This window comes from Lethenteron reissneri, chromosome 44, assembly GCF_015708825.2.
Source record: "Lethenteron reissneri isolate LAM-NWPU_2019-01 chromosome 44, ASM1570882v1, whole genome shotgun sequence".
Lineage (NCBI taxonomy): Eukaryota > Metazoa > Chordata > Hyperoartia > Petromyzontiformes > Petromyzontidae > Lethenteron > Lethenteron reissneri.
Genome location: NC_083822.1, coordinates 5,567,290 through 5,638,524, shown reverse-complemented (window position 1 = coordinate 5,638,524; position 71,235 = coordinate 5,567,290). Strand labels below are relative to the sequence as shown.

The 71,235-nt window shown below is 46.7% G+C and overlaps 2 protein-coding genes and 9 non-coding genes across 16 annotated transcripts in view; 1 reads left to right on the top strand and 10 right to left on the bottom strand.

Moving 5' to 3' along the window:
- Window positions 1–24,786, top strand: part of METTL9 (methyltransferase 9, His-X-His N1(pi)-histidine) — a 30,037-nt gene extending 5,251 nt beyond the window's left edge. For all 6 annotated transcript variants that reach the window (XM_061570094.1, XM_061570095.1, XM_061570093.1 and 3 more), the window contains 5 exons: window positions 403–593; window positions 2,759–2,968; window positions 4,376–4,563; window positions 21,680–21,786; window positions 22,657–24,786. In XM_061570094.1, the coding sequence (XP_061426078.1) occupies window positions 403–593; window positions 2,759–2,968; window positions 4,376–4,563; window positions 21,680–21,786; window positions 22,657–22,755 (795 nt within the window). In that variant the 3' untranslated portion in view covers window positions 22,756–24,786. The remainder of the gene's footprint in view (window positions 1–402; window positions 594–2,758; window positions 2,969–4,375; window positions 4,564–21,679; window positions 21,787–22,656) is intronic.
- LOC133353669 (uncharacterized) lies at window positions 5,893–19,230 on the bottom strand. The gene is made up of 6 exons (XM_061570096.1): window positions 19,047–19,230; window positions 16,638–17,021; window positions 14,449–14,567; window positions 13,848–13,937; window positions 8,768–8,872; window positions 5,893–6,063 (listed from the first exon to the last, which is right to left on the bottom strand). Exons 1-6 carry the CDS (start codon window positions 19,105–19,107, stop codon window positions 5,983–5,985), a joined length of 840 nt encoding a protein of 279 aa, XP_061426080.1. The 5' UTR covers window positions 19,108–19,230; the 3' UTR covers window positions 5,893–5,982.
- A 2,457-nt stretch (window positions 24,787–27,243) lies between the features above and the next one.
- Window positions 27,244–27,407, bottom strand: LOC133353717 (U1 spliceosomal RNA). The gene has a single exon (XR_009756446.1). It is a non-coding gene; the product is annotated as a U1 spliceosomal RNA (small nuclear RNA).
- Window positions 27,408–29,490: 2,083 nt separating this feature from the next.
- Window positions 29,491–29,654, bottom strand: LOC133353716 (U1 spliceosomal RNA). Its single transcript, XR_009756445.1, has one exon. It is a non-coding gene; the product is annotated as a U1 spliceosomal RNA (small nuclear RNA).
- An 8,343-nt stretch (window positions 29,655–37,997) lies between these two features.
- LOC133353715 (U1 spliceosomal RNA) lies at window positions 37,998–38,161 on the bottom strand. The gene has a single exon (XR_009756444.1). It is a non-coding gene; the product is annotated as a U1 spliceosomal RNA (small nuclear RNA).
- A 20,355-nt stretch (window positions 38,162–58,516) lies between these two features.
- LOC133353714 (U1 spliceosomal RNA) lies at window positions 58,517–58,680 on the bottom strand. Its single transcript, XR_009756443.1, has one exon. It is a non-coding gene; the product is annotated as a U1 spliceosomal RNA (small nuclear RNA).
- A 1,470-nt stretch (window positions 58,681–60,150) lies between these two features.
- LOC133353713 (U1 spliceosomal RNA) lies at window positions 60,151–60,314 on the bottom strand. The gene has a single exon (XR_009756442.1). It is a non-coding gene; the product is annotated as a U1 spliceosomal RNA (small nuclear RNA).
- Window positions 60,315–62,576: 2,262 nt separating this feature from the next.
- On the bottom strand, window positions 62,577–62,740 carry LOC133353712 (U1 spliceosomal RNA). Its single transcript, XR_009756441.1, has one exon. It is a non-coding gene; the product is annotated as a U1 spliceosomal RNA (small nuclear RNA).
- A 2,266-nt stretch (window positions 62,741–65,006) lies between these two features.
- Window positions 65,007–65,170, bottom strand: LOC133353711 (U1 spliceosomal RNA). The gene has a single exon (XR_009756440.1). It is a non-coding gene; the product is annotated as a U1 spliceosomal RNA (small nuclear RNA).
- Window positions 65,171–67,436: 2,266 nt separating this feature from the next.
- LOC133353709 (U1 spliceosomal RNA) lies at window positions 67,437–67,600 on the bottom strand. Its single transcript, XR_009756439.1, has one exon. It is a non-coding gene; the product is annotated as a U1 spliceosomal RNA (small nuclear RNA).
- A 2,263-nt stretch (window positions 67,601–69,863) lies between these two features.
- LOC133353708 (U1 spliceosomal RNA) lies at window positions 69,864–70,027 on the bottom strand. The gene has a single exon (XR_009756438.1). It is a non-coding gene; the product is annotated as a U1 spliceosomal RNA (small nuclear RNA).
- Between the last annotated feature and the right edge of the window lie 1,208 nt (window positions 70,028–71,235).

The following is a 71,235-nucleotide window of genomic DNA, read 5'->3' as shown; positions in this document are numbered from 1 at the left end:
CCTCCTTTTCCATTTCTTCACCGTAGCTTCTTACTTTTCATCTTATCCAAAACGATAAAATGCAATCTTTTTTCCAAGCAATAATCTCTCCACTGCTGAATCTCACAGTTTTGGGATGTCATCCATCTCGCTCTGCAAATTAGTTAATCTCATTATTCCATCTCCCTCCTTTGGCTGCCATTCTGTTACTCGTATTACCCATCAGCCATCACTCCTAGCAATGTGCCCTGTATAAACCCACTTGTAAGTCAATCGATGTCCTTAATTTTCATTTTTTTCTATTGACTTTTCTGCTCGACTGATCATGTCTGGATTTGAATTAAAGATGACGTTCTTTGATGGTGCTTTAAAATAGAAAATTCCATTCGTTAGTTTTCTTTGTGTGTGCGTGTGTGTAAATAGTGGTACACAGTGAACCAGTCGCGGCTTCGAGAGGACCTGCGTGCACTGCTGCAGGAAAATGAGCTGGACGAAAGCACACGTGCTTTCCTAGCCAACAGTACCACCAAGTCAGGGTGGCTCTTCACGCAACTGTACTACTCCATGGTCTCTTCGCTGCTGGGTTTCTTTGTGTCGCGCACGTCTGTCAACGGGTGCGCCATGTCTCAGAACATTAACTCCCCTTCTCTCTCAAAGACGCTCCAACCTCAATAGCACTGAAGTCACTAATTATTGTCAACTTCAATCCTTTTTCGTTACCTTTGCTACAAAATTCTATTACACTTGCATTATCGGCATCATGTTATGAGATAAGGACATTTCTTTTCACCATAAACACTGCGAGTAGTTCACTTTGTTTAACAAAAAAATGGGCCCAGACGATGACTTCACGGAACTACAGCACTTCTGAAGGTCCCTTCAGTCTGCCTTTTTAGCTACAATAAGGGCACACCTTTAATATGCCCTGCAAAGAGTATTCATTACATGGCAATCGAATCAGATTTGGCACTCTCTTCATTATTGTGAGCATCAATTCTCCACCATCCTTTGTTGCTGGAGGGCAGCTGCCTCCCAACTGTCTGGTTTTGTGTTTCACAAAGCCTCCTTCACAGAAGCCAATTTTTATATTGCTTATACCAGTAGTTAGTCTACTCGGCTCTAAGTCTTCCTGTTCCACGTCAGTCCATCTCTTTTGTAGCCTCTGCCACGTCCATTTAGATCTCTCGATCAAGCCAAATGGAAGCTGTTTGGGCATACGGTGACTGGGCCTACATGACCCAGCCTGCCAGAGGAGGTCACTATTCGAATTTTCCAGATGTTTCAAGTAATCTGTGAACTTTTTCAACTGTGTGTTATCAGCATTGCCATTGAGAGAAAGGGTGACAGATGGTTCATCACCATCATGGCACACTTACATCCACCACAACAAAGGTGCCCCTGGTCTGATGGAAAAGGCTCGAACCTCTCCACCATAAATGTTATGATCAAGGGACCACGGATAGGAAAATAAAGTAGCACATGCACACATATATACAGAAATGTTTACATGCATGAATGCACATGTGCATACATACACGAATATTGAAAGCAAAAATAAATTCTGTGCTTTTATAACAGTCTTAGTTTTAATTTGATACCACATCATTGTGGCAGAGCTTGTACTTGGAGAAGATATAGGAATATAGAACAATATACATATCCGTGGAGCAAAAATGTGGAGTGTGCCCTTATGGGAAATGTGAAAGAAAACAATTCAGCAGCTGTTGAGCTCTGTTCACCAAACGAAACCATTTGCCTCATCAAGTGACCACACTCCATGTGATGCAGTTTTTCAAGAGAAAAACCTCTCACATTTTTTCTAAATGTCATGCAAAACAGCATGCTTTTATGTCCTTAAATGGACAGTCTGGACATGTAAACAGTGAAATATTTGTATATAAAATAGTTACAAATAAAAATCTGTTTTATTTTGGGTTTTTTTACTCAAAATTTGTTCCCGATACATAAAATAATCCTGGAGAACTTTCGCAGAGCATTGTGACCCCGTGTACCCAGGAATGGCTGTGCTAAAATTATTTGGACAACTTCTGAAAATTGCAATGAGTGGCCTTTTCATCTTTATTCAATGGAGGACACGCTTTCCCACAATGTTATGAGAGTGATGTTCCATGATAATTAATTTAATATTTTAATTCCCAGAGCTTAAATGTAAGAAAATTAAGTTTCTTAATTCCTGCTGCCTCATGACTGTGATCATGATCAATGACGGAGCCAGGATTTCAGGTAGAGGGGCAACCCCTCCATCAATTAAAAATTATAGGAGTTGTTAGTAAGTAAGGACTTGTCCCTTGCTTTTTATTCGACGCGTGTGCGGCGATGGCACAGCCATCGATCCAGAGTCGAATTCGAACTGTGTGTGATCGGCATCACGTTCGCTGAAAATATGCCTTCAGGGAAGTCGTGTACTGTATACGCAACTGCGCAAAATTCTGTAAGTCACTTATAACTGCTTTGCCGTTACTTATTGCCAATTATGGACTCGGACTATTGTCCTATCATCTCATAGAGCACTGGCACGTAATAATATGCTACACAGTAGCAGTGGGGGTCGCAAAATGCCGATTTATTACTAATAAACCCCAAGAAATTAGGGATTTCGATCAGATCATTGGGGGGGGGGGAGGCACGTTCCACCCCACCCCCTCCACTGGCTTCGCCAGTGATCATGATGTTGATGAAGATGATTGTGATGAGGAAGATGATGTTGATGATAATGGGCCATTATTGGATGCCCATGGATGTGTGGGGATGTCTGCAGGGTCCTGGGCCGCGGTTCCATGTTCGTGCTGTCGGCAGAGCAGTTCCGGCGTTTGCTGGGCATTCCAGAGAGCTGGCGTGCCGACTCCCTGCTGGACTTGGGTGCTGGTGATGGGGAGGTGACTGCCATAATGGGAGCGCACTTCAACCAGGTGTTCGTTACTGAAGTGTCGCCCACCATGCAGTGGCGACTGCGCAAGCGCAACTTTACGTGAGTCCTGTTACGGAGGAGTGGGTTAGAGTCAGGATAAGTAAGATGGCCGGGTGGCTGAGAGGTTAGATCCCTGAGGTGGCACTTATGAGGTCCTCAGTTCGAATCCAGGCAGCTGCTTGTGATTAAACTGCATCCTCAAGTATAGTGCAGTATAGACATAAACATTTTATTTATGCTGGAAGAACGCAGGTATCCAGGTCTAAGCTGGTTGGCATCACGTCATAAAGTCTTTTTCGTGACTCCACTAATCCTCCTATTTTTCATGAGCAAAAGAGGAATTGAGCGGCAATTTCCCCCGATAGTCCACAGCTACGAAAAGTGGTGCACTGTTTTTCCAGGTATTTGCAGATAAGTGGAGTGACAGTTTCATACAGTAGAACCTCTGGTCACGACCATAATTCGTTCCATAACTTTGGTCGCAACCCGATTTGGTCGTGACTCAAACCTAATTTCCCCATTGGATTGTATGTAAATACGATTAATCTGTTCCAGACTCCTACGAACTGTATATAAATATTGTTTTTTAAAGATTTTTAAGCACAAAAATAGTTCATTATGCCATAGAATTCACAGTGTAATAGTAAACTAAATGTAAAAACATTGAATAACACTGAGAAAACCTTGAACAACAGAGAAAACTAACATTGCCGCGTCAAGGTTTAGAATCGTTCAACAAGATGATTGTTTCGTCTGCTACATCAGTCGGTCGATTCTGAGAGATAGAGAGAGAATATTCGTATGAGCAATTCATGTTTCTATTGAAAGTAAGTTAACAGTAATATTTGGGTACAGTATTGTTTTTGGAAGCATTCACCGTAATATCGGATGAACGTTTACTTCACCGCATCATCATCGTATGAATGATGCGAGAAGAGATTAACGGGTTCTTATGTTAGCGATTTACGTACTCAGCGCTTTCGCTCTCTAAATTACGGCTTGAATGAGGGGGGAGGGGTATGACTACACTCACAAAATTAATATCTTACTAGGAATTTTATATAACAAAAGTTATATATAACTGTTACGCTTTGTGTTGTTTGTTGTAAGCAAACAACAGGAAATTTGGCGCTTACAAAAAAAAATGGCGCGGAAGGGGAAATCGGCCGCGGCCGTGTTTGATCGTCACCCGAGTTTGTGTTCGTGACCAGATTTAAAAATTTTGTGAATTTTTTTGGTCGTAACCCGATTTGGTCATGGTCAGAAGCGTTCGTGACCAGAGGTTCTACTGTACTATTATTCGTGTGTATTTGCAGCTTTGTGGTATCACATTCCACCATCGTGTTTTGTCACTCTCGTGATTACCCACAACCCATTGGCTTTAATTGATAATATGATAACCTGCTGCAATGTATGGATATAGAGGGATTTTTTTGTCTCTGTGGTTTGTTTGCTGTGTGCACGCAGCGTGCTAGGCGTGACAGAGTGGAACACTGTGTATGATCGGCCCTACGACTTGGTGAGCTGCCTGAACCTGCTGGATCGCTGCGAGCAGCCGCTGACACTGCTGCGTGAGGTGCGACAGGTGCTGCGGCCCGGCTCAGGGCGCCTTCTGTTGGCCGTCGTGCTGCCCTACAGGCCCTATGTAGAGCGCGGTGAGTGGAGTCCTTTATTGTCTCAGTTGCAACATTGGATAACATGTCTCTTGTATTCCTTCTTTATTCCCCTTGATCTCTTTCCCAGCAAACCTCATTCATTCTGTTTTCACATCTGAGATTGTGTCCAGTCCACATCTTTCACCATTTTTAGATGTTTATAATTAAAACTCTCCCAAAACCTACTACAGAACTTCCTCATTACTCATTCTTTCCATCCCACTGACTTTCTAAATCCAATGCCATACACACATCTCAAAACGTTCTCGTTTACTTATGTCTTCCTGTTTCAGTCCAAATTTCTATTGCATACAACACGAGATAGTAATCTCACATTTTGCTTGATTGACCATTCAGGTTTGTGAACACACCTCCCTGACAAAGGAGTTCACCTCGATCATGCTGTGGCGGTCCTGAGGTTTGATAATAAAAATAAACGTACCAACGTGTTGGCCGCAAGATGGCACATCGGTAACACTTGTGCCTCACAACAAGAAGGGCCTGGGTTCTATTTCTGACTTGGCTACCTTTCTGTGTGGAATTTGTATGTTCTCCACCTTTCTGCATGGGTTTCCCTCGGGTTCTCCAATTTACTTCCATAGACAAAAAAGCAATGTCAACAGTATTCGCCAAGCACCCCAATGCTGAAATATGATGTGCAAGTTACTCGTTTGGGATTACAGTTGAAATCTGATTTAGTAAATCTCGACTTCACCTCCCAAACTTAAACTCGAGATTACATGACAGCTTGAGAGAGGTTTAATAAAAAGACACATTGAAACAGCTTTGTTGTGGGGTCATCCTTAATATAGATTCATACTTTACCGGTCATATGAAATTCAAGACAACATTTATTTACCTTATGCTTTGGCTTTGACATATTTTAATGAAAATGTTGATAAAACTCAAAGTATGAAACTTAGTTATATGCGGTATTTAATTTTACATTTTTAACAAGGAAGAACAATGATGCATACCTATTAATTATGTAATACTTTACAACATGGCTTTGTCCTTCGAAGTATTTCATTCGGCAATAATGACATTGTATTCTAAGCCTCACAAGAAGATAGCATTACATGGTGCTCAATATCTAAGATGCCTTGGCCACCAAAAATCATTCCTTTGGTGCTTATTTTTAATTTTAGACTGGATTCCTCTAGTCTAAATAAATATTATTCTGATAATTGCCAGGTTTTGGACAACTCTTGGATCAACGTGGCCAATTTGATGCAGGGTCCCCAACAGCAACACAATTTTATGCTAACGTTTTGTTCATATTGGAATATCTTTACACGAGCGAGCTACCCCCCCCCCTCCCCCCCCCCCCATGGACAGACAGAAATAATGCATTAAAACTTACAACCTTAATTGGAAAGCCAAAAAAAAAATCTTGTTTTTTTGTTGTTGAAAGCTCCATTACTTGGGTAGCGTCTTGCCCTTGATGTTCTCATAAATCGGAGACTTTTTCACTTCCATCTGCAACCTTACTTTCTTGAGCTGTGGGACGAGAGGGGTGGTGAAGATCCACAGACACACAGCATAAAATCCGTGATGAAAGGTCGACTGCAGGACCAACCTTGCAAAAGCCCAAAAAATGTCTAATGGAGGTGATATTCATGTCAGAGCACTGAACTGGCACAACTGTATCCCAGATTTAAAACTGGACAACCATAACTCATAATTAAAACGAATCCTTATTGCTTGTGCCAAGTTTGTGGTTCTCAGCATTTTAACAGGTGAATTCTTTATTTTACCAGGTGAGAACCAAATTAAACTCAAAGTTTATTTTGCGAGTGTGACCTGGATCAACAATTAACAACCAATACACTAAACAAACTTTAAAAAACAGTAATATTAATAGAAAGGGATGAGACAAGGGGATAAGAAGAAAGAGGGAACATTGGCAAATACATAAATTACGTGTTAAACTAAATAAATTGAGCTTACCTGCATGCAACGAATTGGTATATTATCCATGAAGACTAAAATATATAGGTTTATAGATCTTAGCTAGATTTATATATAGATGAGGTGAATGTTTCGTGAACTAATCGTTACAATTCTTGAAGGGATCAATTAGCATTGGGAGAGAGGCCTATTAAAGTAACTTTCAGAAGTAGCGCTGTTGTTTTCTGGAGCGCTTCCATGATATGATGTGATGTTGAGTGAACCGAGAGGATTCTCACGATTCCAAAAATACGCCTGCGATATGATTACTCTTTGGTTCTTTCGGTAAAGTCACGTAGGTAGAAAAATAAAACGAAAAATAATATATCACGACGTTTCGATCGCAACACAAGCGGTCGTCCTCAGGCGGAAAAAATAATCCAGCAGTGGAACTGCTGAACCAGCGAGAGAGCTGTTACAACAAGATGTTATTTATGTGGCGATGGACAAGCAAGCGGGGTCTGAGCTGGAAAGGAATTCCATCCCCGGACGCAAGCACGTCAGTTGTGTTAATTGGGGAAATTAGGGAAAGAGAGATTAGGAAGATAGATTAGGATGAAATGAGCTTCCATCGCTGCATAAGAGTATCATCCCCGCATATGCGCACAACAGCAGTGTTAATGGGAGGTTAGCACTATGTTGATGGGAGAGATTACGCAGGGAGATTAGGGGGATTAGTAAGTTAATGTCATGTCTATGTGTAACACAAGCTGCGGCGCTGCCAACTGCGCTGTGAGGCAAGCGCATCCACGCAAGGGAACCACCGCAACGGTGGTCACGCCAGTGAGACACAAAGCCCATCACACAGCCAGAACCATCGGTACATCCAGGCTAAGGGAACAGAGGTGGCCATGTTAGTGAGACCCCAGCTCGTTAACGCAGAGGTACCTAAGAGGGCAATGCAACTCAGAGAGTCGGAGATAACAGCCAAACGGCAGGGAAGAATAGAAGCACCACAGCAAGTTATGACTTTGCCTTGTTAATAATGTCCTTCCAATGATTGCTCAGCTTTTACCCATCTTCTCGGTTGAAATTGTCTCTGTGTTTATATATCTGGATGGCTTCATGGACAAATCTATGATAGTAGCCCAAAGGTTTGCAGAGTACCTTGGTCTCGGAAAAAAACAATATCGTGCGAGCCCACTGCGTTATATCAATGATCAGCCACTGCAGAGGTATTGGTTCTGCCGTGTTTCAAATCTGCCTTGTGTTCGCGAACACGGTCCGAGACATGTCGTTTCGTTTCCCCAATGTAACTGCTGCCACAGACACAACTTAGTTTGTAGACACCAGGGTATTGCATGTCCGGAATGACATTCTTCACAATTGGGATCAAATCACAGATTTTGTGTACTGTATTGACTCGGACCTGGATCTTGTGTTTGTTTAAGATTTTGGAAATATTTTTGGTAACACCTGCTATGTATGGCAAGGTGATGGTTTTGATTGGGTCCTCAGATGGTTGTTTCCCCATGGTTGGGGCTACAGCTTTGCTTTGCGGATTGTACGGTCTGAGTATCCATTCATCTTGAAGGCTTGGTGTACGTGCTACAGTTTACTGGCTCGGTGGCGCTGGTCGGATATGCAGCGGGCCCTATGGTGTAGTGTTTTGATGAGAGAGTTCTTCTGGGCCGGATGGTGGTGGGAGTCAGGCTTTAGATAGGAATCCGTATGGGTGGTTTTCCTGTAGGCGGAATGTCCCAACGAGCCATCAGGCCTCTTCTTGATCAAAACATCCAGGAATGGTAGCTTGCCATCATTTTCCAATTCCATGGTGAATTTTATGGATGGGTGTGTGTAATTGATGTGGTTGGAAAAAAATGGTTCAATGCTGGCTGGCCATGTGGCCAGATGACGAAAGTGTCATCTACGTATTTCTTCCACAGGGAAGGACGTAGGGTGGATGTCAGGATGGCATCTGTTTCAAATTTCTCCATGAAAACATTCGCTACCACTGGTGATAAGGGAATGTGATATGATTGTAAAGTGAAATTAAAGTCTTGTTTGAATGAGCTACATCACACCTTCTGACCCTATCCCTTTCCAGAAGCTTGATAAATTGGGCCAAATTATGTTTGCCACTTAATTTGGCATACTTCAGCTGATAACATTTAGGATGCTGTTTAATTAGCGATAAAAATGGTCTCACAACTTAACAGGCACTGTTTATGTAAGCCTTACATAGTTCTTTGTTGGGTATAACATTTCTAACTCAATTTTTTTAGCAATGCTCAGAATAGGCACATCGACTTACATCTTTCTTCTTTACAGCAGTGGCAATGGCTTCACGTGGGCTTAGTTCTTCTTGAGGGAGGTTGTTCAGATCACTGTACGTTTGCGGAGTAGAAGCATTCAGTGACTGGGTTCACATTCACAGAGGAAAAGACAAACAAACAGTCAAATCCAACCTTTCTTAAAGGAACATACACAAACGTCATATAATAAAACAGCTCTTATCAAGAGTTTATACAGGTAGGAACAATGTTCCACACTGCCCACCAGGGATTTAGGGATTTATTGTCTGTCTGACTGTCTGTCGTGCATAAATAAATATATAATACACACAGCTCTTTGATTGGTGGAGACCTTACAAACAGCTCTTTGATTGGTGGAGACCTACTGCCGGGTACGGAGAGGGGAGGTGCCTAAGGGAGGAGGGTCAGGGGAGGGGCCTAAAGAAGGGGGGAGTCAGGAGAGGGGCCTGAGGGGGGGGGGGTTCAGGGGAGGGGCCTGATGGGGGGGGTCAGCGGAGGGGCCTAAGGATATGGGGGGGGGGGTGCTCAGGGGAGGGGCCTAACAGAAGGGGGGTCAGGGGAGGGGCCTAAGGGAAGGGGGGTCAGGGGAGGGGCCCAAGGAAGGGGGCAGTCATGAAAGGGGCCTGAGGGGGGGGGGGGTTCAGAGGATGGGCCTAAGGGAGGGGGGGTCAGGGGAGGGGCCTAAGGATATGGGGGATTGGTCAGGGGAGGGGCCTAAGGGAGGGGGGTAATGGGAGGGGCCTAAGCAAGGGGGAGGGGCCGATAGTTAAGGGGGCTGGCTACCTGGCTGGCTGCCTGGCTACCTGGCTGTCTGCCTGGCTGCCTGGCTACCTGGCTGTCTGCCTGGCTACCTAAAGTCAAGTTATCTTCTATACAGGTAGGAACAACAGGTTCCACACTGCCCACCAGGTATGAGTTGTCTGGCTGTCGTGCACGAATGCGCTGTCCAACCAAGTTCCTACCTGACCACTCCGAAGGAACGTGTTCCTGGTAGGAACCTCCTGGTTACACCAGCCCACAGGGGATTATTGTGTCCGTCCGTCGTGCATCCAAAAATGGGAGGGGTAGGGCTGAGTGGAGAGGAAAGGGTGGGGAGGGGCTGGGTGGGGAGGGTGGGGAGGGGCTGGGAGGGGAGGGGCTGGGTGGGGAGGGGCTGGGTGGGGAGGGGCTGGGTGGGGGGTGGGAGGGGTGGGCTGGGTGGGGAGGGGCTGGTCACCCCGTGGTGCCCTTATAAAACTCAACGTTTAACCTACTCACGTCGGCTTGTGCCCGCCCTCACAGTCGGGCATATTTGCGGAATACACCACACCGCCGTTGACCCTGGTCATTAACCGAGCAACCCAACGTTCCTACCGGCTCCCTCCGCAGGAATGTGTTTTATTTGCTGTATGCTTGTGCTGTCTGACAAAAGTTTGCACCATCGTTAATGCAAAAGTATAGTTTAAAATTACATTAATCGTACATTTATTTGATGGGTGTTGTCTACTGGACATCTATCAAACTACTGGACTTCTGTGAAAAAGAGCTTTATAGCTCATATGATTCCTCCAGTATAAATAAATATTCTGATTCTCTTCTTCCCCCACACCTTCGATTTAGCATGGTTGGCTGCGTACGGTTTCGATATCACTCCCACGTTTAATAGATTCGTTCTGTAATATGTCATCTGAAATGCCTGAATGACTTGAAATGTTTAGAAAAAATCATTAATAAGCCTTCAAACTATTGTTAGAGAGCTGTAGACGCACAACCTAGGTGTCTAACTATAAGGTAAGAGTTGTTTGTATTTTGCACTACCCCAATAAACATTACCTTCCTGCATGATGACTCATGTGGGTTGAACGTAGGGAAGTGGGTTTTGTTTGTGGAAGTAGATGTGTGCTCGTGTGTGTGCACATACATGCTACGTAGTTATCAAACCGAGTAAAATTTCACACCATGTACACAATTGATAATTATATTAACCTACCCTGAGTCTCTTCTACATTATTATGCACAATGCCACTGTGTGCTATGTTATCACATTCATGAGCCATCATCTGTCCATTGCTCTTGAAGACTTCCCCAAGGGATTGTCATCCCGGTTCTGATTCATCTCGCTGCTGCGCATGAGCAGATTTCATCACTTCATCTCCGCAGTGAACATCCTCTCATCAGTATCCTCTACCAACGGCCATCATCCCTTTCAGCGATGTTTCTTGCCCAAGCCCACTTATTCGCAGTCAATATGATATATTTAACTTGTGTATGTTCTATAATCCATATGGTCCTCTTCCGTTCACTCATTGTAAATGTAAGCATGCATATTTGCATGCTTATTTATACACTTTCATGAATGCAGGGATTCATATTCTTGGTTCTTTTGGTAAAGTCATGTAGAATGGAAATAAAAAAAAAAGTTAAATATTTATTATTTTATTACTATAAATTTTTTATTATATTTTTATTATTTTATTACTTCCCTTCTACGTAACTTTACCGAAAGAACCAAGAATATGTATACACTGTTCAGCTCTTGTTTAATCCTAATTGCCAATGGCTGTGCTAATACGACATGTTATAGCAGACCATTTACATTGTTTAACAACTTTCTCATTTAGGCACTTTTGTATTTAGCTTTTTTAAAATTAAGTTCAGTGTTCCAAAAGCTACTCAAATCTGCTCTCATCCGTCTCTTTATTTGATCGTCTTGATCCTGGTTCACCATTAATAACTGCCATAGGTACACATTCTGCTGTGTTTTGAGCCCAACTTTGCAGCCTTATTTATTAAGTTAACCCATTCATGTGGGTCATTTGCATTGGTTATTACAATGACTAGGTCATCAGTAAATCCCAAATGGTTCATTTTCTCCATATATATTTATGCATGTATTACATCTCAACAGAAATTTAGCTGGTCACACTTTACTTACTGAAAGGAATATGAAGAAAGAGTAGGCAGTAACGCATCGTGTACATGGATAAGCTGTTGAATATTGACATGTTTAAATATGTAAGAGCCAATAGTGAGATTAAGTACAAGAATGTACAGTAGGGATAGCAAAGTTGAAATGTGGTGTCTCGTGAAGTTGATACAGGCATTGCCAAGGTGGTCAGCTCACAGAGCCCATAATGACTCTTAAAGGTCTGAGAAAATAGCATTGAGATATTGGGTTTGAATATTGGTGAACACTTTTATATGAATCCAGTTTGTGAGGGGTAATGGTTTAATTGTCTTAGCACAGTTACCATTGACTTAACTAATATCCAACGTATATGTTATCTTTCACTTAACTTGGCATATTCTTTATTTGAAACTTTGGTTTGATTGAAATGTGATAAACAATTTTTGCAAGGATTTCAAATGTAATTCTAGGGTGGATAATGAGGTCTATTGAAGAAACTTAAGATGTATGTAGTTATACAATGTCATCTTAGGAGGCCGTTCTCTGGCACAGAGTGATACTTAGCTGCAGAGTTTCGAATTAAATGTCTTAGTCACATGCCATGATGACAATTTGAAATGTTTTATATGGTTTAACCATTCTTTACAAATCACAAAGCATCACTTTCTAGCGCTGAGTGAGATCAATATATTGATGAACATAGTAGTTATGTGTTATCATCTTTCTTGGCTGTTCTCACATGAAGTAATATTGTGCTGTGTGAGAAACTAAAAACAAAATCAATTGAGGATTTTTTTGTGATTGCACAAACAGACTAAGAATATTCATAGTTCTTTCGGTAAAGTCATGCAGAAGGGAAATAATACAAATATTAAACATAATAAAAATTCTCACGACGTTTCGACTGCAACACAAGCAATCATCATCAGGTGTGAAATCCACAGCAAGATTTTTATTTTATATATTTTTTATTTTTGTATTTCCCTTCTACGTGACTTTACCGAAAGAACCAAGAATATGAATCCCTGCAGTCACGAAAGCTTTAAATCAAAATTTTGACTATGAATAATAAAACAATTATCTACAGCCCTTCATCGAACCACTGCGAGATAAAGACCTCCCCAAAACGTGTTGGTCATATTTTTTTTTTACCGTAATTCACAGTGGTCAGTGTGGATTGGTAAAGGGAGGAGGGGGCAGGGTAATTTTAGATATAACTCCCACTGATGTTGGCCATGGTCAGGAATCAAATTCAGGTCTCAAGTTTCATTTTTGATAATAATTTCAGCTCGTAACATTCACAGTAATCGCTCACTCTCAAAGAGAGAGAACAACTGAGAGGCGAGAGGAACCACAAACAAGTAGGAAGGTAGTCATGTGATGAGCTGATGCCAACAATTCCCAAAGCTCTGTGGTCCTCTATATATGAAGGTGTTATCAGCAAATTCATGAGTTTACATGTGGCAGGAAACTTGAGCACCTGGAGAAAACCCACGCATGCGAAGGAGAAGCGCTCTATCCCATACATACAAAGCAGATGTATTCCACATGTTTGCTGTACCACCTTATAGCGAGTGAGGGCATGGTTCCTCCTCGAGACCCAGGGGAAGGGAATGTCACAACATCCGTCGCCTCCACAGTACTGGATAACAAGCGTGCACCACCGTCACCCGGCGATACATTAACCACTGTGCCTTCATATTACCCCCAAATAGATTCTATTTGGTGCTAATTGATCAACTCCAATCTAACATTATAAACCGGATCATATATCATGTACACACATGTATTTGGCCTCAGAAGTCAGAATCAGAATCTTTATCAGAATCTTAAGTTCGACTGGAGGAATCCGATGAGCTATGAAGTTAGTTTTCACAGATGTCCAGTAGTATTTACTTCGCAGGAGGAAACCGACGACTGGCTGTCAGGGAAATATTGGCATGCATACTTGCAAATAGTCCCCATTGCTCAGGTTTGTCTCCAAGACTTGGCAAACCCTTTTGATCAAATTGGCTGGTTTTATATAGAGTAAGTTCCTACCAATTGGCTACTGTTTGGTTGATATTAGATGATATTGATTGGAGGTGTCGTACTTGCCTTTGGAGAGATGGACAGACAGACGTTAATGCGTAAAAAAACTGGTTGTGACATTTGAGTGGGTTTGGTGGGTTTTGATTGTGCATGAGCCTCACCGCATATGTGTGTGGAGTGTCAATCTCTGTTGAACCTGAGGGGGGGAAATCTTCAGGAGCTGGCTGACCAATCCGGAACGGCAATCGAATCTGTCGGATGTTGGCACAATAATGCATTTAAGAATTTAAAAAATATATATATATTCTGAGATTATCCATTCATGTATATAATTGTACAATCTATGTAATATGAGTGAATGTATATTATTGGATGCCTATAAGTGTTCTCTTCCACTATTACTGTAGTGTCTGTGATCCTTAAAATATTATTGAAACGTCTCTTTTCGGATTCACCATGCAGATATTGTATCAGAGCTGGTAAATATGAAATTTACAGAAAAACACCACTGATACACATTATAGGCATTTCCATGCAGTAACTCGTCACTTTCATGATAGCACTAAGGTGAAAATCACTCCCACTCAGTGAATGTTTTGTCAGTAATAAAACAATGTTTACTTCTAAAATATATCATCTTAATTTCAGCCAATCATAAAACCCAAGGATGGATTGACAGATGGTGGAACAGAGATCTGATTATTATACTGGTTCCATGAGATCTTTAGTGTGGTCAGTGTTTTGGTGCTGTGAGGTGGATACCTTGAGCCAGAGAGCTACAGCCAGGATAGTAGTGGCCAGGCTGTATGCCAGTAACACCACAACAAGCACGACCAGAATGACGTATTCCCCTGAGTCGTTATCATCTTCACGTTTGCTTGCTGGTTTTGAAGAAACAAATACAGACATTTCTACATTCAAAATGGAGTCTTTTTCCAGTAAAGCCTCACTGAGTATTAGGACTTGTCCAGGAGGATCCTGCGTTGAGATGTTTAGAGAATTCCTTATTTAGTGTTTTTCTTTTTACTTGGACAATTTCTCATATATTCTTTGGGTCTTTCGGTAAAGTCACGTAGAGAGGTTCAAATTAATCAAAATAAACATAAAATAAACAAAAACTACGACGTTTCGATCACAACACAAGTGATCGTCATCAGGAGGAAAAAAGAGGGGGAGGTTTAAAATGGGTGTAGTCCAAGGGTCATAAACGAAGTAGGCGGGGCTAGTGATGTTAATGTGAGAGATTAGCATGTCAATGTAAGATAGGAGAGCGGCCTCCACTGCGAGCGTGTGGAGGTGGCTATGCTAATGTGAGAGATTAGCATCTTCTTGGTTCTTTTGGTAAAGTCACGTAGAATGGAAATAATAAAATAATAAAAATAAAACATTAAATAATTCTCACGACGTTTCGGCCACAACGCAAGCAGCCGTCCTCAGGTGGAGAACAGGTCTGTCGAGAAAACAGAGTCTGAATGACAAGCCCCAGGCTTGGAGAGTCTGAATGACACACCCCAGGCTTGGAGCGTCTGGGGTGTGTCATTCAGACTCTGTCTTCTCGACAGACCTGTTCTCCACCTGAGGACGGCTGCTTGCGTTGTGGCCGAAACGTCGTGAGAATTATTTAATGTTTTATTTTTATTATTTTATTATTTCCATTCTACGTGACTTTACCGAAAGAACCAAGAAGCTGAATCCCTGCAGTCACGAAAGCTTTAAATCGAGAGATTAGCATGTTAATGTAAGATCGGAGAGTGGCCTCCACGGAGAGCGCGTGGAAGTGGCTATGCTAATGTGAGAGATTAGCATGTTAATGTAAGAACGCAGAACCGCCGCCACGTCGAGGTTGGCGCGCGGAGGTGGCCATGTTGGCGCGATAAATTCCGCCTCTACGCGGAGGGTTTCCACTTGTGGCTTCGGCCCTCCGATTTTACATTGACAGGTTGAATTTCTCGCGCCAACCTCGAATATGAATTGCTACAGTCACGAAAGCTTTAAGTAAAAAATTTTCATGTTGCTGCATACAGTTTAGGGGGCATTTTGAGGAAAGTATTTTGAGTTAACCGGTAATTAAAGGTGATACATATAAATGTCAGTTAATTTGTGCATTAAATTTATATGTCAATATATATTTTTTTCTGTGTTACATAATTTCCCATAACTATTCATTGCAATGTTTTTGATAATAGTTTCCACCTAGATATAATGAACATAGTCAGTCCTATTCTGATGAGTTCAATGTGCTTGTAGGCATCAAAAGCATGGTATTAGATGCAAATATCATGACTTTATCTCTCTGTTATGGCCCTTTGAAGTTTTGCATAGTGGCCATTTTGCTTTATGGCAATTTCAGTCATAAAACATCAAAATCGAGCATGGAAAACAAAATATTCGGTTTTGACATACCAAAATCCTTTGGACAAGGAAGTTTGACAACTTTTCTTAAAAAATGCCTCCTATTTTCACATTTCTTGAGGATTGTCCGAGTCTATCTCCATCAGTATGAATTACCAGATGAACCTCGTCGTAACACACCGTTATTTTACTCACGTTGGGCTATGAAAACTAAAATATTGCCCACGAGTTGTTGTTACTTTGTTTGTAACAATTTATAGATTGATTAAAATGTATTATTTTGCATCAACTTGTGAATGCAATAATTTATTATCAACACATAATGTTGCTTATGGTTCATGAAACATTTTCAGCCACTAAACAAGTTTAAAAAAATAATGTTGACCCTGGGTGAGAATAATGTGTTGAATATAATATGTACTGAATGAGTGAAGAAAAAAATTATAATTTGACCAAAGACCAACCCGACTTTCTCCTTTTTAGACTAACATTGTTGGGAAGTTGGTGCGATTTCCAATAGCAGATACCGTTTCAAGGCTGGTGGGGTGTTAGGAAGTAATAATTATTGTTATCTTGACATAAACTGGACATCAACTCACCTTTCACGAATAGCTTTGTACCATCACCATGTGCCATGACCGTCTTCCCGTCAGTTGCGATCAGCATGAAGGTATAGATGCCCTCGTGCTCAATGGCCACTTGTTGCAGAACTAACGTACAACTACCATCTGAGGTGGCGTTCGGTATTTTCGCCACATCCTTGTAGTTTGGGCCCCATATGACAGTGTGGTGTTCGCGCTGGTAGTCCAGGACAAGGTCTTTGTTGGTGTTCCGCTTGCTTTCCCACAACATGGAGCCCGCATTTTTGAAATTCACGCTTGTGTTTGATTTATCAAGAACATAAGAGCAAGCGATCTCAGTGCGCTCGCCCTCCATTGCCAATACGCACCTGTCAGGTTGGGTCACATGGAGGCAGAATGTTCCTGCAACAAGGGTGAATGTGAAAGATCAGGCAGATCCATGCAACGTTTTCTTTGCATCTTTAATTATTATGACATTTCAGCACTTGCGTGCCTCAAATTCTTGTCTGCATGCTTAATGAGCCAGGAGGCTCTGTGGGTTCGACCCCCCCCCCCCAAGTTCCTTTGACCTCTGCCCCTTTGTTATCACAATGGCCTTGGGTGGGAGTTGGGAAGCCATCTTTGAAAATATTTGTTGCAAACAAAGTTTAACCTAATCAGTCATAAGTTTATACTCGAGTTGTTAAACAACCGGTAAAACCGTAACTTTATCGATTTCCTTTTCCAAAACTCAAGAGGCAGCAGCAACCATTTCACGTGGAATGTTTGGAATGAATGTACCATTGGCAAGTATAAACATACAATCAACATGGTGCGTGCGAGTCTGATTGGCCAGCGGCAGCCATCTTACTGCACATATGCCTGAGGCAGCCAAATTAGGGCCCTGTCTGATGTGTTTGTTTCTCATGAATGAAAGGTTAAAGGAGGTGCAACTCTGCAATTTCTTGCTTGCTTGCTGGCAGAAGGGCTACTCAGATCTCCAGAGGATACCTGCTCTTATTTTCCATGCCTACCAGACCAGACGTGTTGCAAGGGATGGGCGGTATCCACACTTCACCCCACCACAAAAAACGTGTCAATCCACTAACTGTGGAGTGTCCATTATCCTGTCTGGTGGACAGAGGCAAGGAAATTCAAGGAGCTTACCGCATCGTTTTAACGTCGTTGCTGGGTGACCGAATCGAATCGCTATCTCTGGGATTGCAAGTAAAGTGTGCTAACAATTACATCACATTAAAGATGACAGATATAACACACGTAAATATACATTATTGTACATTCACGTTCATTATAATACATTATTGTGTGCGCAGCAAACCGGAAACATTTTTTTTATCGGCTATTGCAATGTGATATCCCGTAAGTAAATAAAACTGTTTTTTAACAACCCTAGTTTATACTTTGCAGAACTCATGTTATGATATGGAGGACCAGTATTCTGAATCATATCATCAATGGGGTATCTGTGATATTTCTCCACTTGTCTCCGGGGTAAATATCGAGGGTAATCGGATGAATTTGCAGCACGACTCTAATCAACAAAAATCGCAGATAAGAATTCGTTAAGCACTATAATAATGGAGTGGCAGCCATAGAATGGAATGCGTCCGTGAGGACTTGCACGAAGAGATGGAGTGATGAAATCAGTTTATGTGTAGATACCTTAATATGTGCTCGCTAATATCACTTGTGCAGACGACACAGCGGATTTTTGTCTCTGTGAGTGTATAAGTGCGTGTGTATCCATGTGTCGCGACAAGTGCGCCGCGCTACGAACCCGGCCACCCGAGTTCGATTCACACTCATGGCCAACACCATTGATGATTATCTAAATCGTTCCTGAACCTTCCCGAGATCTACTCGATCTCAAATGAGTACCTGGTGCAGTGTGTAAAAATCAAAGCCACTGGGGAGATAAAGGTGGCTGGGTGTGGTTGCTGCCCACCCACTCCCTCATATGCCGTTCCAGCCTTCATAGGTGCTCGCTAACAGCACTTGCCCCAACAGTCTGTTCAGGCTATACGGGGGATCTTTGTCTTTTGCCACTAACACCTACAGTACACATGTTGAGATTCTCGTGCACTATAGATATTAGAGGCATACATACAGATACAAGACGAAGACCAAGATCCCCCCCGTATAGACAAAACACACTTCAGTGTCGAGTTCTGTTAGTGAGCAACGTATTAACGCCGACAAGGCACACGGGAGGGTTTTGTTGCGAACGTCACACCCTACCGCCTTTGTCTTCCCTGTGCTGGTGTTCACATACGGCACCAGATGTTCATTTAAACCCTTGATGGAGCCAACTCCAACCGGGGAGCTGAATTGGTAAGTTCTGATTGTAAGTCATTGTTAGTCAAGCACTTTAGCCACAGCCGCAACTAGCTAGATAGAAACAGTATTACTGTGTTCATGAGTTGGTACCTGGCAGGTAGATCGCATGGAGCATGAGGACGAAGATGATGGAAGATCGTGCTCCCATCATTGTAGCTGAGCTGAAGTTGTCTCTGATGATCCAGTGTAACCAGTGTGACAGTGTTGGGGCCCACTGCTGTGAGAGTCATACAGCTCGCGTGACAGAAGGTGTTGTGCAAGTGTTTTGGTGGTAACAAATAGAGGAACCAGCTCCTGCAACTTCCATGTGAAACGTACAACATATTTTTCAGGATTAAACAAGTGGGGAAAACTGTTTTGTGCGTGCACTTGTGTGTTAGATATTACCGTCACCTAGTGGGGAAATGGTGGCAGAGTGGTTGATCACTGGCCTATAAACCAGTATGAATATAGATGCTTGTTAACAGCACTTGCCCCGATGGTCTGTCTATACAACTAAACAAGGGATATTTGTCTAGACTAGGTAGTAAGAGCAATACGGTTTTTACTCAAGTAGGCATGTAATTGATTCGTCGATTACAATTGTTGCGCTCATTTATTTAACTTGTTTAATTACAATTTATGAAAATTACATTAAGTTCCCTGTAGGCTAATGGAATGGATAAGATGGCACAATTTAGAAAGTATTTGAGACAAATACAAATGGGATGGTACAAATTAAATGTTAAATGTTTGAACATGACCCTTAGTTATGACAATTCTTACAATTCTACAGGAGTTCCAGCCGGGTACATTGTGTAACTCGTTTTTTTATTTCTCTTCAACACATACAACCCACATCACTTACCAATTTCTGGGAATTACTCCGTTCAAGTTCCCCAAACTCCCCTTTCCAGATCCTTTTATCCTCTTCTCCATCCTTCTTGAACTTTCTGTCGTTCCACCAATCCCCTTAGTTTCCCAAATGGGCCTTCCTACTGATCACTCATTTACATTTCACTTTTATTGGAATTTCCAAATGAATCTCTCCGCCAATATGAATATTTCACCACCCTCCAATGTGACTGTGTGCTCAATACGTCAGGCCTGTACGTGACAGATCGCCAATGGGAATTGAGCATATACTTTCAACTAATCAACTAATCAACTCACCAAGTCTAATGACTCTTACGACTTGGTGAGTTGATTGCTTATTTATTTACGTCATTGGGTTTGCCTCTCGGCGTCTCTTACACAATCATAGGTGGTGTGAATCGTGAAATGATTTTACCCAATTCTAGCATGAACACTGATTTAGTACCGGCGAGAATCCTGGATTAGCCATCTACTTTAGATGATAAGATTTTCAGGTGTATTGAGTTCATGGTCTCGGCTCAATTACAAATGCACTGGATGAATTACATGCAGCAAAGAACTTGTTGGCAAAGTAGGAAGGGGAGGGCTGTTTTATTGTTGAGTAAGAAATGTTTCTGCTAGTGACGGCAAAAGTAATGTGTCTAGGAGGTCGACACGTCCATTGCTTGAGAGGTACTTTGTTGTTCCAACAGTTCTTCACACCAGGCGTGCGCTCGTTGTATAATCCGGGCACCCAGAGGTGGGCAGATGGGGATGCTGGCCATGGGGAAAACCATCGTTTTACGACGGTTACTTCCACTGGTATACTATAATTGGCCATACAAATCATTGTTGATGTCACCTGTCACCTGCTTGAACACAATGAAGGTTGGCATGGTCGTAATGGTCAGTATCGTTTATGCCACCGCACTTCACCATCGCTTCCTTCTACCAAAAACTCAAAACACTCGTCAATAACGTTACCTTAATAGGACAATTATATCGTGGAAGACAACATATGAGAAACTTCCTTCTGCTAGATGACTGATATTTCACAATTAACATCTAACCTCCATGGTTTGCCCAGAAGACAATGACACTATTTTATTTTGAACTAAACTTGGGTTCACTTTCACAAGGCTGGAGGCGTCAATCACTTAAGTCTTTTGATAAATTATATTCCATCATCAGGCTAAGTAATTGGAATTGCCTAGCTGTTCCAGAGTGAACGCACAGATTGTAGTCCACAATGGCGATGTTAAGCCAGTGACACATCATATCCGGCCACAGGCATGGTTACACAGGTTTATGTGTCTCGCCAATTGAGAAGCTCATGGCGCCAACCTCAACTCAACCCTGAATGCCTTCCCGTTGCAGTGGGGAAGTGAACGCAATGTCGTAATGTGCGTGGGCACAATGTGGTTTGGCTGATGAAACTTCGTTAGATAAGTACTCTTTACAAGCCGGCTTAAAATGTTGTAGTCATTGTTTTCATGTGCATCTAGTTTATTAATTTAATTGCATGTGGAGCGGTGGTACAGTGGTTTGCACACATGCGGGCAAAACCCTGGAGAGTGAGGGTGTGTTTGTATGCGCTGCGCGACGAACCTGGCGACGCGAGTTCGATTTCCCGCTCATGGCCAACACAAGTGACGATTATCTGAACTGTTCTTGGGCCTCCCCGAGGTCGACTCAGCTTCAAATGAGTACCTGGTGCGGTGTGTAAACATCGCCATTGGGGAGACAAATGCGGCCAAGCGTGGTGCTGGCCACCCACCCCCTCGTGTTCTGTGCCGGCCCTCAGGTACTCGCCGACAGCACTTGCCCCAACAGTCTGTTAAGGCTATACGGGGGGATGTTTGTGTATCTGTGTGTGCGTGCGTGCACAGGTGGGCGATGGGAACAGCCCAGTGAGTGCGTGCCAGTGCATGGGGATTCGTGGGAAGAGCAGCTCAACAGCCTTGTGATCGATGTCCTTCAGCCCAACGGCTTTCAGGTTTGGCCCCAGCACCAATCTTAACCATGCTTAGTACCACTGCAGCATCATTACTTAAAGTACGGAACAACGCAAATAACAATTGGGTGCTATATTATTCATCAAGGCAATATCATTACACGACATTGCAGCAGTTGAAGTCTACTAATTTAAATAAAAATGTGTTCTCATTTCCAATCCAAGCTCCTGTTATCCTCCATTGTCCACTGAGATACTCCATCTGTATGATGTGGTGCACGTAAGAGAGTGTTTAGCACACTGCGCTATGAACCCAGCAGCCCGAGTTTGATTCTCACTCATTGCCAACATCATTGATGAACATATTAACTGGCACTGGGCCTACCCTAGATCGACTCAGCCTTAATTGTCCCTGGTGTGTAAACATCAGTATTTAGGAGATAAAGATGACCGGGTGTGGTGCTGGCCACCCACCTCTTCATTACACCCTTTTCATATTGTATTCCACTTTAATATTTGATCTGTTGGCAGTGTGTTAAACTTTATAGCAGTGTACTGTACAGTTTTTATCGACTTAAGCCAACTGATACATATATCCAGGTTTGCCCTGTGGAAAAGGTGACAACCCTAGTCCTGTCTAAGATGTACTTAACAGTCAAATCGCGTATTTAACGTACGTATATTCTTTAACCTACGTTCTCTTCCTCTCGGTTGTGTAATTCTAAGTATACATCTCTCTATGATTCATTGCACGCTTTTTGTATTTTGTTCCATTTTCTTTGTCAGTTTTCATGTTTACGATGCACGGGTCGTCGCTGGCAATGTGCACCGATTGTGAATGTTCTTCAGGTACATCGGTACGCCAAATGACGTGGTGATGGTGGTGGTTGTTTGTTGTTCTCCTGTACGAAGGTGGAGAGCTTCACACGTGTGCCATACCTATGTGAAGGGGACCTCTACAATGACCACTATGTTCTGGATGATGCTGTGCTGCTGCTGAAGCCTGTTTGATACAACAGATGTCACCAGATACCAGGACACACACAGATATAAGTACCTATGTGGACACTTGTATACACGTGCTCATGTGCTGTTTCAAGCATAAATGCTCGTATTAATATGCTTGACTTGTCTTCCTAATTCCTAAATTTAAACTTTGTATTTTCATTGACTAGAACTGGAATGTACGGTAATAAGGTCAGGTGCTTTGTCTCGAAATACATCTGATACAACTTTAAATTAACAGAGTATGGGGTTGCATTGGCAGAGATGTACAAGCACAAATCACAAAACTTTCAACGCCAGTGAACATAGACACTACTATCCACTACTATTAATAGTAGTGTACTACGATAGTAATGTACTACTATCTATCTATCTGCCGACTCTGTTCTAAAGAAATGCTACGATCTGAAATAATTCTGCTGTATTTTTAGTCTGTGGCTTTGTTAAACACAGAAGAGGTTTTTTTTGTTTTAATTAGTTACTGAAAGGTTGACAGGTGGCACAGAATGCCCAGTTGTCCATATTAGAGCACTGAGCGAGTCACTCCAAGTCACATGTAATTCAACCAAATTCACATTCATCGTGAGCTAATGGTGTTATGGTAGTGATCCAGGTGGCGTGCAGATTGCAGAGCCACACCGTGTTCAGTGTGAGTCGTTTCGACTGCAGTACTATAACATTGTGATAAGCATGTTATTCTGCCACCTGGCTGCGGGAAGTTAATGATACAAATTGTAACTTCAGAGTCATCTTGGAAAGGTTGGTGCATTACTTTGAAATGGAATCAGAATCGGTGGAAACCTCCCAGCCAGTGGGAAACATGCAGTGCCTGTCTGTATAAGGCAGTTTAGAAATGTTTTTAATGATGTTGTTGTTCTCGTGTGTGGGCTTACTCCTGGCACTCCATTTTTCCCCTATTGGCCAAAAACAGGATCAAAATTTAATGGGCCAAACTTCTGAAAACGTTATTAAAGTTTTGGCAATGTGAGCTTTATTTATGCAGGAGGATTAATTCTAATGTTATAGACAATACGATATCTTAATTACACTCGATAGTAATAACACATCTTATGGAAAAATGGCTCAGGAAATTAATATTGCATGCATACAAGATGTGTGACAAATTATTTAAAATTTTCTACGGAACTTTGTATGCTTTTCTAAGATGCTGAAGAAGGTTAAAATTCCATTTGGAAAATGTGTCCAAACATTAAGATGACAGAAGTCCTTCTACGAAACAACAATGCCAGACCACACAATAGCCTGAAGAACAGAGGCCATTGGAACGTTCAAGTGAACCGTGCTGCCCGATCTACCGTATACCCCAGATCTGGAATAAAATGTCTACAGTCGAACAGTGGCTTCTGTTTCACATTCGCAAGTGCATAGAAAGAATACAGATTATGTTAAATAATGCAAGTTAAAACTATCGATGTCAGTTCAGAGACAACTTCCAGATGAATGCGTTTACAATCACCAAATGTGCTTAGGGATTGGGTGTCAGATAATTTCACGACAAAAAAATAGTAAAATGTGGAGGAATAACGTTTTAAGTATTTTGAATGAAAATAACAATTGTAGTGCAGTGGTGGTCACTGATAAACTCTCCATGCTGTAACAAAAGTGGATGTTGCAATAATTTCCCAGACATCTTGAAGGAATAAATGATTTGACATTGTGGCATTAGTGGTATTTTTCATGACTTTTTGATATTGGGTGTTTCCTTGAAAAATGCATTAAAGCACTAAATGAAGATCTCTTACTCTTTGGTTCTTTCGGTAAAGTCACGTAGGTAGAAAGAATAATAGATCACGACGTTTCGATCGCAGCACAAGCAATCGTCTTCAGGTGAAACATCTCTTGATGAAATAATGTTCGGTATTCTGCATAACTTAGTTGTCCTTACTTGTCACCAGGCCACTTTGAAAGATAACTGTTTGGTTGAAGGGCATAATTTATCATCACTTGCACATCAATGCATGTCAGTGTGATTATTGTGAGAGAGAGAAAAATGGAGTATTAAAAAAAATACATTTAGATTGACTGTGGAACTTGTTTTTTCTTGATTAAATGCCTAATGCTGCAGCATACCACCAAACTGTGCTCCCATACCAACTAACATTATGACAGATGCGGAATAACACACGACACTTCAAACAAGGTGAGTGTCGTCTTGGTTCTTTCGGTAAAGTCACGTAGAAGGAAAATAATAAAATAATAAAAATAAAACTATAAAAATTTTCTCACGACGTTTCGGCCACAACGCAAGCAGCCGTCTTCAGGTGGAGAACAGGTCTGTCGAGTAGACAGAGTCTGAATGGCACGGCTGCTTGCGTTGTGGCCGAAACGTCGTGAGAATAATTTTATGTTTTATTTTTATTATTTTCCTTCTACGTGACTTTACCGAAAGAACCAAGACGATGAATCCCTGCAGTCACGAAAGCTTTAAATCGAAATACAAGGTGAGTGGTTTACAGTTAAGTGCCTAATGTGGATGTATCAACATGTATGTATCTCTGTACAAATATGAGGTGCAGTTACAGAGATCACAGGATAAAAGAGACGAGGAGGAGGATCGTGGATAACGAAAGACATTAAAAGATGTAGATTTTATTTGCAAAATGATCAACTTTTATCACCACTAGGGGGCGCTGTTTAATTGTTTTTTATGCTGTTCAAGCAGAATTTAATTTTCACACTGGTTTACCAACACAGTTTAGCTGTAAGCCATGGTTTTACCCAAGATCAAAGCGAAACTAACCACCGAGACATAAAAAGCGCAATAAGAACGGTAAGTTGGTCACTTTAAAATTGCAATATCAACATCAAACAGTTTTGAGAGCAATTCCAAAGTTAAATCTTAATTCAGAAATGATGAAACAGCACTTAGTTTCACAGTGATTCTACGCAAAATAATACCTTGCAGCTCAAATGCATTGGTAAATCAATATATTTGTTTCTAAATTACCATTGTAAAAAGGCAAATTGTGATATGGTTATGCTTTAAACCGGACAATTCTAACATTTATATTTTGCTCTGTAGTTCTGGAAGGTATCAGTCATTGAATATATGGCATTCCTGAAGAAAATACACGTCCCTCTGGAGGAAGAGTGGACACTGCAGCGTCATGTCTCGCCTGCTGTCGCCCCAGATCCCCTCTCACATGCAAAGATGCCACAGCTCACCTAATTTGCCTGCTTATACTGGTAGGAACCTCCTGGTTCCACCAGCCCACAGGGGATTATTGTGTCCGTCCGTCCGTCGTACATTCAAACATGGGAGGGGTGGGGCTGGGTGGAGAGGGGCTGGGTGGGGAGGGAGGGGCTGGGTGGGGAGGGGAGGGTGGGGCTGGGTGGGAAGGGTGGGGCTGGGTGGGGGGTGGGAGGGGTGGGGCTGGGTGGAGAGGGGAGTGTGGGGAGGTGACTGGGCTGGGTGGGGAGGGGCTTGGTGGGGGGTGGGAGGGGTGGGGCTGGGTGGGGAGGGGCTGGTCACCCCGTGGTGCCCTTATAAAACTCAACGTTTAACCTACTCACGCCGGCTTGTGCCCGCCCTCACAGTCGGGCATATTTGCGGAATACACGCCGCCGTTGACCCTGGCCATTGACCGAGCAACCCAACGTTCCTACCAGCTCCCTCCGCAAGAATGTGTTTTTTTTTTGCATCTGGCATATACCTAACCAACAATGAGTAAGCGTTTACGCTCCATCACTGAGGGTCAAAGGAAAATACTAAAAGGTGTTATTTGAGAGGGAACATCCTCTTGAAATGTGTCAATTGAGACATCATTAGTGACAGCTCTTTATTGTTTCTGAGCCAGCCTAACACGGCCCTCTCATCCAGATTTCTTTGCCCTCGATTATTCTGCTTCCTTACCCTCAACTTGCTCTGCCCAGTTATAAGCGTCCAGCTGTCCTCTATTTACGTCCGTCCTCAGCCTTCTGTGCGTGCCTCTGACGTTCTGGCCGCAGGTGCTTCCCGGCACTGTCATGTCGAAGGGCCTCGTCGATGACTGTCGCAATCCCCCCCCTTTCCGAGCTCTCTCCGAGCTTACATTTCCAAGCAAATGTCTTACATTGGCATGATAATCTCTCAATACATTGGCCACCCCAATAGCTTCGTTTGTCAAGATTTGGCTGATTTAACATTTACATGCAAATTCCATCTCTAGCCCCGCTACACCCCTCTCAAACTTTTGCCTTAGCAGCTCCCCCGCTATATTTTTGACCTGATGTGTTGCAATCGAAACGTCGTGATAACACGTTCCTTCGGAGCGGGCAGGTAGGAACTTGGTTGGATAGCGCATTCGTGCGATCCGTGTCACGCGGTGCAAGCTGCGTGGGGCGACGGCGTCACGTGGTGCTGAGCCCGCCCGAAGCGCTCTATGAAATACGACAGATAAATAATCCCTGGTGGGCAGTGCGGAACTGTTGTTCCTACCTGTATAGACATTACTTGCCTAAAGACCCTAAGTAATCTAATTTTCGTTTAACTTTCGGGGGATAGCGCGAACGCAGTCCCCCAGTACCACAAATTATACAGTCGAGTTTCCCGCATTTGGGGAAATCGCAGGGGTCAACCCACCCGCAGTGCAATGGATGAGCCTCGCCCTGGGAGGACCACCTAAGTGATCATGGTGCCTCCCCTGTCAGGTAAGTATGAGTTGGGCTGCTCCCACTATCCCTATATGGCGCAAAGTCCACTACCTTTACGCTATGGGCCCTCGTACGTTTTTAAGTAGTGATAATTGAAAATGTTCAATTATTAAACACCGTCATTTTATAATGAGAATGTTATTCAAACATGTTAATCAAACATATACTAGTTTGAAAAGATAACATTTATGTTAGCTGAAAGCAGTTTACAATATACATAAATGCATTCTGGGTAATATTTGTGCAAGTAAGGTTGCCATTTTAGAGGTTTTACCTTCGGTTACCGAAGTAATTATTTTCAGACAAGCAGGGTGACCAGCAGAGGGCAGTACCTCGCGATTGTTGGACTGTGCGCAGAAAGAACCACACAGGAGTACAGAAATCCCCCGTAATTTCACAAAAAAATTCGTTAAGCGAACTCTGAGTTGTTATCGAAATTTTATCAGTCCAAATTGGGGACGTGCCTCGTGCTTTACCGTGCACGTGGAATTCTGGGTCCAATCCCTGATATCACCATTTGCCTTCTCGAAGTAATTAAAAAAAACACACCTGGCTAACCGGTAACAACTAGCAGTGTGCACAATTATACCCTGTTTTTAAATCCTTAATATTAAGTTCGCTTGCTTGCTTAGGACCGTGCAAATCTTTATGTCGTTTTTTAACCCACTTCCCGTGATCCAATCGAGCTGACATTTTCCACACAGACTCGTTGTGCGTGACAATTAATGTTCGTGACAAATTTTTTCCAAAATTTTACACTTTTTAGGACAAAAATATTATATTTAATTACCAATTGCTTAATGGTGCAATGCAATCATCTGACCCATAGGTGGCAGCCATCTGAAGCCAGAGGACGAGAGGACTCGAGCCGCCACGCATGTAAAGGATTTATAGTGAAAAACTTTGTTTTTACTGGTTATACTTATTTTCGGTAAAGTCACGTAGGTAAAAAAATAAAATAAATGAAAAGAACTAAATTAAATCACGAAGTTTCGGGCGTAACACAAGCGTCCACACTTAAGCGGTTGCGCTTTCGCTACGTTGTCCCCACCTGAAGAAGGACGCTTGTGTTGCGCCCGAAACGTCGTGATTTAATTTAGTTGTTTTCATTTATTTTATTTTATTTTTTACCTACGTGACTTTACCGAAATAACCAAAGAATATGAATCTTTGCAGTCACGAAAGCTTCAATTATACGCGTGATTCACCACAGGCGAGACACCGGCTGCATTTGTAAGATTCGTTATTGTCCGTGTCGGGTGGTGGAGGGTTACGACACATTTATAAATAACGCGATCTGACCCAAAAACCTATATTATGAATAATATTGGTCGCGAAAGCCTCCTCCGTGTTAATCGTTACTTCTCGCCTGCTGTCGCCCTAGATCCCCTCTCACATGCAAAGATGCTACAGCTCACCTAATTTGCCTGCTTATTGTTTTTTTTTGCATCTGGCATATCCCCAACCAACACTGAGTAAGCGTTTACGCTCCATCAGGTCGAGAAACCTATTGGCAATGAAGGTCAAAGGAAAATACTGAAAGGTCTTATTTGAGAGGAAACATCCTCTTGAAATGTGTCAATTGAGACATCATTTAGTGACAGCTCTTTATTGGTTGTGAGCTCTCTCATCCAGATGTCTTCGATTATTCTGCTTCCTTACCCTCAACTTGCTCTGCCCAGTTATAAGCGTCCAGCTGTCCCCTATTCACGTCCGCCCTCATCCTTCTGTGCGTGCCTCTTACGTTCTGGCCGCAGGTGGTTCCCAGCACTGTCATGTCGAAGGGCCTCCTCGGTGACTGTCGCAAACCCTTTCCGAGCCTACATTTCCAAGCCAAATGTTTGACATTGACATGATAATCTCTCACAATACAATGGCCACCCCAACAGCTTCGTTTGTCAGGATTTAGCTGATTTAATGTCTACATGAAATGCAATCTCTCAAAATTTTTAACTCCCTGCCTTCGCAGCACTCCCTCCCCCCCCGCTTGTGCTGCAATCGAAAAGTCGTAATATTGTTTTTAGTTATTCTATCGACGTGGCTTTGCCTAAAGACCCAAAGTTTAAAATCTTACTTTTGTTTAACTTTCGGGGGATAGCGCGAACGCAGTCCCCCAGTACCACAAATTATACAGTCGAGTTTCCCGCATTTGGGGAAATCGCAGGGGTCAACCCACCCGCAGTGCAATGGATGAGCCTCGCCCTGGGAGGACCACCTAAGTGATCATGGTGCCTCCCCTGTCAGGTAAGTATGAGTTGGGCTGCTCCCACTATCCCTATATGACGCAAAGTCGACTACATTTACGCTATGGGCCCTTGTACGTTTTTAAGTAGTGATAATTGAAAATGTTCAATTATTAAACACCGTCATTTTATAATGAGAATGTTATTCAAACATGTTAATCAAACATATACTAGTTTGAAAAGGTAACATTTATGTTAGCTGAAAGCAGTTTACAAAATACATAAATGCATTCTGGGTAATATTTGTGCAAGTACGGTTGCCATTTTAGAGGTTTTACCTTCGGTTACCGAAGTAATTATTTTCAGACAAGCAGGGTGACCAGCAGAGGGCAGTGCCTCGCGATTGTTGGACTGTGCGCAGAAAGAACGACGCAGGAGTACAGAAATCCCCCGCAATTTCACAAAAATTTTCGTTAAGCGAACTCTGAGTTCTTATCGACATTTTATCAGTCCAAATTGGGGACGTGCCTCGTGCTTTACCGTGCACGTGGAATTCTGGGTCCAATCCCTGATATCACCATTTGCCTTCTCGAAGTAATTAAAAAAAACACACCTGGCTAACCGGTAACAACTAGCAGTGTGCACAATTATACCCTGTTTTTAAATCCTTAATATTAAGTTCGCTTGCTTGCTTAGGACCGTGCAAATCTTTATGTCGTTTTTTAACCCACTTCCCGTGATCCAATCGAGCTGACATTTTCCACACAGACTCGTTGTGCGTGACAATTAATGTTCGTGACAAATTTTTTCCAAAATTTTACACTTTTTAGGACAAAAATATTATATTTAATTACCAATTGCTTAATGGTGCAATGCAATCATCTGACCCATAGGTGGCAGCCATCTGAAGCCAGAGGACGAGAGGACTCGAGCCGCCACGCATGTAAAGGATTTATAGTGAAAAACTTTGTTTTTACTGGTTATACTTATTTTCGGTAAAGTCACGTAGGTAAAAAAATAAAATAAATGAAAAGAACTAAATTAAATCACGACGTTTCGGGCGTAACACAAGCGTCCACACTTAAGCGGTTGCGCTTTTGCTACGTTGTCCCCACCTGAAGAAGGACGCTTGTGTGGCGCCCGAAACGTCGTGATTGAATTTAGTTGTTTTCATTTATTTTATTTTTTACCTACGTGACTTTACCGAAAAAACCATGCCGACTGTGCATATTCTCAATGATTATTTGCAATCGTTCCATTTTCATCTCATCCATATGTCTTAAGAGGCAAAAGACGTTATTTTGAAAATATACTTCCGAGCACAAAGGCATGTTGTTGGAAGGCGATCCATAATTGTGCGTGAGTTTTCGTCCTTTTAAATACATGCTGGTGGGCTCCCTAATAGAGGAAAGAGAATGCCACGATCATGAGACCTGGCTTAGTGCAACAAATAAAATAATGACAACTCCAAATTATCGCGTGCTGTTTCGATAAACAACGCCATTAGTCTAGCTAGGGATCGGCAAAAACATGAATACATTGGTAACATCGAAATTTTGATTCCAATAGATCGATGCTTTGACATTGACGTTGATCTCTCCGACAACAGAACATCTACGTTTTCCTTTCAATGTTTCGTTTTCAATGTTGGGTTTTTCACACTGAAAAAAAGGCCGTACTTTATATTTTAAAAATATTTGATGAAAATAACCTGTCTTCTTGGTTCTTTCGGTAAAGTCACGTAGAAGGGAAGTAATAAAATAATAAAAATAAAACATAATAAAACAATTCTCACGACGTTTCGGCCACAACGCAAGCAGCCGTCCTCAGGTGAAAACCAGGTCCGTCGAGGCGACAGAGTCTGAATGAAACAGCACACGGGCTTAGAGCATATATATAAGCTGGGCGCATTGACAAAGGAATTTGCATATCAACAGGAATTTAGCATATTTATGGGAAATGCAGGAATGTAATTAGTACTGCATATGCATGTGCATTATGCAGGATTAACAGCATCAAAGGGAGCTGCAGTTACTGCTGCTGCAGCAGTTGCTGCTGCTGCAGTTTCTGCTGCTGCTGCAGTTGCTGCTGCAGTTGCTGCTGCTGCTGCACTTGCTGCTGCTGCACTTGCTGCTGCTGTTGCACTTGCTGCTGCTGCTGCAGTTGCTGCCTTATCCATTTTAATATAACACTATGTATTATTCTACCCACCCTAATGTGTATCATACTGCTATATGTTTACTGTACAATTACGACACCATACATTACTCTGCACACTGCACCATGCCAGTGAGTGGAACGCGGTCTGAAAGTCACCGTTAACGTGAACACAATCAGTTAAGATCCGAAATGGTTTATTACGTCCTTCCAATGATTGCTAAGCCAGAATCCATCTTCTCGGTTGAAATTGTCTCTGTGTTTGTATATGTGGATCGCCTCATGAACGAATCTCTCATGATAGCCAGATGGCTTGCAGAGAACCTCTGTCTTGGAGAAGTCAATGTCATGTGAGCCCACTGAATTGTAACAGTGATCTGCCACGGCTGAGGTGTTTGTCCTACCGTGTTTCAGGTCTGCCTTATGTTCACGGATGCGGTCCGAGACATGTCGTTTGGTTTCTCCAATGTAACTGCTACCACAGAGGCAACTTAGTTTGTAGACGCCAGGGTACTGTATGTCTGGAACCACATCTTTTACAGACGGGACCAGATCACGGATTTTATGTACTGTGTTGAATCGGACCTGGATCTTGTGTTTAATCAGGATTTTGGAGATCTTTTTTGTGACCCCAGCAATGTAGGGTAAGGTGATGGTCTTGAAAGGCTCCTCAACAGGATCCTTCTTGATGGTTGGAGTGATGGCTTTGCGGATTGTGTAGTCGGAGTAACCATTAGCCTTAAGAGCTTGGCGTACGTGTTTGAGTTCACTGGAAATGTGTTCATGGTCGGAGATGCATTGGGCTCTATGATATAGAGTCTTGATGAGGGAATTCTTCTGGGATGGATGGTGGTGGGAATCCGGTTTTAGATAAGCATCCGTGTGGGTGGCTTTCCTGTAGACAGAGTGGCTCATTGAACCATCAGGTCTCCTTTTGATTAGGACATCCAAAAAGGGTAGCTTGCCATCATTTTCGACTTCCATGGTGAATCTGATGGCTGGGTGTATGGAATTGATGTGGTCGAGAAATTGGTCTAGAGCAGGTCGGCCATGTGGCCAGATGACAAAAGTGTCGTCTACGTACCTCTTCCATAAGGTCGGGCGTAGAGTGGCAGTCTGGATGGCGTCCGTCTCAAATTTCTCCATGAAGATGTTGGCTACAACCGGAGATAGGGGGGAGCCCATTGGGGTGCCCTCAATTTGCTTGTAGAAGGTTCCATTCCAGGTGAAGTATGTATTGGTTAAGCAGTGTCTCACCAGGGGGGGTACCCCAGCATTCAGTCCTTGATGAACCAAGTCTTCAATGATTGCGATGGTGTCAGGCACAGGCACCTTGGTGAACAAGGAAACCACATCAAAACTGACAAGCAGGTCGTCTGGGGACAGGGCAATCCCCTTGATTGTCGATACCAGGTCAGTAGAGTTTAGTACTGCAGAGGTGGTTTTTCCAGTGAAAGGCCGTAGGATTTCGGACAAAAAACGAGCCAGTTTGTAAGTGGGGGAGTTGATAGTAGAGACAATGGGACGAAGAGGTGTATCTTCTTTATGTATCTTTGGCAAGCCGTACAATCTTGGTGGCCTGGCTGCAGAAGGTTTCAACGGTAACTGTTTGGTCTGATCAATTAATGCGGTTGAAGCAGAAATGATGTTGTTGGTTTTGGAGACGAGGCTGTTGGTAGGGTCTCTTTTTATTTTTGTATAGCTGCCATCGTTGAGTAGTTCTTGAATTTTGTTGTTGTATTCTATTTTGTCCATGATGACAGTGGCATTGCCTTTGTCGGCTGAGAGGATGACAATGTCATCCCTCTTTTTTAATTGAGCTAATTCAAAACGCTCATCTTTGCTAATGTTGCTAGCTGGCATCTTAGCGTTTTTGAGGGTTACAGAGATTTCAGATCTTGCTACGTCTGCAGCGATGTGACTCAAGCCCTTGAGAGCTACATCTACTCGAGCAATTATATCATTAACTGGTATGTGTCTAGGTGTGACTGCAAAGTTTAGTCCTTTAGCTAAAACGGATTTCAAACCTTCAGAAATAGGACTTTTACTGCGATTAATTACGACTTTGTTAACATCTAGCTTTTCAATGTGTGGGTCCGGTTTCTTGTTTGAGAGGCGGTTGAATTTGGAAATCAAGTTGTCCTTACATTTACTCGACATAGCGGCAGCTGAAGAGGCAGTCATTTTTTCCACATGTTCCCAATCCGATGTGGACATTGTTATACTCAAAGATAAGTGTGATTTGTAGAGTGTCTTGTCTAACTGATCTAGTTCGGTGCGCGTAAGTCTGATTTTCTCTGAGATAAGAGCTAAACTAACGACATGTCTCGGACCGCATCCGTGAACATAAGGCAGACCTGAAACACGGTAGGACAAACACCTCAGCCGTGGCAGATCACTGTTACAATTCAGTGGGCTCACATGACATTGACTTCTCCAAGACAGAGGTTCTCTGCAAGCCATCTGGCTATCATGAGAGATTCGTTCATGAGGCGATCCACATATACAAACACAGAGACAATTTCAACCGAGAAGATGGATTCTGGCTTAGCAATCATTGGAAGGACGTAATAAACCATTTCGGATCTTAACTGATTGTGTTCACGTTAACGGTGACTTTCAGACCGCGTTCCACTCACTGGCATGGTGCAGTGTGCAGAGTAATGTATGGTGTCGTAATTGTACAGTAAACATATAGCAGTATGATACACATTAGGGTGGGTAGAATAATACATAGTGTTATATTAAAATGGATAAGGCAGCAACTGCAGCAGCAGCAGCAAGTGCAACAGCAGCAGCAAGTGCAGCAGCAGCAAGTGCAGCAGCAGCAGCAACTGCAGCAGCAACTGCAGCAGCAGCAGAAACTGCAGCAGCAGCAACTGCTGCAGCAGCAGTAACTGCAGCTCCCTTTGATGCTGTTAATCCTGCATAATGCACATGCATATGCAGTACTAATTACATTCCTGCATTTCCCATAAATATGCTAAATTCCTGTTGATATGCAAATTCCTTTGTCAATGCGCCCAGCTTATATATATGCTCTAAGCCCGTGTGCTGTTTCATTCAGACTCTGTCGCCTCGACGGACCTGGTTTTCACCTGAGGACGGCTGCTTGCGTTGTGGCCGAAACGTCGTGAGAATTGTTTTATTATGTTTTATTTTTATTATTTTATTACTTCCCTTCTACGTGACTTTACCGAAAGAACCAAGAAGATGAATCCCTGCAGTCACGAAAGCTTTAAATCGAAAGAAAATAACCTGGTTCGTCTCCAAACGGCGTTGACATGTGTATGTACTGTAGATATGTTCCAAGTTAATATTATTTTCTGGAACGAAAAAAAACAATAAAAAGCCCCGTAATTATCATCATTAAATATGCATCTATGTGTATTTTTAATACGATTATTCGAAATATTAATGGCTTTTATTTCAATATCCTATCGATGTTCTCATTATTGTCGAGACGTTGGCCGAGTGGGTTTGTGCCAGCATGCGAGTAACATGAATGTGGATTCGAATCCAGCAACATTTTTGCATGCTTTTTTGCAAGTAACAGTCCAGTGTAAACTTTTTTTATTGCAAACAATTAGAATCGTTAAATGACCAGTGTACATTTGCTCAGGCGTCCTGGGTTCAAATTTGACCTTTTAATGTATCCAGTACATATATTTTAATTATACAACTTACATAATGACGGATGCAGAACAACACACGACACTTCAAACAAAGTGAGTGGTTTACAGTTAAGTGCCTAATGTGGATGTATCAACATGTATGCGTCTCTGTACAAATAACAAGTGCAGTTACATAGATCACACAGGAAAAAAGAGACAAGGAGGAGGAACGTGGATAACAACGAAAAGATGTAGATTTTATTTGCAAAATGATAACAAAAACTTTTATCACCACTAGGAGGCGCTGTTTAATGTCTTTATGCTGTTTAAGCAGAATTTAAGTTTCACACTGGTTTACCAACACATTTTAGCTGTAAGCCATGGTTTTACCCAAAATCAAAGCGAAACTAACCACCGAGACATAAAAAGCGCAATAAGAACGGTAAATTGGTCACTTTAAAATTGCAATATCAACATCAAACAAAGTTTTGAGAGCAATTCCAAAGCTAAATCTTAATTCAGGAATTATGAAACATTTTAGATTTGAAGCTTTCGTGACTGCAATGATTCATACTCTTAGGTTTTTTTCGGTAAAACCTAATAATTATGAAACACTCAGTACTTGGTTTCACAGTGATTTTACGCAAAATAATACCTGGCAGCTCAAATGAATTGGCTAAGTCAATATATTTGCTTCTAAATTACCATTGTAAAAAGACAAATTGGGATATGGTTATGCTTTAAACCGGACAATTGTAACATTTATATTTGGCTCTGTAGTTCTGGAAGGTATCAGTCATCGAATATATGGCATTCCTGAAGAAAATACACATCCCTCTGGAGGAAGAGTGGACACTGCAGCGTCATGTCTCGCCTGCTGTCGCCCCAGATCCCCTCTCACATGCAAAGATGCCACAGCTCACCTAATTTGCCTGCTTATACTGGAAGGAACCTCCTGGTTCCACCAGCCCACAGGGGATTATTGTGTCCGTCCGTCCATCGTGCATCCAAAAATGGGAGGGGTGGGGCTGGGTGGAAAGGGGAGGGTGGGGAGGGGCTGGGTGGGGAGGGGAAGGTGGGGCTGGGTGGGGAGGGTGGGGCTGGGTGGGAGGGTGGGGCTGGGTGGAGAGGGGAGGGTGGGGAGGGACTGGGTGGGGAGGGGAAGGGTAGGGAGGGGCTGGGTGGGGAGGGTGGGGAGGTGCTGGGTGGGGAGGGTGGGGAGGGTGGGGAGGGGCTGGGTGGGCAGGGGCTGGTCACCCCGTGGTCCCCTTATAAAACTCAACGTTTAACCTACTCACGCCGGCTTGTGCCCGCCCTCACAGTCGGCCATATTTGTGGAATACACTACACCGCCGTTGACCCTGGTCATTGACCGAGCAACCCAACGTTCCTACCAGCTCCCTCCGCATGAATGTGTTACTTTTTTTTTTGAATCTGGCATATCCCTAACCAACAATGAGAAAACGTTTACGCTCCATCACTGAGGGTCAAAGTAAAATACTGAAAGGTCTTATTTAAGAGGGAACATCCTCTTGAAATGTGTCAATTGAAACATCATTTAGTGACAGCTCTTTATTGGTTCTGAGCCAGCCTAACAGCCCTCTCATCCAGATGTATTTGCCCTCGATTATTCGGCTTCCTTACCCTCAACTTGCTCTGCCCAGTTATAGCGTCCAGCTGTCCCCTATGTACGTCCGTCCTCATCCTTCTGTGCGTGCCTCTTACGTTCTGGCCGCAGGTGGTTTCCCAGCACTATGTCGAAGGGCCTCCTCGGTGACTGTCGCAACCCCTTTCGCAGCTCTCTGCGAGCTTACATTTCCAAGCCAATGTTTGACATTGACACGATAATCTCTCACAATACAATGGCCACCCCAACAGCTTCGTTTGTCAAGATTTCGCTGATTTAATATTTACATGCAAATTTAATCTCTAGCCCCGCCCACTAACCCTTGGGCTATAATCTTATACTGGTAGGAACGAAGTGGACCAGCCACCAATAGATTATTTCGTCCGTCCGTGTAGCAACATCGCCCCCTACTGCAAACACTTGGCATGACCCTACAAAAACCTTTAGACTCAGTGACGCTTTCCTGGCTAAACAAGTGTAACATTCCCTTATAATTCCCTCAGATAGCTTTTAATTAAAACATTTAAATTAATTAGGCTTTCCTGGCTAAACACGTGTAACATTCCCTTGTAATTCCCTGAGATAGCTTTTAATTAAAACTTTGAAATTAGATAAAAAAACTCACAGCGCCCTAAAGCCTACAGCTAGGCCTAACGCCTAGAACTAGGCCCTGAAACTCTCCCTTCGTATCGTACCCCCGCGTGTGTGAAAGGGAGTTAATGTTTCACAATGTTACATTCCCTCATGTTTTTAAATAGAAACATTGAAATTTAAAGCTTTTACATTAATAATTAAAACATTTCAATTAAAAATTAACTCACAGCGCCCTCAAGCCTAGAACTAGGCCTCAATCTCTCCCTTCGTATCGTCCGATTAGGTGTAGCAACATCGCCCCCTACGGCAAACACTTGGCAGGACCATACTAAAACCTTTAGACTCAGTGGGGCTTTCTTTATCTTTGGTTATTCGTTCCTACCAGCCCAAGCCGCAGGGTCCTGTTTTTCGTTTAACTTTCGGGGGATAGCGCGAACGCAGTCCCCCAGTACCACAAATTATACAGTCGAGTTTCCCGCATTTGGGGAAATCGCAGGGGTCAACCCACCCGCAGTGCAATGGATGAGCCTCGCCCTGGGAGGACCACCTAAGTGATCATGGTGCCTCCCCTGTCAGGTAAGTATGAGTTGGGCTGCTCCCACTATCCCTATATGACGCAAAGTCGACTACATTTACGCGATGGGCCCTCGTACGTTTTTAAGTAGTGATAATTGAAAAGGTTCAATTATTAAACACCGTCATTTTATAATGAGAATATTATTCAAACATGTTAATCAAACATACACTAGTTTGAAAAGGTAACATTTATGTTAGCTGAAAGCAGTTTACAAAATACATAAATGCATTCTGGGTAATGTTTGTGCAAGTAAGGTTGCCATTTTAGAGGTTTTACCTTCGGTTACCGAAGTAATTCTTTTCAGACAAGCAGGGTGACCAGCAGAGGGCAGTGCCTCGCGATTGTTGGACTGTGCGCAGAAACAACCACGCAGGAGTACAGAAATCCCCCGCAATTTCACAAAAATTTTCGTTAAGCGAATTCTGAGTTCTTATCGACATTTTGTCAGTCCAAATTGTAGACGTGCCTCGTGCTTTACCGTGCACGTGGAATTATGGGTCCAATCTCTGATCACCATTTGCCTTCTCTTAAGTAATAACAAAAAAACACACCTGGCTAACCGGTAGTGTGGGGGTCGCTAGCCCCCGAGATCCCTCCCTCGATAATGCTAACGGCCGGGCTAGCATCATCAATCGCCCCCCCGCTGCTAAGCGAACCGCTGCTAAGTTCCTCACCTATGGTGTGGGAGCCGTCGCCCGCGGATTCCCCTCCACCGCGGGTCCACGTAATGGGCATGGTTAATTACCGATTAGTATTCTGCCCCTTTCTACTACGATACTTCCCTTTCCTAATCGCGCGCCTGCAACCCATGCGGAGCGAACGCACGCACGCCCACACACACGCCGCTCCGCGCACTCCAACTCAACTCACGTTATACTCGCGCACCTGTATCACACACGGAGTGAACACACGCGACACCCACTCTCGCACCGCTCTGCGCAGCGCTCCCCCGAGGCGAGCCGCAGCACTACAGAATCACTGCGTACCCACGCGCAACCCGCGCGCTCAGCTCCGCGCAGCGCTCACTCACGTGGCGAACCACTGTGCACACAGCGCACCCACACGCTCACACTGCACGACAAGATCACGCGAGACCACGCTTCGCTATTAATGATTTATTATATGCCACCTGCGAATTGATGTTGAATCAGTGAGTCGACGAGGCTGGCCTATTCCACTAAACCTGTACCTATTCCCTATTTATCGGCTTACGATACCCTACTTCACCTCCCCACTCACTGTTTGGTGCCCGCGGAGGTTCGCTGCTCTCCGCGCTAACAGCGTACCTCGATGCGTCGCACGGACGTCCGGGTCGCTGGCTGGAACTCCTGCTGGTCCGCTGGCCTGGAGAGAAGGGCGATTTCCCCTCTCCGCTCCTCTATTTATCCTCCCTACCTCAAAGGGGATGCTGCGCTGAACAATGGGCTCGTGCACCCCAAGCCCGCGCACGGCGGTTCCCGGGCGCTGTTGATATGCTAATCAGTGCGCGACGTTGGCGGCGTACATCCTAATTACTCCCTTACCCTTCCTAACAATGGGGCCTGCGCGCTCAAGCGCAATTATCCCAACCCTCCATGACTATGCGCAACAGCCCCTGTGACCCCGCTATTCATGCTGTCTCGTGCCTCCCCTGCTTGCCCCGTCGACTCGTGGGGGTGTGTGTGGGGGGAAATGCGCCTCAACCGCGGTGGCCGAATGCCCCACGCCGCGACCACACCATATTAAAGCCGGCAGCAGCGCCGCGGTACCACGTAGCACGGGGGAGGTCATCCAATTCCCCGATCGCCGGAAACCGTGAGAATTAATCCCGATAAGGGTCTCTCGGATAAAAACCGGTCGATCAGGTAACCTTCCCTTCCAGCTCTATGGGGGGGGGGGGGGGGGGGGATGCGTGCGGGTGTGTGCATATGTGGGGCGGGTGATGGGGGCAGTGCGGTGGGGAAAGCCGGGCGGCTCCCTGGCTCGGCAGAGCGGCCCCGTCGCTGTGGCACCACATAGCCCCCCGGGGTGCCAGTCCCCGTCCCGGGTTGACTTGAGCACCTCGCCTGGGTTGCCCCCACGAGGTATCGCCGCGGGGTCCGCGGGATTCGCCCGGCCCTTGTGGCTGGCCTCGGGGGTGGCGGCTCCGTCTCCTGGGGCTCCGGCGGTGGTCTCCTCCTCCATTCCAATGGCTCCCCTCGGCCTCTGGCACCTGCGGGCTGGGGAACAAACTCAGAGGCGGTGGGGTTTAAGGGTCGCCGTCCTCGTCGCCCCCGGCCCCGCCCGGGGCCCCTCGGAGCCCGGGGCTCCGTGGGGCCCATGTACTGCGCGAGGCCCCCGGGCACGGGGGGTGGGGGGACCCCGGGGTTTCGGGGTACTTGGACGGCGGGGCTCCCTCCCTCGGGGGCTGCTCGCCACGGCTTCAGTCGGCGGATGTTGACCACCATCTCCCGGCCCCTCTCTCCTCCCTGAATCAGCACCGTCCAGGGTGAGATCTGCCGTCTAACAATCCAGGGTCCTCGCCAGTAGGTGGTCAGCTTCCCCACCTGTCCGGCACCGACGCGGGGAGTGTACAGCCACACCTCGGAGCCCGCAGTGTAGAAGGGGGGCTCCATACGGGGTCGGGCGCCCTGCTCTTGCCGCTGGTGCGCGGCCTCTCCGTGCGGGTAGGCTCGGCCCCTGGCCCCTCGCAGGGTCTCCAGCAAGTGCTCCACGGGGTGGCTCCCTTCCTCCCGTTGCGGCGGAGGGACACCGAACAGCAGATCTGCGGGCAGGCGAGACTCGCGACCAAACATCATTAGGAACGGGGTCTGTCCTGTAGAGGTGTGAACGGCGGTGGTGTAGGCGAACAGGGCATAGGGAAGGTGTTCGTCCCAGTCCTGTTGATTCGCGGCCGCCATGCGTTTAAGCTTCCCGGCCAGAGTCTGGTTCATCCTCTCTACCATCCCGTTCGCCTGGGGGTGATACGCCGTGGTTCGGTCCTTCTGGATCCCGAACTCTCGGCACAGCGCCTGAAATAGTTCGGCCTCGAATTCACTACCCTGGTCGGTAATGACTCGTTCGGGGATCCCGCACTTAAGTACGTAGTTTTCCACGAAGGCCCGGGCCACTACGAGGGCTGTTTTATCCGGGATAGCCACCGCCACGGGGTAGTGGGTGAAGTATTCCACCGCTACGAGAATATATCGGTTGCCCCGGTGGGATCGTGGAAAGGGCCCCTGCAGGTCGATTCCGACCAACTGATTCGTCCGACTGACTCGGAACGGCCTCAGGGGTACCTGGTACCTCGCCGGCTTTTGCCCACACTGCTGACAGGCCCGGCAGCCCTGCACCCAGGCGGCCACATCTTGTGCCAATTTGGGCCAGAGATACTGGCGACGCAGGGTCTCTCGAGTGCGTCGTTCCCCATCGTGGCCCCCGAGTGGGTGGTCATGCACCAGCCGTAGCAGCTGGGGTCGCACCTGGGCAGGAACACAGATGCACCCCGGCTGGCCGGCCTCGGTTAACTCCCGTACCACTCCGTTCTGCACACACAACCGGGCATACAACCCGCTCCAGGGTCCTGGTAGGGCGCTCTTTTCCTCCCGCAGTGCCGCCTCCACTGCCGCCAGATCCGGATCTCGCTGCTGGGTCTGTCTCAGCTGCTCGTCGTTTAGGCCCGGGAAGGCGCAGCCGACGTCCTCCTGGATCCGTCCGATCGGGTCCCGAGCCGCGGGCCCCGCGCTTGCCGGGCGGTCGACGGGATCCTCAGTGCCACCTGTGAGGGTCTCTGTGGCGCACACTGCACTCTCTCTCGCTGGGGGGGGGGTCAGTGGCCGCGGCCTCTCGGGGGTCCGTTGCCTGCCGCCAGCGTCCCCCCGTGAAACACGGGCAGGCCTCCTCCGCCCTCGTCTCGGCGTACACCGTGGGTCGCCTCGACAAGGCGTCCGCGTTTGCATGCGTCCGGCCAGCCCGATACTCGATTTGCAGGTTGTATGTGGTGCCACAACGACGGGGCCGCTCTGCCGAACCAGGGAGCCGCCCGGCTTCCCCCACCGCACTGCCCCCCATCACCCGCCCCACATAAGCACACACCCGCACGCCCCCCCCCCCCCCCATAGAGCTGGAAGGGAAGGTCACCTGATCGACCGGTTTTTATCCGAGAGACCCTTATCGGGATTAATTCTCACGGTTTCCGGCGATCAGGGAATTGGATGACCTCCCCGTGCTACGTGGCACCGCGGCGCTGCGGCCGGCCTTAATATGGTAGGTCGTGGCGTGGGGCATTCGGCCACCGCGGTTGAGGCGCATTTCCCCCCACACACACTCCCACGGGTCGACGGGGCGAGCAGGGGAGGCACGGGACAGCATGAATAGCGGGGTCACAGGGGCTGTTGCGCATAGTCATGGAGGGTTGGGATAATTGCGCTTGAGCGCGCAAGCCCCATTGGTAGGAAGGGTAAGGGAGTAATTAGGATTTACGCCTTGCACGCAGCACACTGATTAGCATATCAACAGCGCCTGGGGACTGCGGTGCGCGGGCTTGGGGTGCACGAGCCCATTGTTCAGCGCAGCATCCCCTTTGGGAGGTAGGGAGGATAAATAGAGGAGCGCAGAGGGGAAATCGCTCTCTTACTCCAGCGCCAGGCGACCAGACGCAGCTCGAGCCAGCGACCCGGACGTCCGTGCGACGCACCGAGGCACGCGGTTAACAGAAGGATCAGCGGACCGCCGTGGACACTTAACAGTGAGTAAGAAGGGGAATTAGAATCATAGCCGATAAATAGGGAATAGGTACAGGTTTAGTGGAATAGGCCAGCCTCGTCGACTCACTGATTCAACATCAATTCGCAGGTGGCATATAATAAATCATTAATAGCGAAGCGTGGTCTCGCGTGATCTTGTCGTGCAGTGTGAGCGTGTGGGTGCGCTGTGTGCACAGTGGTTCGCCACGGGAGTGAGCGCTGCGCGGAGCTGAGCGCGCGGGTTGCGTGTGGGAACGCGTGTGGTACTGTGTGTGCGTAAGCTCGCGGCGTGCGTAATCGGCGTACCCCAGGTGCGCGATTGTAACGTGAGCGGCCAGCGCGGCGCAGAGAAGCGCAAGAGTGAGTGCCGTACAGAGCTGTGTGTGTGGGTGTGCGCGTACGTAATTAACCATGCCTGCTACGCGGACCCGCGGTGGAGTGGAATCCTCGGGCGACGGCTCCCACCCCATGGGTGAGGAACTTAGCAGCGGTTCGCTTAGCAGCGGGGGGGCGATTGATGATGCTAGCCCGGCCGTTAGCATTATCGAGGGAGGGATCTCGGGGGCTAGCGACCCCCACAAATTGGTGTCGGAAGCGGTACGGACCCCCGCGTTACCTCACGCTAAAATAAGACTAATATTTACCGGCCGGGGGGCCCCTTCGTGGAAGGCATTCGCCCGCAATCTCTTAGGGGCCAAGGAAATTAATGGATGGACGGACGCGCAGGCAGTACGTCAACTTAATATGAATCTTGATGGGCGGGCAGCCGATTTTGTAGAAGCGTTACCCGCGAGCGCACAGACACAGCTAGAGGAGCTGATGCGCCGACTCGATCAGCGGTTTGGCACGCGTGACGAGGAGGAAGCAAAATCGGCCTTAGAGGCGCGCCGGCGCCAACCTGGCGAAGATCTACGTGATTACGCCGAGGATGTGCGCGAGTTAACAAAGATCGCACGCCCGGGGTACGCAACTGATGTTATTGAGGAACTGGCCGCCGAGAAAATCCAGCGGTACCTGTCTCGCACGGCGTGGTGGCAGCCAGACATGAGCTGCCCACGTCTTCCCTTTAACGCCCTTGTCGAGCGCGCACGTAAGTGTGAAAGAATTCACAGCGAACGCGCGCAGCTCCGGGGGCTGGGACGAGAGCGCGCCATTGCGAGCCTGCTCTCGGAAGACGAGGAGGAGGAACAGGAGCTCGCGAGGACGGTAAGGGGCCGGGAAAGAGAGCCTCCAGTGTCCCGCGAGACAACTCCGGGATGGGTTGCCGGTATACAAACGGGTATAAAGGATGTCTCCGGCCAGGTAACCCAGATAGACAACAAGGTAAACCAAGTAGGTGAGAGGGTAACCCAGGTACGCGAGGAAACGAATAAAAATATGACCCAACTGCAATCCTCCGTTGAGACCATCCGATCCGAAATGGGGGACCTACGCGCCACGGTGGGAGGGTTATCTGGGAGGGTAGCCCGACTAGAGGCAGAGGGTGGACAGCGGCGTAATGGGGGGGGAGGGAGCGGACAGGGGACCCGCTACGGAACCGCCCCCCCTCCCCGGGCATGTTATATGTGCGATCGCCGAGGGCATCTAGTGAGAGACTGTCCTGAAATCACCCGAGCTAGGCAGGCGCGGGGGTTAAACTCCAACGCCTCCTAGTGAGCGGACCAACTAGGGGTGCAATCGACGCGGTCCCGATACAAATAGACGATAATGAGAATAATGGCGAGCGAGTGATCTCCACACAGGTTCCAGCAACAACGCCCACGGAAACGGTGACTCCTGGCGACTGGCTGCGGGAGCTGGTGGCGGGGATCACGGGGGCCACGTCGCTGGTGGAAGGGGAGGTAAACGGGGTGCGTACCCGAATCCTGCTGGACACGGGGGCGGTGGCCTCGCTCGTGAGCGCAGCGCACTGCAGCGCGATCGGGGTCGACGTGCGTCACCTGCAGGCACCGGACCGCGCGCTGCACACTGCGAGCGGAGCCGGAATGGGGCTGCTGGGGAGAGCCACCCTAGAGGTCCGCATAGGCAGTCAGGTGTGCACCCAGGAGTTCTACGTGTCGAGTGCGTTGTGTCACGAGTGTATCGCAGGTACCGACCTCTTAGAACGGCTGGGACTCAACGTGCAACCCCGCCAGCGATGCGCCACCATGGAGAGCAACGGCGAGCGGATACCATTCTTGGGACGAGAACCGACGCGCCCCCGCTTCGCACCTGTGGCCGCTATCCTGGCGACGGCAGTCACCATCGGCCCGCTCACCGAGATGCTGGTGCCGGTGGCAACATCCCCCATCGACCCCGCGCTCCGACCATCAGGAGAGGTAATGCTAACTCCTCACCCGGAGTTGGCAAAACGGTATGGGTTAGTGGGATCCGCCACATTGGTAAACGCAGATGGGGACCGATTGTTTATGCGGATGTTTAACCCCCACAATACCCCAGCGATACTGCGACGGCGCACCCCAATAGCCACCGTACACCCCCTGCACGCACGCCACTCTAACGACTCGGTGTTCGCACTCTGGGCTGAGGACCCCGGGCGTCCTGAGGGTGACCAGGACCTGGCCTGGCGAGTCGGCCCGACTCCCCGAGCCGAGGTCGTTCCCCTGCTCGACGCGTTACATGTTCCATGGGCGGATTTACCTAAGGGAGAGGCCGATCGGTTGCGCGAGTTACTGCGGGAGTATGCCGACGTGTTCAGCGAACACGACTCGGACGTGGGTCGGACCGACCTTGTTAAGCATCAAATTGACACCGGTGCAGCCCGACCCATCAAACTCCCTGCGTACCGAGTGGGCGCACCCGAACGCGTCCAAATCAAAGAGGCAGTTGGGGACATGCTTCGCGATAACATAATTCAGCCCTCGGCGAGCCCCTGGTCAGCCCCGGTGGTACTAGTAACGAAAAAGGATGGGTCAACCCGATTCTGCGTCGATTACCGTAAACTAAACGCAGTCACGCTCGGCGATGCCTTCCCCATACCTCGCATCGACGACACCTTCGACAGTCTCGCAGGAGCGCGGTATTTTTCCACCCTCGATCTGGCGTCCGGTTACTGGCAGGTGGAGATGACGGAGGAGGATCGGCCAAAAACAGCATTCACCACCCCGATGGGCCTGTTTGAGTTTCGAGTGTTGCCGTTCGGACTCACTAACGCGCCCGCGACGTTCCAGCGGTTGATGGAGTTGGTGATGCGGGGCTTGCAGTGGGAACAGTGCCTGATTTACTTGGACGATGTGATAGTGTTCAGTAGATCTTTGTCTGAGCATTGGTCCAGGCTTCGAGAGGTGTTCCAGCGGCTGCGAGCGGCTCATCTCAAGCTCAAGCCACGTAAGTGTTACATCGCACAACGCGAGGTGGGGTACCTCGGGCATCGCGTCAGCGAGGCAGGCGTGCGCACCGATCCGGAGAAGGTACGCGCCGTAGTGGAGTGGCCACGGCCAAGGAATCTGACGGAGATCAGATCATTTTTGGGGCTCGCCACCTATTATCGTCGATTTGTAAAGGGATTCAGCGAGATTGCACGCCCCCTCACCCAACTCACCTCCCCTAAGCACCCCTACCAGTGGACGGGGGCCTGCCAGACGGCCTTCACCACTCTCAAAGACCACCTCACCCACGCCCCCACCCTCGCTTTCCCCGATTTTACCACCGATTTTATTTTGGACACCGACGCCTGCAGCAGCGGGCTGGGCGCGGTGTTGTCACAGGTACAGGATGGGACGGAACGAGTCATCGCGTACGCCAGCCGGACCTTGAGTGGGGCCGAGCTGAACTATTGCGTGACCCGCCAAGAGTTGTACGCCGTGATTTTCGCATGCAAACAGTTCCGGCCGTATTTGTACGGCAGGAGATGTCGCGTACGCACTGACCATTATGCTCTGCAGTTTCTTCTTACATTCAAGGAGCCGCGGGGGCAGATGGCCCGGTGGTTGGCGCAGTTGCAGGAGTACAACCTGCAAATCGAGTATCGGGCTGGCCGGACGCATGCAAACGCGGACGCCTTATCGAGGCGACCCACGGTGTACGCCGAGACGAGGGCGGAGGAGGCCTGCCCGTGTTTCACGGCGGGACGCTGCCGGCAGGCAACGGACCCCCGAGAGGCCGCGGCCACTGACCCCCCCCCAGCGAGGGAGAGTGCAGTGTGCGCCACAGAAACCCTCACAGGTGGCACTGAGGATCCCGTCGACCGCCCGGCAAGCGCGGGACCCGCGGCTCGGGACCCGATCGGACGGATCCAGGAGGACGTCGGCTGCGCCTTCCCGGGCCTAAACGACGAGCAGCTGAGACAGACCCAGCAGCGAGATCCGGATCTGGCGGCAGTGGAGGCGGCACTGCGGGAGGAAAAGAGCGCCCTACCAGGACCCTGGAGCGGTTTGTATGCCCGGTTGTGTGTGCGGAACGGAGTGGTACGGGAGTTAACCGAGGCCGGCCAGCCGGGGGGCATCTGTGTTCCTGCCCAGGTGCGACCCCAGCTGCTACGGCTGGTGCATGACCACCCACTCGGGGGCCATGATGGGGAACGGCGCACCCGGGAGACCCTGCGTCGCCAGTATCTCTGGCCCAAATTGGCACAAGATGTGGCCGCCTGGGTGCAGGGCTGCCGGGCCTGTCAGCAGTGTGGGCAAAAGCCGGCGAGGTACCAGGTACCCCTGAGGCCGTTCCGAGTCAGTCGGACGAATCAGTTGGTCGGAATCGACCTGCAGGGGCCCTTTCCACGATCCCACCGGGGCAACCGATATATTCTCGTAGCGGTGGAATACTTCACCCGCTACCCCGTGGCGGTGGCTATCCCAGATAAAACAGCCCTTGTAGTGGCCCGGGCCTTCGTGGAAAACTATGTACTTAAGTGCGGGATCCCCGAACGAGTCATTACCGACCAGGGTAGTGAATTCGAGGCCGAATTATTTCAGGCGCTGTGCCGAGAGTTCGGGATCCAGAAGGACCGAACCACGGCGTATCACCCCCAGGCGAACGGGATGGTAGAGAGGATGAACCAGACTCTGGCCGGGAAGCTTAAACGCATGGCGGCCGCGAATCAACAGGACTGGGACGAACACCTTCCCTATGCCCTGTTCGCCTACACCACCGCCGTTCACACCTCTACAGGACAGACCCCGTTCCTAATGATGTTTGGTCGCGAGTCTCGCCTGCCCGCAGATCTGCTGTTCGGTGTTCCTCCGCCGCAACGGGAGGAAGGGAGCCACCCCGTGGAGCACTTGCTGGAGACCCTGCGAGGGGCCAGGGGCCGAGCCTGCCCGCACGGAGAGGCCGCGCACCAGCGGCAAGAGCAGGGCGCCCGACCCCGTATGGAGCCCCCCTTCTACACTGCGGGCTCCGAGGTGTGGCTGTACACTCCCCGCGTCGGTGCCGGACAGGTGGGGAAGCTGACCACCTACTGGCGAGGACCCTGGATTGTGAGACGGCAGATCTCACCATGGACGGTGCTGATTCAGGGAGGAGAGAGGGGCCGGGAGATGGTGGTCAACATCCGCCGACTGAAGCCGTGGCGAGCAGCCCCCGAGGGGGGGAGCCCCGCCGTCCAAGTACCCCGAAACCCCGGGGTCCCCCCACCCCCCGTGCCCGGGGGCCTCGCGCAGTACATGGGCCCCACGGAGCCCCGGGCTCCGAGGGGCCCCGGGCGGGGCCGGGGGCGACGAGGACGGCGACCCTTAAACCCCACCGCCTCTGAGTTTGTTCCCCAGCCCGCAGGTGCCAGAGGCCGAGGGGAGCCGTTGGAATGGAGGAGGAGACCACCGCCGGAGCCCCAGGAGACGGAGCCGCCACCCCCGAGGCCAGCCACAAGGGCCGGGCGAATCCCGCGGACCCCGCGGCGATACCTCGTGGGGGCAACCCAGGCGAGGTGCTCCAGTCAACCCGGGACGGGGACTGGCACCCCGGGGGGCTATGTGGTGCCACAACGACGGGGCCGCTCTGCCGAACCAGGGAGCCGCCCGGCTTCCCCCACCGCACTGCCCCCCATCACCCGCCCCACATAAGCACACACCCGCACGCACCCCCCCCCCCCCCATAGAGCTGGAAGGGAAGGTCACCTGATCGACCGGTTTTTATCCGAGAGACCCTTATCGGGATTAATTCTCACGGTTTCCGGCGATCAGGGAATTGGATGACCTCCCCGTGCTACGTGGCACCGCGGCGCTGCGGCCGGCCTTAATATGGTAGGTCGTGGCGTGGGGCATTCGGCCACCGCGGTTGAGGCGCATTTCCCCCCACACACACTCCCACGGGTCGACGGGGCGAGCAGGGGAGGCACGGGACAGCATGAATAGCGGGGTCACAGGGGCTGTTGCGCATAGTCATGGAGGGTTGGGATAATTGCGCTTGAGCGCGCAAGCCCCATTGGTAGGAAGGGTAAGGGAGTAATTAGGATTTACGCCTTGCACGCAGCACACTGATTAGCATATCAACAGCGCCTGGGGACTGCGGTGCGCGGGCTTGGGGTGCACGAGCCCATTGTTCAGCGCAGCATCCCCTTTGGGAGGTAGGGAGGATAAATAGAGGAGCGCAGAGGGGAAATCGCTCTCTTACTCCAGCGCCAGGCGACCAGACGCAGCTCGAGCCAGCGACCCGGACGTCCGTGCGACGCACCGAGGCACGCGGTTAACAGAAGGATCAGCGGACCGCCGTGGACACTTAACAGTGAGTAAGAAGGGGAATTAGAATCATAGCCGATAAATAGGGAATAGGTACAGGTTTAGTGGAATAGGCCAGCCTCGTCGACTCACTGATTCAACATCAATTCGCAGGTGGCATATAATAAATCATTAATAGCGAAGCGTGGTCTCGCGTGATCTTGTCGTGCAGTGTGAGCGTGTGGGTGCGCTGTGTGCACAGTGGTTCGCCACGGGAGTGAGCGCTGCGCGGAGCTGAGCGCGCGGGTTGCGTGTGGGAACGCGTGTGGTACTGTGTGTGCGTAAGCTCGCGGCGTGCGTAATCGGCGTACCCCAGGTGCGCGATTGTAACGTGAGCGGCCAGCGCGGCGCAGAGAAGCGCAAGAGTGAGTGCCGTACAGAGCTGTGTGTGTGGGTGTGCGCGTACGTAATTAACCATGCCTGCTACGCGGACCCGCGGTGGAGTGGAATCCTCGGGCGACGGCTCCCACCCCATGGGTGAGGAACTTAGCAGCGGTTCGCTTAGCAGCGGGGGGGCGATTGATGATGCTAGCCCGGCCGTTAGCATTATCGAGGGAGGGATCTCGGGGGCTAGCGACCCCCACATGTACTCCTGCAACTGCGCCAACCACCGGGCCATCTGCCCCCGTGGCTCCTTGAATGTAAGAAGAAACTGCAGAGCATAATGGTCAGTGCGTACGCGACATCTCCTGCCGTACAAATACGGCCGGAACTGTTTGCATCCGAAAATCACGGCGTACAACTCTTGGCGGGTCACGCAATAGTTCAGCTCGGCCCCACTCAAGGTCCGGCTGGCGTACGCGATGACTCGTTCCGTCCCATCCTGTACCTGTGACAACACCGCGCCCAGCCCGCTGCTGCAGGCGTCGGTGTCCAAAATAAAATCGGTGGTAAAATCGGGGAAAGCGAGGGTGGGGGCGTGGGTGAGGTGGTCTTTGAGAGTGGTGAAGGCCGTCTGGCAGGCCCCCGTCCACTGATAGGGGTGCTTAGGGGAGGTGAGTTGGGTGAGGGGGCGTGCAATCTCGCTGAATCCCTTTACAAATCGACGATAATAGGTGGCGAGCCCCAAAAATGATCTGATCTCCGTCAGATTCCTTGGCCGTGGCCACTCCACTACGGCGCGTACCTTCTCCGGATCGGTGTGCACGCCTGCCTCGCTGACGCGATGCCCGAGGTACCCCACCTCGCGTTGTGCGATGTAACACTTACGTGGCTTGAGCTTGAGATGAGCCGCTCGCAGTCGCTGGAACACCTCTCGAAGCCTGGACCAATGCTCAGACAAAGATCTACTGAACACTATCACATCGTCCAAGTAAATCAGGCACTGTTCCCACTGCAAGCCCCGCATCACCAACTCCATCAACCGCTGGAACGTCGCGGGCGCGTTAGTGAGTCCGGACGGCAACACTCGAAACTCAAACAGGCCCATCGGGGTGGTGAATGCTGTTTTTGGCCGATCCTCCTCCGTCATCTCCACCTGCCAGTAACCGGACGCCAGATCGAGGGTGGAAAAATACCGCGCTCCTGCGAGACTGTCGAAGGTGTCGTCGATGCGAGGTATGGGGAAGGCATCGCTGAGCGTGACTGCATTTAGTTTACGGTAATCGACGCAGAACCGGGTTGACCCATCTTTTTTCGTTACTAGTACCACCGGGGCTGACCAGGGACTCGCCGAGGGCTGAATTATGTTATCGCGAAGCATGTCCCCAACTGCCTCTTTGATTTGGGCGCGTTCGGGTGCGCCCACTCGGTACGCAGGGAGTTTGATGGGTCGGGCTGCACCGGTGTCAATTTGATGCTTAACAAGGTCGGTCCGACCCACGTCCGAGTCGTGTTCGCTGAACACGTCGGCATACTCCCGCAGTAACTCGCGCAGCCGATCGGCCCCTCCCTTAGGTAAGTCCGCCCATGGTACATGTAACGCGTCGAGCAGGGGAACGACCTCGGCTCGGGGAGTCGGGCCGACTCGCCAGGCCAGGGCCTGCTCACCCTCAGGACGACCGGGGTCCTCAGCCCAGAGTGCGAACACCGAGTCGTTAGAGTGGCGTGCGTGCAGGGGGTGTACTGTGGCTATCGGGGTGCGCCGTCGCAGTATCGCTGGGGTATTGTGGGGGTTAAACATCCGCATAAACAATCGGTCCCCATCTGCGTTTACCAACGTGGCGGATCCCACAACCCCATACCGTTTTGCCAACTCCGGGTGAGGAGTTAGCATTACCTCCCCTGATGGTCGGAGCGCGGGGTCGGTGGGGGATGTTGCCACCGGCACCAGCATCTCGGTGAGCGGGCCGATGGTGACTGCCGTCGCCAGGATAGCGGCCACAGGTGCAAAGCGGCGGCGCGTTGGTTCTCGTCCCAGGAACGGTATCCGCTCGCCATTGCTCTCCATGGTGGCGCATCGCTGGCGGGGTTGCACGTTGAGTCCCAACCGTTCTAGGAGGTCGGTGCCTGCGATACACTCGTGACACAACGCACTCGACACGTAGAACTCCTGCGTGCACACCTGGCTGCCTATGCGGACCTCTAGGGTGGCTCTCCCCAGCAGCCCCATTCCGGCTCCGCTCGCCGTGTGCAGCGCGCGGTCCGGTGCCTGCAGGTGACGCACGTCGACCCCGATCGCGCTGCAGTGCGCTTCGCTCACGAGCGAGGCCACCGCCCCCGTGTCCAGCAGGATTCGGGTACGCACTCCGTTTACCTCCCCTTCCACCAGCGACGTGGCCCCCGTGATCCCCGCCACCAGCTCCCGCAGCCAGTCGCCAGGAGTCACCGTTTCCGTGGGCGTTGTTGCTGGAACCTGTGTGGAGATCACTCGCTCGCCATTATCACTACAGCTTGTTCGTGTCGGGGCTACGTCGATTTCACCCCCCGGTGGTCCCCTCTCTAGGGGGGCCTTAGTGTTTGACCTTAGCTCTTGTCTAGCTCGGGCGACCTGAGGACAGTCCCTCCTGAGGTGCCCTCGCCGATCGCAAACATAACACGTCCGGGGAGGGGTGGCGGCTCCGTAGTGGGTCCCCTGCCCGCTCCCTCTCCCTGTACGCAGTTGTTCCAACTCGGACTCTAATTGGGATACCTTCCCGGCCAGCCCCCCTACTGTGGAGTGTAGCTCACCCATCTCAGACTGGATGGTCTTCATATTTTTATTTGCTTCCTCGCGTATATCTCCTATGCCGGTCTGTAGCCCGGCTACCCAACCCGGGGTCGTCTCGCTGGGTCTCTGTGGCTCTCTTTCCCGGCCCCTTACCGTCCTCGCGAGCTCCTGTTCCTCCTCCTCGTCTTCCGAGAGCAGGCTCGCAATGGCGCGCTCTCGTCCCAGCCCCCGGAGCTGCGCGCGTTCGCTGTGAATTCTTTCACACTTACGTGCGCGCTCGACAAGGGCGTTAAAGGGAAGACGTGGGCAGCTCACGTCTGGCTGCCACCACGCCGTGCGAGACAGGTACCGCTGGATTTTCTCGGCGGCCAGTTCCTCAATAACATCAGTTGCGTACCCCGGGCGTGCGATCTTTGTTAACTCGCGCACATCCTCGGCGTAATCACGTAGATCTTCGCCAGGTTGGCGACGGCGCGCCTCTAAGGCCGATTTTGCTTCCTCCTCGTCACGCGTGCCAAAACGCTGATCGAGTCGGCGCATCAGCTCCTCTAGCTGTGTCTGTGCGCTCGCGGGTAACGCTTCTACAAAATCGGCTGCCCGCCCATCAAGATTCATATTAAGTTGACGTACTGCCTGCGCGTCCGTCCATCCATTAATTTCCTTGGCCCCTAAGAGATTGAGGGCGAATGCCTTCCACGAAGGGGCCCCCCGGCCGGTAAATATTAGTCTTATTTTAGCGTGAGGTAACGCGGGGGTCCGTACCGCTTCTGACACCAATTTGTGGGGGTCGCTAGCCCCCGAGATCCCTCCCTCGATAATGCTAACGGCCGGGCTAGCATCATCAATCGCCCCCCCGCTGCTAAGCGAACCGCTGCTAAGTTCCTCACCTATGGTGTGGGAGCCGTCGCCCGCGGATTCCCCTCCACCGCGGGTCCGCGTAATGGGCATGGTTAATTACCGATTAGTATTCTGCCCCTTTCTACTACGATACTTCCCTTTCCTAATCGCGCGCCTGCAACCCACGCGGAGCGAACGCACGCACGCCCACACACACGCCGCTCCGCGCACTCCAACTCAACTCACGTTATACTCGCGCACCTGTATCACACACGGAGTGAACACACGCGACACCCACTCTCGCACCGCTCTGCGCAGCGCTCCCCCGAGGCGAGCCGCAGCACTACAGAATCACTGCGTACCCACGCGCAACCCGCGCGCTCAGCTCCGCGCAGCGCTCACTCACGTGGCGAACCACTGTGCACACAGCGCACCCACACGCTCACACTGCACGACAAGATCACGCGAGACCACGCTTCGCTATTAATGATTTATTATATGCCACCTGCGAATTGATGTTGAATCAGTGAGTCGACGAGGCTGGCCTATTCCACTAAACCTGTACCTATTCCCTATTTATCGGCTTACGATACCCTACTTCACCTCCCCACTCACTGTTTGGTGCCCGCGGAGGTTCGCTGCTCTCCGCGCTAACAGCGTACCTCGATGCGTCGCACGGACGTCCGGGTCGCTGGCTGGAACTCCTGCTGGTCCGCTGGCCTGGAGAGAAGGGCGATTTCCCCTCTCCGCTCCTCTATTTATCCTCCCTACCTCAAAGGGGATGCTGCGCTGAACAATGGGCTCGTGCACCCCAAGCCCGCGCACGGCGGTTCCCGGGCGCTGTTGATATGCTAATCAGTGCGCGACGTTGGCGGCGTACATCCTAATTACTCCCTTACCCTTCCCAACAATGGGGCCTGCGCGCTCAAGCGCAATTATCCCAACCCTCCATGACTATGCGCAACAGCCCCTGTGACCCCGCTATTCATGCTGTCTCGTGCCTCCCCTGCTTGCCCCGTCGACTCGTGGGGGTGTGTGTGGGGGGAAATGCGCCTCAACCGCGGTGGCCGAATGCCCCACGCCGCGACCACACCATATTAAGGCCGGCAGCAGCGCCGCGGTACCACGTAGCACGGGGGAGGTCATCCAATTCCCCGATCGCCGGAAACCGTGAGAATTAATCCCGATAAGGGTCTCTCGGATAAAAACCGGTCGATCAGGTAACCTTCCCTTCCAGCTCTATGGGGGGGGGGGGGGGGGGGGGATCCGTGCGGGTGTGTGCTTATGTGGGGCGGGTGATGGGGGCAGTGCGGTGGGGGAAGCCGGGCGGCTCCCTGGCTCGGCAGAGCGGCCCCGTCGCTGTGGCACCACAGTAGCAACTAGCAGTGTGCACAATTATACTCTGCTTTTTTCGGTAAAGTCACGTAGGTAAAAAATAAAATAAATGAAAAGAACTAAATTAAATCACGACGTTTCGGGCGTAACACAAGCGTCCACAATTAAGCGGTTGCGCTTTTGCTACGTTGTCCCCACCTGAAGAAGGACGCTTGTGTGGCGCCCGAAACGTCGTGATTGAATTTAGTTGTTTTCATTTATTTTATTTTTTACCTACGTGACTTTACCGAAAAAACCATGCCGACTGTGCATATTCTCAATGATTATTTGCAATCGTTCCATTTTCATCTCATCCATATGTCTTAAGAGGCAAAAGACGTTATTTTGAAAATATACTTCCGAGCACAAAGGCATGTTGTTGGAAGGCGATCCATAATTGTGCGTGAGTTTTCGTCCTTTTAAATACATGCTGGTGGGCTCCCTAATAGAGGAAAGAGAATGCCACGATCATGAGACCTGGCTTAGTGCAACAAATAAAATAATGACAACTCCAAATTATCGCGTGCTGTTTCGATAAACAACGCCATTAGTCTAGCTAGGGATCGGCAAAAACATGAATACATTGGTAACATCGAAATTTTGATTCCAATAGATCGATGCTTTGACATTGACGTTGATCTCTCCGACAACAGAACATCTACGTTTTCCTTTCAATGTTTCGTTTTCAATGTTGGGTTTTTCACACTGAAAAAAAGGCCGTACTTTATATTTTAAAAATATTTGATGAAAATAACCTGGTTCGTCTCCAAACGGCGTTGACATGTGTATGTACTGTAGATATGTTCCAAGTTAATATTATTTTCTGGAACGAAAAAAAACAATAAAAAGCCCCGTAATTATCATCATTAAATATGCATCTATGTGTATTTTTAATACGATTATTCGAAATATTAATGGCTTTTATTTCAATATCCTATCGATGTTCTCATTATTGTCGAGACGTTGGCCGAGTGGGTTTGTGCCAGCATGCGAGTAACATGAATGTGGATTCGAATCCAGCAACATTTTTGCATGCTTTTTTGCAAGTAACAGTCCAGTGTAAACTTTTTTTATTGCAAACAATTAGAATCGTTAAATGACCAGTGTACATTTGCTCAGGCGTCCTGGGTTCAAATTTGACCTTTTAATGTATCCAGTACATATATTTTAATTATACAACTTACATAATGACGGATGCAGAACAACACACGACACTTCAAACAAAGTGAGTGGTTTACAGTTAAGTGCCTAATGTGGATGTATCAACATGTATGCGTCTCTGTACAAATAACAAGTGCAGTTACATAGATCACACAGGAAAAAAGAGACAAGGAGGAGGAACGTGGATAACAACGAAAAGATGTAGATTTTATTTGCAAAATGATAACAAAAACTTTTATCACCACTAGGAGGCGCTGTTTAATGTCTTTATGCTGTTTAAGCAGAATTTAAGTTTCACACTGGTTTACCAACACATTTTAGCTGTAAGCCATGGTTTTACCCAAAATCAAAGCGAAACTAACCACCGAGACATAAAAAGCGCAATAAGAACGGTAAATTGGTCACTTTAAAATTGCAATATCAACATCAAACAAAGTTTTGAGAGCAATTCCAAAGCTAAATCTTAATTCAGGAATTATGAAACATTTTAGATTTGAAGCTTTCGTGACTGCAATGATTCATACTCTTAGGTTTTTTTCGGTAAAACCTAATAATTATGAAACACTCAGTACTTGGTTTCACAGTGATTTTACGCAAAATAATACCTGGCAGCTCAAATGAATTGGCTAAGTCAATATATTTGCTTCTAAATTACCATTGTAAAAAGACAAATTGGGATATGGTTATGCTTTAAACCGGACAATTGTAACATTTATATTTGGCTCTGTAGTTCTGGAAGGTATCAGTCATCGAATATATGGCATTCCTGAAGAAAATACACATCCCTCTGGAGGAAGAGTGGACACTGCAGCGTCATGTCTCGCCTGCTGTCGCCCCAGATCCCCTCTCACATGCAAAGATGCCACAGCTCACCTAATTTGCCTGCTTATACTGGAAGGAACCTCCTGGTTCCACCAGCCCACAGGGGATTATTGTGTCCGTCCGTCCATCGTGCATCCAAAAATGGGAGGGGTGGGGCTGGGTGGAAAGGGGAGGGTGGGGAGGGGCTGGGTGGGGAGGGGAAGGTGGGGCTGGGTGGGGAGGGTGGGGCTGGGTGGGAGGGTGGGGCTGGGTGGAGAGGGGAGGGTGGGAGGGACTGGGTGGGGAGGGGAAGGGTAGGGAGGGGCTGGGTGGGGAGGGTGGGGAGGTGCTGGGTGGGGAGGGTGGGGAGGGTGGGGAGGGGCTGGGTGGGCAGGGGCTGGTCACCCCGTGGTCCCCTTATAAAACTCAACGTTTAACCTACTCACGCCGGCTTGTGCCCGCCCTCACAGTCGGCCATATTTGTGGAATACACTACACCGCCGTTGACCCTGGTCATTGACCGAGCAACCCAACGTTCCTACCAGCTCCCTCCGCATGAATGTGTTACTTTTTTTTTAGAATCTGGCATATCCCTAACCAACAATGAGAAAACGTTTACGCTCCATCACTGAGGGTCAAAGTAAAATACTGAAAGGTCTTATTTAAGAGGGAACATCCTCTTGAAATGTGTCAATTGAAACATCATTTAGTGACAGCTCTTTATTGGTTCTGAGCCAGCCTAACAGCCCTCTCATCCAGATGTATTTGCCCTCGATTATTCGGCTTCCTTACCCTCAACTTGCTCTGCCCAGTTATAGCGTCCAGCTGTCCCCTATGTACGTCCGTCCTCATCCTTCTGTGCGTGCCTCTTACGTTCTGGCCGCAGGTGGTTTCCCAGCACTATGTCGAAGGGCCTCCTCGGTGACTGTCGCAACCCCTTTCGCAGCTCTCTGCGAGCTTACATTTCCAAGCCAATGTTTGACATTGACACGATAATCTCTCACAATACAATGGCCACCCCAACAGCTTCGTTTGTCAAGATTTCGCTGATTTAATATTTACATGCAAATTTAATCTCTAGCCCCGAAGTGGACCAGCCACCAATAGATTATTTCGTCCGTCCGTGTAGCAACATCGCCCCCTACTGCAAACACTTGGCATGACCCTACAAAAACCTTTAGACTCAGTGACGCTTTCCTGGCTAAACAAGTGTAACATTCCCTTATAATTCCCTCAGATAGCTTTTAATTAAAACATTTAAATTAATTAGGCTTTCCTGGCTAAACACGTGTAACATTCCCTTGTAATTCCCTGAGATAGCTTTTAATTAAAACTTTGAAATTAGATAAAAAAACTCACAGCGCCCTAAAGCCTACAGCTAGGCCTAACGCCTAGAACTAGGCCCTGAAACTCTCCCTTCGTATCGTACCCCCGCGTGTGTGAAAGGGAGTTAATGTTTCACAATGTTACATTCCCTCATGTTTTTAAATAGAAACATTGAAATTTAAAGCTTTTAAATTAATAATTAAAACATTTCAATTAAAAATTAACTCACAGCGCCCTCAAGCCTAGAACTAGGCCTCAATCTCTCCCTTCGTATCGTCCGATTAGGTGTAGCAACATCGCCCCCTACGGCAAACACTTGGCAGGACCATACTAAAACCTTTAGACTCAGTGGGGCTTTCTTTATCTTTGGTTATTCGTTCCTACCAGCCCAAGCCGCAGGGTCCTGTTTTTCGTTTAACTTTCGGGGGATAGCGCGAACGCAGTCCCCCAGTACCACAAATTATACAGTCGAGTTTCCCGCATTTGGGGAAATCGCAGGGGTCAACCCACCCGCAGTGCAATGGATGAGCCTCGCCCTGGGAGGACCACCTAAGTGATCATGGTGCCTCCCCTGTCAGGTAAGTATGAGTTGGGCTGCTCCCACTATCCCTATATGACGCAAAGTCGACTACATTTACGCGATGGGCCCTCGTACGTTTTTAAGTAGTGATAATTGAAAATGTTCAATTATTAAACACTGTAATTTTACTATAAGAAGAAAATGTATTTAAACATACAGTAGTTTGTAAAGGTGATACATAAGTTAGCTGAAAGCAGTTTACGAAACAAATCCACAAATGCATTCTGGGTAATGTTTGTTCACGTAGAGTTGCCATTTTAGAGGTTTTACCTTCGGTTAACGAAGTCATTATTTTCAGAGAAGCAGGGTGACCAGCAGAGGGCAGTGCCTCGCGATTGTTGGACTGTCCGCGGAAATAACAAGGCAGGAGTACAGGAATCCTCCGCAAAATCACGAAAAATTACGTTAAGCGAACTCTGAGTTCTCATAGACATTTTATAAGTCCCCGACCCCACCTCCTGAATCAGCAGCAGACCATGCTTTCCCACCTGATGACGGACGCTTGTGTTGCGCCAGAAACGTCGTCATTTATTTTATTTTATACCTACGTGACTTTACCGAAAAAACCAAAGAGTAAGCGATTTTCATTTAGTGCTTTAATGCATTTTTCAAGGAAACACCCGATCAAAAAGTCATGAAAAATACCACTAATGCCACAATCAAATCATTTCTTCCTTCAAGATGTCTACGTATGAAATGTAATGATAAAAATCAATTTGTTAAGGGAAGATATTTAGCATGCTCATTTTTATGTTTAAATAATGAAACGCAGCTGAAAGAATAATTGTGAGTAAAGCTGCTAAAGGCATTGTGGTGGATAACGTTGGCTCTATGTGTTTGGTAAATTGTGCTGATTTTGTTTTCACGGTGTAACTTGCGTGTTAAACCAGCAGGTGCTCACACTTTACTCTGGTTAATCAGTGACGCGCGGTGAGATAATACACTGAGGTGGGCGTGGACTCACTGAGGGGGGCAGATGTGATAGCTGCCTCCCCTGGTGCTCTTTAATTGCAGTTTCATGACGAGACCAGCGAGCCTGAATATCTGTATACACGTACGTGAAAAAGTATGGAAGGCGAGGAAATGAAATGGTCTACAAACATTACATTGGTGATATACTGAGATAGTAACAGGCACGCGCTTATTGCCCGCGCTCCATCCAGTTACTGAGGGGTTGCACAATCCGAGGGGAGGCTGAGCTCGTCGCTGCCTCACCTCTCGTTTCTTCCTGTATTTGCAGCGGAGCTTCACAAATTTAGTAAAAAAAAATGATTGGAATCGTACAGAAATGACATTTATAACACAGATAAGTGGAAAACTCGTAATATTTATTTTATTCTTACTTTTTGTAACAGCTATTTTGTTGGAGTATTACAGGTGAGGCTCTGGCTCCCCTGCCCGCACGTCACTGTGGTTAATAAAAAAGCAGCAAGCCGCGGACTGTACATTAATAATTCTATTTTTTCCTTAAATATTCGGGGGATAGCGCGAACGCAGTCCCCCAGTACCACAAATTATACAGTCGAGTTTCCCGCATTTGGGGAAATCGCAGGGGTCAACCCACCCGCAGTGCAATGGATGAGCCTCGCCCTGGGAGGACCACCTAAGTGATCATGGTGCCTCCCCTGTCAGGTAAGTATGAGTTGGGATGCTCCCACTATCCCTATATGACCCAGATCCTTGTACCTCTACTCTATGGGCCCCCAAAAATATTTAACGTGAAAATAATTAAAAATGTTATATAATTAAACACCGTCGTTTTCCAACATAAAATAGCACCTAATTAAAACATCGACTAGTTAGAAAAATTGACATTTAGGTTAGCTGAAAGCATAGTTTATGAATTAAATGTCCAATGGCATTCTGGGTAATATTGGCTCAGAAAAAAACAAAGAGTAGTTGCTATTTTAGAGGGTTTACCCCCAGTTACGAAAGTAATTGTATTTTTCAGGTTTGTTTATATGCCACAACCAAACCAAGGCACCGTTCTTATTATCATAAACATTATAATAAATCGTTATAATTCACAGCAGACTTTTAGGCTTGGCTATCAATTCACATGTCCACCTTAGCCATTTCACCCGAGATGCGCCCGTCAGAGAAGCAGGGATTCGGGGTGAGCAGCAGAGGGCAGTGCATCGCGATTGTTGGACCGCGTGCAGAAAGAGCCGATCAACGCTGTACAGGAATCCGCCGCTATTAGGGGACGTCCATAAATGACGTCACGCACGGAGGGGGGGGGGGAGGTCAGACATTTGTGACGATGTGTGACGAGGGGGGGGTTTGAGGAATGTGACGTCACATCAAAATGCGCAACTTTAAATAAAGATTCATTAAGTAGAATTATTATAACAACACTAATTTTGATACATTTTCATTATTAGCTTTTTATTTTTTACTAAGGTCACCTTCTATTTATTCAATGAATTAGCTTTTTGCTTCTCAATGGGAGAATTGAGAAGCATACATTTTGTAAATTTTTTGAATGATTGTTATTAAACATTTTGATTCGAATTATTCTACCAGGGCTTTTCATTCTGTGGAATTAATGAGATTGTTATGATTGTACTCTCCATTTTGCTTTGTTCTACTACGAAGTTTCAAGTATTTTTTTATAGTTATAATTACTTTTAATATTTGATCATTATAAGAGAGTCTTTGTTGGTTGGCGGTGAATCTCCATCTCCTAAAACCCCTCCATCTGCGCAGATTCCTCAGCTCTGCTCCTTCTTCTGAGCAGTTGAGGGCACCACTGACCCACATGATCATGGTGTCACCCCTGTCAGGCAAGTTTAAGGACAGTTGCCAACTCCTCTCTGTACCCGAACCCTGCGTCTCACTCCCTTCTGAAGCAGTTAAATTACGATCATCAAATACGCTAATAGATGATTGAATTAATTTAAAATTGATTACTTTTGTTGTAGGTCATGGAAGAATGTGTTGTAAACCATTACGACACATTTTTACACGTCGTAAAAGCCTACGTATGAAATGTAATGATAAAAATCTTTTTGCAAAGCGAAGTTATTTATCATGCTAATTTTTATGTTTAAATAATGAAACGCAGCTGAAAGCATAATTGTGAGTAAAGCTGCTAAAGGCATTGTGGTGGATAATGTTGGCTCTATGTGTTTGGTTAATTGTGCTGATTTTGTTTTCACGGTGTAACTTGCGTGTTAAACCAGCAGGTGCTCAAACTTTACTCTGGTTCTAGATTTACTTGATACAGCTATCGTGCTGTGACGGTTCCACCTGAAGACGGGAGCTTGTGTTGCCTCCGAAACGTCGTGATTTTTATTAATTTTTATTTTTTACCTACGTGACTTAACCGAAAAAACCTAAGAATACGTTTACTCTGGTTGTGAGATTCACACACTGAGGGGGGCGTGGCCTCACCGAGGGGGGAGTGGTGTGTGTCTTATAACACGCCCCCCTCAGTGAGGCAGATGTGATAGCTGCCTCCCTTGGTGCTTTTTCATTGCAGTTTCATGACGAGACCAGCGAGCCGAAATAGATTTAAACACGTACGTGTAAAAAAAGTTACCTGGAGTAAGGGGTTTACAAACCTTACATTGGTGACATAGTAACCAGGCACGCGCTTATTGCCCGCGCTCCATCCAGATACTGAGTGCAACCGCACAGAGGTGAGTTTGAGCTCGTCGCTGCCTCACCTTCTCGTCGCTTCCTGTATTTGCAGCGGAGATTCTCAAATTTAGTAACAAAAATGATTGGAATCGTACAGAAATGACATTTATAACACAGATAAGTGGAAAAATCGTAACATTTATTTTATTCTTACTTTACAGGTGAGGCTCTGGCTCGCCTGTCCGCACGTCACTGTGGTTATTATAATAGCAAGACGAGTACTGTACATTAATTATTCTATTTTTTCTTTAAATATTCGGGGGATAGCGCGAACGCAGTCCCCCAGTACCACAAATTATACAGTCGAGTTTCCCGCATTTGGGGAAATCGCAGGGGTCAACCCACCCGCAGTGCAATGGATGAGCCTCGCCCTGGGAGGACCACCTAAGTGATCATGGTGCCTCCCCTGTCAGGTAAGTATGAGTTGGGATGCTCCCACTATCCTTATATGACCCAGATCCTTGTACCTCTACTCTATGGGCCCCCAAAAATATTTAACGTGAAAATAATTAAAAATGTTATATAATTAAACACCGTCGTTTTCCAACATAAAATAGCACCTAATTAAAACATCGACTAGTTAGAAAAATTGACATTTAGGTTAGCTGAAAGCATAGTTTATGAATTAAATGTCCAATGGCATTCTGGGTAATATTGGCTCAGAAAAAAACAAAGAGTAGTTGCTATTTTAGAGGGTTTACCCCCAGTTACGAAAGTAATTGTATTTTTCAGGTTTGTTTATATGCCACAACCAAACCAAGGCACCGTTCTTATTATCATAAACATTATAATAAATCGTTATAATTCACAGCAGACTTTTAGGCTTGGCTATCAATTCACATGTCCACCTTAGCCATTTCACCCGAGATGCGCCCGTCAGAGAAGCAGGGATTCGGGGTGAGCAGCAGAGGGCAGTGCATCGCGATTGTTGGACCGCGTGCAGAAAGAGCCGATCAACGCTGTACAGGAATCCGCCGCTATTAGGGGACGTCCATAAATGACGTCACGCACGGAGGGGGGGGGGAGGTCAGACATTTGTGACGATGTGTGACGAGGGGGGGGTTTGAGGAATGTGACGTCACATCAAAATGCGCAACTTTAAATAAAGATTCATTAAGTAGAATTATTATAACAACACTAATTTTGATACATTTTCATTATTAGCTTTTTATTTTTTACTAAGGTCACCTTCTATTTATTCAATGAATTAGCTTTTTGCTTCTCAATGGGAGAATTGAGAAGCATACATTTTGTAAATTTTTTGAATGATTGTTATTAAACATTTTGATTCGAATTATTCTACCAGGGCTTTTCATTCTGTGGAATTAATGAGATTGTTATGATTGTACTCTCCATTTTGCTTTGTTCTACTACGAAGTTTCAAGTATTTTTTTATAGTTATAATTACTTTTAATATTTGATCATTATAAGAGAGTCTTTGTTGGTTGGCGGTGAATCTCCATCTCCTAAAACCCCTCCATCTGCGCAGATTCCTCAGCTCTGCTCCTTCTTCTGAGCAGTTGAGGGCACCACTGACCCACATGATCATGGTGTCACCCCTGTCAGGCAAGTTTAAGGACAGTTGCCAACTCCTCTCTGTACCCGAACCCTGCGTCTCACTCCCTTCTGAAGCAGTTAAATTACGATCATCAAATACGCTAATAGATGATTGAATTAATTTAAAATTGATTACTTTTGTTGTAGGTCATGGAAGAATGTGTTGTAAACCATTACGACACATTTTTACACGTCGTAAAAGCCTACGTATGAAATGTAATGATAAAAATCTTTTTGCAAAGCGAAGTTATTTATCATGCTAATTTTTATGTTTAAATAATGAAACGCAGCTGAAAGCATAATTGTGAGTAAAGCTGCTAAAGGCATTGTGGTGGATAATGTTGGCTCTATGTGTTTGGTTAATTGTGCTGATTTTGTTTTCACGGTGTAACTTGCGTGTTAAACCAGCAGGTGCTCAAACTTTACTCTGGTTCTAGATTTACTTGATACAGCTATCGTGCTGTGACGGTTCCACCTGAAGACGGGAGCTTGTGTTGCCTCCGAAACGTCGTGATTTTAATTTTATTAATTTTTATTTTTTACCTACGTGACTTAACCGAAAAAACCTAAGAATACGTTTACTCTGGTTGTGAGATTCACACACTGAGGGGGGCGTGGCCTCACCGAGGGGGGAGTGGTGTGTGTCTTATAACACGCCCCCCTCAGTGAGGCAGATGTGATAGCTGCCTCCCTTGGTGCTTTTTCATTGCAGTTTCATGACGAGACCAGCGAGCCGAAATAGATTTAAACACGTACGTGTAAAAAAAGTTACCTGGAGTAAGGGGTTTACAAACCTTACATTGGTGACATAGTAACCAGGCACGCGCTTATTGCCCGCGCTCCATCCAGATACTGAGTGCAACCGCACAGAGGTGAGTTTGAGCTCGTCGCTGCCTCACCTTCTCGTCGCTTCCTGTATTTGCAGCGGAGATTCTCAAATTTAGTAACAAAAATGATTGGAATCGTACAGAAATGACATTTATAACACAGATAAGTGGAAAAATCGTAACATTTATTTTATTCTTACTTTACAGGTGAGGCTCTGGCTCGCCTGTCCGCACGTCACTGTGGTTATTATAATAGCAAGACGAGTACTGTACATTAATTATTCTATTTTTTCTTTAAATATTCGGGGGATAGCGCGAACGCAGTCCCCCAGTACCACAAATTATACAGTCGAGTTTCCCGCATTTGGGGAAATCGCAGGGGTCAACCCACCCGCAGTGCAATGGATGAGCCTCGCCCTGGGAGGACCACCTAAGTGATCATGGTGCCTCCCCTGTCAGGTAAGTATGAGTTGGGATGCTCCCACTATCCTTATATGACCCAGATCCTTGTACCTCTACTCTATGGGCCCCCAAAAATATTTAACGTGAAAATAATTAAAAATGTTATATAATTAAACACCGTCGTTTTCCAACATAAAATAGCACCTAATTAAAACATCGACTAGTTAGAAAAATTGACATTTAGGTTAGCTGAAAGCATAGTTTATGAATTAAATGTCCAATGGCATTCTGGGTAATATTGGCTCAGAAAAAACCAAAGAGTAGTTGCTATTTTAGAGGGTTTACCCCCAGTTACGAAAGTAATTGTATTTTTCAGGTTTGTTTATATGCCACAACCAAACCAAGGCACCGTTCTTATTATCATAAACATTATAATAAATCGTTATAATTCACAGCAGACTTTTAGGCTTGGCTATCAATTCACATGTCCACCTTAGCCATTTCACCCGAGATGCGCCCGTCAGAGAAGCAGGGATTCGGGGTGAGCAGCAGAGGGCAGTGCATCGCGATTGTTGGACCGCGTGCAGAAAGAGCCGATCAACGCTGTACAGGAATCCGCCGCTATTAGGGGACGTCCATAAATGACGTCACGCACGGAGGGGGGGGGGAGGTCAGACATTTGTGACGATGTGTGACGAGGGGGGGGTTTGAGGAATGTGACGTCACATCAAAATGCGCAACTTTAAATAAAGATTCATTAAGTAGAATTATTATAACAACACTAATTTTGATACATTTTCATTATTAGCTTTTTATTTTTTACTAAGGTCACCTTCTATTTATTCAATGAATTAGCTTTTTGCTTCTCAATGGGAGAATTGAGAAGCATACATTTTGTAAATTTTTTGAATGATTGTTATTAAACATTTTGATTCGAATTATTCTACCAGGGCTTTTCATTCTGTGGAATTAATGAGATTGTTATGATTGTACTCTCCATTTTGCTTTGTTCTACTACGAAGTTTCAAGTATTTTTTTATAGTTATAATTACTTTTAATATTTGATCATTATAAGAGAGTCTTTGTTGGTTGGCGGTGAATCTCCATCTCCTAAAACCCCTCCATCTGCGCAGATTCCTCAGCTCTGCTCCTTCTTCTGAGCAGTTGAGGGCACCACTGACCCACATGATCATGGTGTCACCCCTGTCAGGCAAGTTTAAGGACAGTTGCCAACTCCTCTCTGTACCCGAACCCTGCGTCTCACTCCCTTCTGAAGCAGTTAAATTACGATCATCAAATACGCTAATAGATGATTGAATTAATTTAAAATTGATTACTTTTGTTGTAGGTCATGGAAGAATGTGTTGTAAACCATTACGACACATTTTTACACGTCGTAAAAGCCTACGTATGAAATGTAATGATAAAAATCTTTTTGCAAAGCGAAGTTATTTATCATGCTAATTTTTATGTTTAAATAATGAAACGCAGCTGAAAGCATAATTGTGAGTAAAGCTGCTAAAGGCATTGTGGTGGATAATGTTGGCTCTATGTGTTTGGTTAATTGTGCTGATTTTGTTTTCACGGTGTAACTTGCGTGTTAAACCAGCAGGTGCTCAAACTTTACTCTGGTTCTAGATTTACTTGATACAGCTATCGTGCTGTGACGGTTCCACCTGAAGACGGGAGCTTGTGTTGCCTCCGAAACGTCGTGATTTTAATTTTATTAATTTTTATTTTTTACCTACGTGACTTAACCGAAAAAACCTAAGAATACGTTTACTCTGGTTGTGAGATTCACACACTGAGGGGGGCGTGGCCTCACCGAGGGGGGAGTGGTGTGTGTCTTATAACACGCCCCCCTCAGTGAGGCAGATGTGATAGCTGCCTCCCTTGGTGCTTTTTCATTGCAGTTTCATGACGAGACCAGCGAGCCGAAATAGATTTAAACACGTACGTGTAAAAAAAGTTACCTGGAGTAAGGGGTTTACAAACCTTACATTGGTGACATAGTAACCAGGCACGCGCTTATTGCCCGCGCTCCATCCAGATACTGAGTGCAACCGCACAGAGGTGAGTTTGAGCTCGTCGCTGCCTCACCTTCTCGTCGCTTCCTGTATTTGCAGCGGAGATTCTCAAATTTAGTAACAAAAATGATTGGAATCGTACAGAAATGACATTTATAACACAGATAAGTGGAAAAATCGTAACATTTATTTTATTCTTACTTTACAGGTGAGGCTCTGGCTCGCCTGTCCGCACGTCACTGTGGTTATTATAATAGCAAGACGAGTACTGTACATTAATTATTCTATTTTTTCTTTAAATATTCGGGGGATAGCGCGAACGCAGTCCCCCAGTACCACAAATTATACAGTCGAGTTTCCCGCATTTGGGGAAATCGCAGGGGTCAACCCACCCGCAGTGCAATGGATGAGCCTCGCCCTGGGAGGACCACCTAAGTGATCATGGTGCCTCCCCTGTCAGGTAAGTATGAGTTGGGATGCTCCCACTATCCTTATATGACCCAGATCCTTGTACCTCTACTCTATGGGCCCCCAAAAATATTTAACGTGAAAATAATTAAAAATGTTATATAATTAAACACCGTCGTTTTCCAACATAAAATAGCACCTAATTAAAACATCGACTAGTTAGAAAAATTGACATTTAGGTTAGCTGAAAGCATAGTTTATGAATTAAATGTCCAATGGCATTCTGGGTAATATTGGCTCAGAAAAAAACAAAGAGTAGTTGCTATTTTAGAGGGTTTACCCCCAGTTACGAAAGTAATTGTATTTTTCAGGTTTGTTTATATGCCACAACCAAACCAAGGCACCGTTCTTATTATCATAAACATTATAATAAATCGTTATAATTCACAGCAGACTTTTAGGCTTGGCTATCAATTCACATGTCCACCTTAGCCATTTCACCCGAGATGCGCCCGTCAGAGAAGCAGGGATTCGGGGTGAGCAGCAGAGGGCAGTGCATCGCGATTGTTGGACCGCGTGCAGAAAGAGCCGATCAACGCTGTACAGGAATCCGCCGCTATTAGGGGACGTCCATAAATGACGTCACGCACGGAGGGGGGGGGGGAGGTCAGACATTTGTGACGATGTGTGACGAGGGGGGGGTTTGAGGAATGTGACGTCACATCAAAATGCGCAACTTTAAATAAAGATTCATTAAGTAGAATTATTATAACAACACTAATTTTGATACATTTTCATTATTAGCTTTTTATTTTTTACTAAGGTCACCTTCTATTTATTCAATGAATTAGCTTTTTGCTTCTCAATGGGAGAATTGAGAAGCATACATTTTGTAAATTTTTTGAATGATTGTTATTAAACATTTTGATTCGAATTATTCTACCAGGGCTTTTCATTCTGTGGAATTAATGAGATTGTTATGATTGTACTCTCCATTTTGCTTTGTTCTACTACGAAGTTTCAAGTATTTTTTTATAGTTATAATTACTTTTAATATTTGATCATTATAAGAGAGTCTTTGTTGGTTGGCGGTGAATCTCCATCTCCTAAAACCCCTCCATCTGCGCAGATTCCTCAGCTCTGCTCCTTCTTCTGAGCAGTTGAGGGCACCACTGACCCACATGATCATGGTGTCACCCCTGTCAGGCAAGTTTAAGGACAGTTGCCAACTCCTCTCTGTACCCGAACCCTGCGTCTCACTCCCTTCTGAAGCAGTTAAATTACGATCATCAAATACGCTAATAGATGATTGAATTAATTTAAAATTGATTACTTTTGTTGTAGGTCATGGAAGAATGTGTTGTAAACCATTACGACACATTTTTACACGTCGTAAAAGCCTACGTATGAAATGTAATGATAAAAATCTTTTTGCAAAGCGAAGTTATTTATCATGCTAATTTTTATGTTTAAATAATGAAACGCAGCTGAAAGCATAATTGTGAGTAAAGCTGCTAAAGGCATTGTGGTGGATAATGTTGGCTCTATGTGTTTGGTTAATTGTGCTGATTTTGTTTTCACGGTGTAACTTGCGTGTTAAACCAGCAGGTGCTCAAACTTTACTCTGGTTCTAGATTTACTTGATACAGCTATCGTGCTGTGACGGTTCCACCTGAAGACGGGAGCTTGTGTTGCCTCCGAAACGTCGTGATTTAATTTTATTAATTTTATTTTTACCTACGTGACTTAACCGAAAAAACCTAAGAATACGTTTACTCTGGTTGTGAGATTCACACACTGAGGGGGGCGTGGCCTCACCGAGGGGGGAGTGGTGTGTGTCTTATAACACGCCCCCCTCAGTGAGGCAGATGTGATAGCTGCCTCCCTTGGTGCTTTTTCATTGCAGTTTCATGACGAGACCAGCGAGCCGAAATAGATTTAAACACGTACGTGTAAAAAAAGTTACCTGGAGTAAGGGGTTTACAAACCTTACATTGGTGACATAGTAACAGGCACGCGCTTATTGCCCGCGCTCCATCCAGATACTGAGTGCAACCGCACAGAGGTGAGTTTGAGCTCGTCGCTGCCTCACCTTCTCGTCGCTTCCTGTATTTGCAGCGGAGATTCTCAAATTTAGTAACAAAAATGATTGGAATCGTACAGAAATGACATTTATAACACAGATAAGTGTAAAAATCGTAACATTTATTTTATTCTTACTTTACAGGTGAGGCTCTGGCTCGCCTGTCCGCACGTCACTGTGGTTATTATAATAGCAAGACGAGTACTGTACATTAATTATTCTATTTTTTCTTTAAATATTCGGGGGATAGCGCGAACGCAGTCCCCCAGTACCACAAATTATACAGTCGAGTTTCCCGCATTTGGGGAAATCGCAGGGGTCAACCCACCCGCAGTGCAATGGATGAGCCTCGCCCTGGGAGGACCACCTAAGTGATCATGGTGCCTCCCCTGTCAGGTAAGTATGAGTTGGGCTGCTCCCACTATCCCTATATGACCCAGATCGTTGTACCTTTACTCTATGGGCCCCCAAAAATATTTAACGTGAAAATAATTACAAATGTTATATAATTAAACACCGTCGTTTTCCAACATAAAATAGCACCTAATTAAAACATCTACTTGTTAGAAAAATTGACATTTAGGTTAGCTGAAAGCATAGTTTATGAATTAAATGTCCAATGGCATTCTGGGTAATATTGGCTCAGAAAAAAACAAAGAGTAGTTGCTATTTTAGAGGGTTTACCCCCAGTTACGAAAGTAATTGTATTTTTCAGGTTTGTTTATATGCCACAACCAAACCAAGGCACCGTTCTTATTATCATAAACATTATAATAAATCGTTATAATTCACAGCAGACTTTTAGGCTTGGCTATCAATTCACATGTCCACCTTAGCCATTTCACCCGAGATGCGCCCGTCAGAGAAGCAGGGATTCGGGGTGAGCAGCAGAGGGCAGTGCATCGCGATTGTTAAACCGCGTGCAGAAAGAGCCGATCAACGCTGTACAGGAATCCGCCGCTATTAGGGGACGTCCATAAATGACGTCACGCACGGAGGGGGGGGGGGAGGTCAGACATTTGTGACGATGTGTGACGAGGGGGGGGTTTGAGGAATGTGACGTCACATCAAAATGCGCAACTTTAAATAAATAATCATTAAGTAGAATTATTATAACAACACTAATTTTGATACATTTTCATTATTAGCTTTTTAATTCTTTTTTACTAAGGTCACCTTCTATTTATTCAATGAATTAGCTTTTTGCTTTTCAATGGGAGAATTGAGAAGCATACATTTTGTACATTTTTGAATGATTGTTATTAAACATTTTGATTCGAATGATTCTACCAGGGCTTTTCATTCTGTGGAATTAATATGAGATTGTTATGATTGTACTCTCCATTTTGCTTCGTTCTACTACGAAGTTTCAAGTATTTTTTATAATTATAATTACTTTTAATATTTGATCATTATAAGAGAATTTCAACATAATATTCTGAACATCTGCAGTTTTAGTTAGACGTTGAATATTTTCAATTGAATTTTATGCTAAATTTCCGCTTTCCAACGCCTCCTTTTTATTACGTGTTTTCTCCTACAACATCAGAGTGCAGCGCCACATTAAATACGCACTACAATGACAATAGTTTAAATTTATTTGAAGCATGTT

What these genes read in the sequence shown, in the direction of transcription:
- LOC133353669 (XM_061570096.1), bottom strand. Translation starts at nt 19,107, where the DNA reads ATGATGGGAGCACGATCTTCCATCATCTTCGTCCTCATGCTCCATGCG. An exon ending in ACACTCCACACACATATGCG is followed by an intron (nt 8,873 to 13,847) that starts GTGAGGCTCATG and finishes ATGTGAACCCAG; the next exon opens with TCACTGAATGCTTCTACTCC. An exon ending in CTGCTGTAAAGAAGAAAGAT is followed by an intron (nt 6,064 to 8,767) that starts GTAAGTCGATGT and finishes CTCGTCCCACAG; the next exon opens with CTCAAGAAAGTAAGGTTGCA.